The sequence below is a fragment of the Electrona antarctica genome, assembly GCF_951216825.1.
Source record: "Electrona antarctica genome assembly, chromosome: 2".
Classification (NCBI taxonomy): Eukaryota; Metazoa; Chordata; class Actinopteri; order Myctophiformes; family Myctophidae; genus Electrona; species Electrona antarctica.
This window is the reverse complement of record NC_136807.1, coordinates 33,020,184-33,089,228: the sequence shown is the minus strand read 5'-3', so window position 1 is coordinate 33,089,228 and position 69,045 is coordinate 33,020,184. Positions and strand designations below refer to the sequence as shown.

The following is a 69,045-nucleotide window of genomic DNA, read 5'->3' as shown; positions in this document are numbered from 1 at the left end:
GGGAGGGATTATCCACGTCTGATTTTGATATGGTGGGGATATGTCATACGTTTTATCCCTGGCCTGGTCATGCAGACTTAATGAAATACAGCCTCTCTGATAGTTCAACATTTTATTTCCAAAATAGCAGTTTATTTTGTTTTGTACAATTCTATATATAAAACTAACAAACACTTTAATTTACTGTACTGTAAGCCTGGAATAAACAATGTCTTAAAACTGTTAGTCTGTCTCTTGAGTCTCCTAGCATCCAGAACTCTTCCTACTGTTCTGTTTATATTGTAGGTAAAGTAGTAACAAGTGGGTAATTTCCACCACAGTGGGTTATTTGGGGTTACTTTCCGTCATCATCAGCATCATTCTCCATACCCTTTATATTACTGCCATCTAGTGGACGTAAACACTCATCATATCATACTTTAATAAAAGATCAATGATAAACAGGCTATTATAAAAGGTAACAGGTACGGTCACCCCTTTTCCATCTCGCCCCTCTGCCTAGCTGTAAATAACAAACATAATTCATGTTGGTGATTATATAAAAGGTATTATCATATTAATTTATCATTGTTAAGTTCACTCTGTATATCCACAGGCATAATAGCATGATGATGCCATTACAAAACATGGGCTACATGGAAGAAATGTGTTTAATAAAACGAAATTAACTGATAGGTCCTAAATTAACTTAATTAAGCAGTCACCGTCTCTGTGTCATGTTATTCTTTCTTAATTTTACAGAGTATAGAGATCGACTACTATACAATCAAATAAATCTATATACAAGATAATTAATTTCAGATTTCAGAGAGGGAGGGAAATACTAAATTAACTGTTAACTACATTAAAACATTTCACGGGGCGTATTGGTAAAGGGGTGAGTCGTTTGGTATTCTTATAAAAGGCAATTCAGTGATTTTAACAGCTAGGCTACTATAACAGTTCTTGCCATACGTCATACAGTAATTGAGATTATGTGTATCAAAGCCTGTTTACGTTGAAGCCTTATTAACAACTTTGAACAGTAATGCTGACTTCCATTGACTAAAGGAGTTTATAATTGGACTTTATCATTTGCATCCTGTCAGTAATTTTGTTTCATGTGACACTTTTACCAAAACCAATAAGAGCGTTTTGTGAGTTCTTAAGCAGTCTGTTTAAATTACTATCGATGTCATTGTTAGTCATATTTCAGTCTTTGCTTTGAGCACTAACAATATGTAAAATGGATACTATCAAAACATTATATTCTGAGGATAAAAACACAATATATACACATGTTAAGAAAATGTAAATGAGGTTTAGTTGGCAGTTCAAAGTCCAAGATTTAGAAGAAATATGTAGGTGTTAACAGAAAACGTCATTTCCCCTTGTCGACCCATATGAAAAAGTTACAGCGAGCCTCAGGATTAGAGGCGTGGCCCTGAGGACGGGCGCACACGAAGAATTGCCTGCCCTTGTTAGGCCCCTCCTTTTTTACAGTGTGGAGGACGCAGGGTTCCCCGTGAACCTTACAGGGCGGCGGCTGGGGAGGTCCGTGAAGCACCGACTTCCAAAACGTCAACGACGTCCCCTTCTTGGGACTGGCGGCGGTGGACACAGAGGTCAAACACTCTGCCTTTTTCTTGGTTTTTCCGTCACTCGCCTTTTCTGCGCTGCCATCGGGTGACAAACATGTGTCATCACGGGCCCGCTCGGTGAGGTCAACGTCCTCGTCTGCGATTGAGGGGACGTTCGGTTTAGCGTGCGCTGTTGGGAAGTTCTGTGACGGGGTCACTCGATCCGCGGCAGCCGCGTTGGTGGGCTTGGTTTTGAAGAAGGCCAGCAGGCTGCCCTGTGGCTTTGAGGGAGGTTTTGCCATTTTGCTTTTCTTCCCCTTCGTGGTGGCAGAATCCACCGTTAACGTCCTTTTCTTTTCGTTAGAGCTCCCCGCTGCTCCGAGCGGGTTCAAGTTCTCTCTCCTCTCCTCCGCCTCTTGTGATCCAGGTAGCGGTTGAATGGCCTCGGTTTTAGCTGCTTGTTTGTCCACCTTCACCAGAAAGCGGGAGAGCTTCTGTTGCTTTCCTACACCACCATCAGGGATGGAAATAAGAACCAACATAGTTAGAGTCGGAAACGCTAACTCAGAGAATCAACATCCCTCTACAAGCTCTGTGTCGTGATGCGAAATTTTACTAAATAATGGTAAAAATGTAAACACTGGTAATCGTTGGTCTAGGACTCTCCAGGTTCTGGATCAGTATTGGACCCAAAAATCTGTCATCGGTCGGGTTCTAAATCAGACCAAAAAGCGGAATCATTCATGATTCCGCTTTGCTGATCAATAATAATCATTAACTAAGCATTGGAAAATCATATCAATTCCCAACCCCTACCTGCAAACTCTGGCAGGTGTCGAGTGCAGAGAGGAGGCGTCTTAGAGCTGGGCAGAAGCTTGCAGCTGAGCTCCCCCCAGACAGGACAATGGTCCGAGCCCTCCATCTCCGGCATGATGTCTGCCATCACAAACTGCTCCGTGGCCAGTGAGCAGTCGGCGAAAATGTAGTCTATGCGAGTTCCGTAGTTGGTCTGCCGCGCTCCAGTCATCGTGTTCCAGCATGTGAACGCGTGCGAGCGAGTCGGGTGGAAATGGCGAAAGGTGTCCACAAATTTCCCACCGTGGCCCGAATTTGATGAAGTCTCCCCCGAGTCTTCATCCTCCTCACTTACGTTCTGTTGACAGTCGTTGTGTAAAAAGCCACCCAGCCATTTTCTCCCAGGGTTCCCTTCAAAATCACCCTGGGTTATGATAGCACAAAGAAAATGGGCAAAAGCATTATTATATATTTAGAATCAGAATCAACTTTAGTGTTGCATTACATGATATCAGATGTAAAAGAGTGGGTGAAATTATTCTTTGTGCAAGCTCTCAAAAGAAAGTAGAGACGAAGAACAAATCAAACAAGAGGAATACACAATTCCAAGGTGCATGATTAAAAATACCGTACAAAAGGCAAAAATGCTTCTTGTGCAGGTCAGGCGTGTATTTACAATGGAGGCAAGGCAGGCAGTTGCCTCCCCCAACACTGACTGAGGAAAAACACCAAACCCAAGAACAATTAGTGGGCAGTGTATTGTTGGCTCCTCGCCCGTTCCACTTCTGTGTAGCGTGACCCTCAACCATTTGCAAATGTATGTCTTTGTCTCATGGGGTGCCAGGTGTGAGGGGTCAACCTGCACTCTGGCAGGAACAATCTCTTTGAAAACACCCCATTCGACTGGTATCATGCATATAATCGGCGAAATCATCCGTTATCAGCACGTTTGAATGGTGCCAAAATGTTGATACTGGCATCCTCACTGTTCAGTATGTCATTATCTGCGATTGTAGCATTGTCATTATCACTGATGTCCTGACGGAGGCGCGCCGTGTCTGGTGGCCATGAGCTACGTGAGGCACCGCCGAGCGAGGCGCTAGCCGAGCGAGTCGCCGTGCCGAGCGTTGCGAAGGCCACCAGACCCGACTCAGCGCCGTCCGAGTTATGTCCTGATAGGCAGAGAATAGTATATATTAGTAGCTCCTAGTTCCATGCACCAAAATTACACGTCCACCAGGGGGAAACCTTGACCAGGCTATGTGGTGAGGATGCCAGTATCAACATTTTGGCACCATTCAAACGTGCTGATAACGGATGATTTCGTCGATTATATGCAGAGATAACGGTCGAATCGGCTGTTTGAAAATCTGTTTAGTGTTTCTGAACCACAAAATACAATTGAAAAGTGGGACGTAAATTAAGTTAGTACAGCCCCCTGCGGGTGTTCCACGTATTTTCTTCATTTTCTGTCTTGACAGATTTGGGATACCTAAAGTATAAGGAAAAATCCTCATACTGTATTGTATAAGAATACCCTGGCCAGGCTGGCCTAATTGTTCACTTACAATGTCATCGGGGTCACAGTGGTCTATCGGTCGGTGAGAGGTGTTCACATCTCCTAAAACAATCACATGGCTGAAACAAAGAAACACAATATTAGAGAAAAAATAATTAAATTATCTCCAGCTCAAATGTCAGTTCAGTGCTGGTAGACTCTCACCTTCCAGACTTCAGCAAAGCTTCAGCACGACACTGAAGCAACTCGTAGAAACGCAATTTGAACAGTTTCCGCTCTGGCTTCTCTGGGTCTGCTCTCGGACAGTACACATTCACTACAGTCAGAGTTTGCATTTGTTCTTGATACCTGTGGAAGAAAGAAGGGACACACATTAAGATGAATGCTCTCAACATCAGGGCTCCACAAACCTTTTCAGTTCAACAGCATCTTAATGCTAACTTCAAAGCAGACCATTTCGTTGCACATGGTTTTGTGCCGAGTAATGGCGGCTGTCTTACATCATTGGTTCTCAAAGTGGGTTATGTTGACCACTAGGGGTACTTGAGGGAGGTCCAGGGGGTCCCTAGCTAAATTAGAGATAGTTAGGAACCAAATGGACCCTTATGGGTCTGTAACTCTTAATGTACAAATGGAACCAAATGGAGTTACATTAACAGTGATTTTACAATATAATTTGGGGTCCCAGAAATAGAAATGCCATTAAATGGGGGTCCAAGGCCTAATGCATGTCAAACTGGGGGTAATGCTAGAGCCATAAAAAAAAGTTATGGGGTCCCTGGCACATCTTTTCAAATGGGGTCTGCGGGCTAATAAGTGTGGATTTGGGGGTCCTTGACATGAAAAAGTTTGAGAACCACTGTCTTACATAGTTTTGTGCTGGGTGATGATGGCCCGTCCTTCGTTGTCCAGTTCTTGCAGCTCCTCGGTGGAGAAGTCATGATGGTCTCCGTAACAACCCACAGAACCTTGGTGGTGGTTGGTCAACAAGCCGCTGAGGCCTTCTTCAGCAGCAAAGGGCGTGGCGCTGTCCCTGCAGAACGTAGCCACACCTGTGTGTGATGGAAAGGACATGTGTCCACTCACTGTGACTGTACTAGTGACATGGTCACACCTGTGTTTGATGGAAAGGACATGTGTCCACTCACTGTAACTGTACTAGTGACATGGTCACACCTGTATTTGATGGAAAGGACATGTGTCCACTCACTGTAACTGTACTAGTGACATGGTCACACCTGTATTTGATGGAAAGGACATGTGTCCACTCACTGTAACTACTAGCCCTAGAATGTCTCTGTTGTTACATACAGTTGTTACAGTATTTCACATACCGGAGCCATAGAACACCCTTGTTCACTTCAGTTTGTACTCACCCATTAAATAATTCCAAAGACGTGGAGTGAGATATTGTCCTCTACTTTCATATACATGTGAAAGTTCTGGCACAAAAAGTGTAGTCAAATATCTCCACAAATGTTTGGGGCACACAATTGGCAGGTGCGTTGCGATAGGTGCTGGGTAATTAATCACAGCACCTTCCAATTGTGTGCCCCAAACTTTTGTGCTTCCCTGGTCAATTCGTGATGACGTTTGTGGTGATCAGAGGAAGTTTTGGTAAATTCAGTCCAGCTGTCATTCCGGACCCCTTTGCCCGGAGTGAAAGGTGTCCAGATGCAGCTCGTGAAAAAGTGGAAATATTTGACTAAACAAACATTTTATGACAGAACTTTCACATGAATATGAAAGTTGAGGACCATATCTGACTCCCAAGTCTTTGGAATTATTTATTGGGCGAGTACACACAGAGTGCTGACCACATTTATGCCGCTGCAACCACAAGTCTATGGAAGAGTTCTATGGCTCCGGTATGTGAAATACTGTAACAACTGTATGTAACAACAGAGACATTCTAGGGCTATAACTGTACTAGTAACAGGGTCACAATGTTTAGATTGGAACAATAATTCTAACAATAATAAACTTTATATAGCACCTTTCGTAATGTTACAAAGTGCTTGTAACTGCAATACAACATTAAAGGTAGTGACACTGGGAAAGGTGATTGATTGATTGATTACTTACTAGATTGCAGAAAAAAATCACAGGATGAAACTTAAGTACAGTTCAATACTAGTACTAGACCTGTAAAGCACTTGCACATTGTTTTCTTTATAAATAAAGTGTATTATTATTATTATAATACAAGGTCTGCTAAGATTTATAACCCAATAAAACCTATGGCTTGTTTCCATTTGGGTCCTTCGTATTCAATTAATCTGAAGGTAATAACATCATGTCATCATAACAGTATTACCTGAATAGCCACTGCGTCCACGACTGAAGCTGAAATAGGAGCTGTATCCATCAACAATGGCACATCTCTCATCCAGTAGGTCTCCTGTTGTGCGTCAGGACATTTACACTTCATGTTAAACAGTAAACACACTTTAAACAGAATAAACTAGCCCAAGATTTAGACTCTCGTAGGTTTTTTCGATTCTGACGAATCTCTCTACGTAGAGAGCCTATTGATATGTTAAGACACGTTTCGTTTAATACTGTGTTGTTGGTATTGGAGCTCAGGTTAGGCACCTTTTAAACATGATTCAATAGTTTGCTGTCACTCACTTGTCACCTTGGTCTCTTGTAAACAGACAATATCTGCATCCAGTGAATCCAGAGCTCTTTTAATCCCTCCTTTAAACGTCCTGATGCCGTTTATGTTCCAGGTGACCACCTTCATTGTGCACCTTAGTTATCAATGAAATCGATTATTAATGCAATTAAAATGAATTATTATTATTGCATTGACTGCAGCCTGCAGGAGTAATACAAAGAGCAAAACGTGCCAGCACGGAAGTAAAACGGAAGCGGTTTAGGATCTAAGCGGAAGTCTTTCATAATATTATCCTCTCAGCTGTTTTGCTATTTTACTCATTCATTTGTAAATTAATGGCCTGGGTTGTTTTCACGCGTCTAATCGTATAATGTGGAAAAATCAACCAAATCAATCAAAAAGCAACTAAAAACTAAATAGTCAATTCGAGGGAAAGACTTGACTAGACTAGATGGTTGCCCGATGAGCTTGTTCACAGTCTGGCCGCTAGAGGGAGTCGTGGAGTCGTGTCTACATGCCGCTTTCGGCGCGCTTTTGACAGTGGATCAGTGATGGGCATTTCGTCTCTGTTCTGGGACGGATTCTTCACTCAAAATGTAACCCAACCCATCATTGTTTGTTTGTGCAGTCATGTGCAGTGTGCACATACACAGTGTACAAGTGCTAAAAGATAATAAGCAACATCATAAAATAAAAAAATTAAAAAAAGAATTGCAAACGCCATGCAAACAGCTGTTCTAGACCAGTGCTTCCCAAACTCTTTCATGTCAAGGACCCCCAAATTGGTACAAATTAGTCTGCAGACCCCCATTTGAAAATATATGCCAAGGACCCCCATAAGAGAATTAAGATTCTTTACGGCTTTAACAGTGACTTTCAACCATTTTAATTTCAAGGACCCCCAGTTTGACATGCATTGGTCTACGGACCCCATTTAATGGCATTTCTATCTCTTGACTTGGACCCCCAATTTATACTGTAAAATCACTGTAAATTTAACTCTGAGAGTGTACAAATGGAACCAAATGGGGTCTCATAAAGGTCCATTTGGTTCCTAATTATCATCTAGCTGGATACCCCCTGGAACTCTCTCAAGGACCCCTAGAGGTCCCCGGACCCCACTTTGGGAACCACTGTTCTAGACAGTCTTGCATGATTACCTCAGTTTCTTCAATCTTCATACCTCCTGGCCCACTGTCCAGTGTCCACACACTTCATACCTCCTGGCCCACTGTCCAGTGTCCACACACTTCATACCTCCTGGCCCACTGTCCAGTATCCACACACTACATACCTCCTGGCCCACTGTCCAGTGTCCAGTGTCCACACACTTCATACCTCCTGGCCCACTGTCCAGTGTCCACACACTTCATACCTCCTGGCCCACTGTCCAGTGTCCACACACTTGCACTTCATACCTCCTGGCCCACTGTCCAGTGTCCACACACTACATACCTCCTGGCCCACTGTCCAGTGTCCACACACTTCATACCTCCTGGCCCACTGTCCAGTATCCAGTGTCCACACACTTCATACCTCCTGGCCCACTGTCCAGTGTCCAGTGTCCACACACTTCATACCTCCTGGCCCACTGTCCAGTGTCCAGTGTCCACACACTTCCAACATGATGAGATGAATCCACATACATAACTGAGACATTCAGAAAGACTGTATAGTCAACAATTAACTTATAATAAGCAACACAAGACTTATTTAAATGCTTTTAACTGTTTTTCTACTAATTTAATATTAGATATGTTGGCCCATGGCCATGTTCATTAGCTGGTCGTGAACAAGGACCCCCTTGACCGCCCAAAAATAGATGATGCATCATTCTCAAGGCCAAGGGCATAGCCGCATATCTGTGCGACTGTGCCTCTATCAGGAGGTAGTAAAGTGAAGTAGGGCAATCTCCACACTTTATTGTTGCAACCGCGCCCCCTGCTGGACATGAGAAAGATTCAATGGTTGAGTGAGTCACTTCCGCATGAACGCAAAGAGCCAGCTCGTTGTTGAACAGCACATCACACTGTACGCAGCTCTCACCGGGGAGAGAAACGAGAGAAGCGGGGAGGGAGCAACAGAAAGAGACGGGATCATATCTCTCTGTGTGTACCGGACCGTACCCGGCTGTCACCGCACACATCACCACATCACATCCTGGTGAGTAACTAGCTTTCATTTGGACTAAATAATAATAACAATTACGTTTAGTCTGATTACAAATAAACTGGTATCCCGGGCGGTACGGTATAGGTGGGTAACGTCTCTGGGTAAAGTAACAGGGCAGGGGGAGTAAGATACGTAGAAATAAGGAAATGTAACGTTATTGCATTAGTGTGAGAGACGGCTAAAGCTGATGTTGGCTTTTATAACGGCTTGATGTTTTAGCGTACCCCGGTGTGGGGTGTTGCTGTTTTGTGCTATAACGTTGTGTCGGGAGTCGGGACAGCCGGCCGGGCCGAACGAACGGCCCATCCGATCCATCCATCATGTGTTGTCCGGTTAATGCCATAGTAATGCTAGCAATGCTGCTGCTGCTGCTGCTGTGTGATGGATATGGGGCCCCGCGTCGCCCCGGCGAGCGGCCCCTCCCTCCCGGCTTAACGTCACCGAACGTGTGCGCGTGCGATCGAGTGTGAATCCAGGCTTCCATGGGCTGGTTAATCAAGCGTACCCTTATCTATGCCTGGTTTTACAGCGCGTAGTGCGGCGGTGTCGCCCCACCTGCCCCTCCAAAAAGAACGGATCTACCGTTAGATCTGTCCCTTTTGTTGGCAACTGACCGAAACATGGATTTCGTTTTCATTTAAATAATTCACTTAAAATGGGTAATTCAGATGGCATAAACGATAACTTATTTAAACGTGGTTGGCTTAGATTGCATCATTCTGAGTCAATGATGCTGATTTTGTATTGTGTGATCAGATATTTTATTCTATATTCTATTTATTTTGTAATTGTGTGATATTATAATGTCTTGATACTCCACCTTTAGCACCAGTTCACTGATTGTTTAATGTTTAACTAAGGGGCTAATATGTAGTGAGCTAATTAGCTCACTACAAGCTAGCTGCCTGCTATCATCATGGATGATATGGACGCGCGCTCATGGACAGTGGACCTAGGCTATGCAGTGGACACACTAATGGTGTTTATGGTTACACAGGCAGCATTAATCGAAATCAGAGTTAATGGAGCACCTGCAAGCCAGGATCCTGGGGAAAAATGTCCTTGAAGGACCACACTTTCCAACCTATCTCTTCATATAATTGGTCCGACTCCTTACTAATGTTTATCATATAATACCACCATTTCTTTCTACTCTGTCTGTCTCATAGGAGGGGAGTGGGCAGTTTATAAACCTGTCCACCACAATAAGATTAAAACAATGTTTTTTTACATTTTTATTATCGTGAGAACGATGGCTTCCTTTTTCACATTGCAACTTTTCAGGAATAGAAAGCCTGCAGTTTCTATTAGCTTGGATTCCCCACCGATGATGTCACTGGTGGACGGGTTTCTGAACTGCCCACAGCCCTCCTATGAGGCACAGACTGAGTAGACAAGAATGGTGCTATTTTATCATGATCATTAGTGAGGACCAATTATATGAAGATAGGTTGAAAAGTGGTCTTAAGTTGTGTTATCAAATGACCAGGCAGTTTAAAATGTAGCGTTTTTACTATAAATTCAAGCTCACAATACATTGTATAGTCTTGATGCACCAAATCTTTTAGTTGAAAATAATATCTGATCGGTATTGTGTGTTCACCTATTTTGATCAAATGTTCACCATGCCCAGATCAGGATTTAGGAAATATAACAACACAAGTTATAACCAATCAATGATTTGACACAATAAAGTCCAGGACTTATAGAGCGTCGCAGTCCCGGCCCCCTTTCAGAACAACAAGGCACCAGGAAATAATTCCCCATTAATTTTTCCCATGGGCGTTTCAAAAAGTTTTGTCAACTCGGCTGTTGGCTTTGTCCGAGGCTTAAATATCTTTAGGGATGAGCCGATATCGATATCCGATATAATTAATTGCTGTTAATGGCCGATAACCGATATTACCGATGTCGATATGATCTGAAAAATACATGTAACTGGGTGTCTGCACTCAGGCTTAGGCAAGTCAGATTGAACTTAAATACCTTTTATATTTAATATTGTGAGCTTGTTGATCTGTTCAAGCTGTTACTTTGGGCTTGTTTATCTGTAAAGACAGACCGATTAATCATACCGATGTGTTTGACGATTAATATCCCATCCCTACTTTAAATGAATATTTTTTGAATCGTCTATGGGAAAAATAAATGGGGAATTATTTCCTGGTGCCTCGTCGTTCTGAAAGGGGCCGGGACTGCGGCGCTCTATTCGGTCCTCTTGGTCTGTGCTCTTCTTACACACATGTCATAACACGAATATAACACAAATGACAGTCATGATGAATAAGTAAATAAAACAATTATTTCAAGACAATAAATGTTAGGTACTTAGGATGCTAGGGTTCATGTGTTTCATCATCATCATCATAAATACCCCCAAAACAACGAAACAATGTACACATGCCCAAAACGGGGATGCCAGTGTTGTTGATAGTGGTTAAAACAAAGTCTAGTCTTGTGGGGGCGGGCACGGGTGCTTAACCCATTAAAACCTGGAAAGCATCTGTGTCATTTTTTTAAAAGCATTATTGTATACTTTGGCTATTCAAAAAACGTGAACTGAAAATGTGTCCTGGCACAAAATGTATTGAGATGGGGGTCCGCGGCGAAATACATATCATTTTGCGGGTCCTTGACATGAAAAGGTTTTGAGCACCACTGATATAGCAACACAGGTTTTTCAGGAAACCGATGACATTTGTACAATCGGCCTGAGGACTTAATGGTTTCAACCAGATTATATTTCATAACACTGAGCTTTGTGTTTTGCACAGCGTGGAGTGATGTGGACAGCGTGAGGATTAAAAGAAAACAAGGCGGCAGGCCCCACTGTGGAGCTTTCGTGCTGGAATACAACAGAGGCTAGACGTCGAGGAGGATGCTGGAGGCCGAGGCAGACCCCATGGGCAACGAGGAGGAGGAGGAGGGGGAGGAGGGGGGCGCTCTGATGGGGAGCGGGGACATGAGGAGCGAGGTGCTGCGGCTGACGCTGGAGCTCCAGGAGGCCACGGAGGAGAAGCTCCAAGCCGCCCGCTACGGCCTGGTGGTGCTGGAGGAGAGCGCCGCCCTCAAGACCAAACACAGCCAGCTGGAGGAGGAACACGAGAGCCTCAAACATGAGCTCCAACAGATCAAAGAGGTAGGATACTACTACTACCCCCCTCCCCTGCTGTCTGTCTATAGATCCATGATTCTCAAACATTTTCATTCCAAGGAGACTCAGAGAGCATGCAAATGGAACCAAATGAACCCGTAAGGGTTCATTTGGTTCGTAGTCCTAACTACCAAACAATTAGCAGGGGACCCCCTGGAACCCCCCTCAAGAACCCACTTTGAGAACTACTGCTGTAGATAACTCACACAGGGATGTCTAATCAGTGGCAGTATCCATAATTGAATCCAATGTTCTCATTTAACAATTCGATTTGTCCTGTTAGACACTTTTTACGCATTTTACAATACCACACAGTTTTGCTATCTTTACCATTTCTGCTCCTGTTTTACGGCATGCTGCCTTATGTAAAGTGCTGTAGCTGTATGTATGGATGTTGCCCAAATCTGTATTTTTGAAATCCTGTATGATACAATGTCTACTTGGTGCTTTCTTGACCCACACATGCCTTAAAACCAGAGCAGTGTTTTTGGCTTCTCTGCCCACCCGTTCTGCCCGTTGTGGGTTAAAAGATGTCCAGGGGCCCACACAGGGGTTAATCCGTCCCTGATTAGACCCTGTCTTGTTATAAATAATTAGCTTGTTTCTCTTCATGTCAAACAGTATACATGTCTTGTACCATGTGGTCTGTAAATCAAACATGAATGTTCTAGAACAGAACTGAAGTAACTGTAACTGTTTATCAGTGATATAAGAAATTATATTTATTATATGATCTATGCTTGTGTAATACATATTATTCTATCATGAATAGTGTAATTATCTCACCGTCTGTATATCATTGACTACTGACTGAAATATGTACGTTGTACCATGGAGTATAAATAACATACATTAAGTAATGCAAAGTGGCTGGTTTTGGACCATAATCCTGGGACTAGTATTTTGCAACTGACTGTGTGGTGTGGGCTATGATAGTTAATAGTTATGACAGTAGTGTGTATACACTATGACTATACAGTTCATCTTCATATTCAACTTTCATTTTCTAGCATCAGGATTACACAAACAAAATAATAACTACAGTCCAGATTGCATTCTACCAATGACCAGTGATTTTAATTGGTGTCATCGAATGCCCACAGGATGGTGAAACAATTGGCTCAATTGAGCTAGCTCAATTCGTTTACCGTGTATGAGTAGTACCATGTGTGGTTCATCCAGTAGACTATGACAGAAATTCTTAATTTATTCGGTGGCTTTACAGAGGCTTTGATTCAGCAAGGTTTTATGATTTCAGATAAACGGTTCTGATTTTGGCCTCGAGTTTCTTATGAATCTTGACTCGTGACCCTTATATAACCAGTTAATTCGTAAACGTGTTAAGGAGCCAGTGATGAGTCAGGCCTTGGTTTGAAATGTCATACGATAATGAATCCAGTGTTTTGTATTCAGCTGCAGTCAAACAGGCTCACAAGTCCGTTAGTCAGCATCACAGTCAGTGTTTTCAGTGTTTTTAAATTGTTGTTCCCGTTGAGTGCAAACACAGTGTCAGATTGTCAGTGCAGACAATATTACTGGGCAAAAGATACGAAGCCTGGAAATATACTACATACATTTGTTATTTGAGCCATTTAGGCTTTTGAGAAATCTCATCTCATCCCTTGGTATAGTAGATTAGGAAGACAACGGTAAAATGTTATTGATTTGGCAATTCAGTTTCATCTTCACCCAGCTGATGGTCATGAGTGCATGGGAGCATTGGGAGGAGAACAGTTTGAGGTTAAGTGTCTTCATGGATTATAGTTTCGCCACGTCTGATTTCAGTCATTCGGATTCCATAGAAGCCAGCATGTCTTCTATGGAAGCATGTTGTGCAGCGAAAAATAACCAGCTCTCAAGCTTGTAGATATTTTCGGTTATTAATATATATATATATATATATATATATATATATATATATATATATATATATATATAATATTTTAAGATTATAGCATTTGAAGTATTTTCTAGGATATTTCATAAAACAAAAGTTTGATTTCCTTACATGGTTGGCAGTACAGTACTGAGCAGGAACAATATTACAAAAACATAACATACATACTGGTATTGTGTTAATTCATTGTTTAGGAAACAGCGCTAGTGTATGTAGGGGGCTCCTTTCACACTGTTTCAGAAATAGCATAATATGACTTGGTGATACAAATATTTTGAGTCGTGAGATTTATTTTAGCTTGAATCCATGTATCTTGCACAGGGACATAAAGGCCTATTCATACTCACCTAGTTTTAGGTGACCACCGAAACGGTGGGTAGTAAATCAGAGAGATGTATTTGGGACGGGTGAGCGGTGAAGCGCTTACCACCACGTCGTGATGCCATGTTGTGGAGGCCTTAACATGTATACTATTACTGGGGGAGCCCGGGGTGAACCTGTGACCTTCTTTCTGATTACCAGGCGGCAGGCAACCCCCATCAGCTACAGCTGCCCAGACGGGAGGCATATAAGGATCATTATTGTTGTAGGAAATGGGCGGCACAGAATTTTATAGTTTTGAAATATGATCTAGTACTCTAAATGGTATGCGGTCACTGAAGCTGTCGGGGGAATAGTAATTTCCTTGGGATGGAAGGAGTAGCCTGTATTCTTCTTGTCTAGTAATAGGTCTATCATACATTGTCAGCATGTTGGCTTAATTTAGATGTGACAGATGAAAAAGAAGATAAAAACATCAGCATTCAGTATGCTGTTTTTAAGCTCCAAAAACTTTTAGTTCTGGCTCAACGTTTCCACACTTCTAGGGCTTTATCAAGCAATTATACAGTGTGCAATTATACAGTGTGCAGATGGACAGGAGATTGAACTGGGAAACTTGTTATTATGTGATAGACACATTAGCCAGCTAACTGTGCTCCCTGTGTTTCAGCAGGATACTGTAAATGGATCATAAATACATGATTACATTCTACCCCGCTCGTGTCACAGCCGTTATGACTATGTTTTATTCTCGTACAGACGTTTTCATGATGGTCATCCACTGATTAGACTTTACTACACGTTAATAATACTATGTTTAATATCATAACAAAAATACATCACATTCCTTTAATGGCTGTGTAAACAAATTGAAAATCAGTTACATTTCCATTTTTCGTGTAGGCCAATACACATTGCTCATCAAGAGATATGCCAATCATCAGCATTATTTGGGTCGTAAAGCAAAAGTAGCATAATATTTAATGTCTTGTAGCAGCAGGTATTATTAAACAGAGTTATATAGATAGATAGATAGATCTTTATTGTCATTGCAACAAGTACAACGAAATTAAAAGTGCCAACCGATCAGTGCATCATAAACTAGAATATAAAACTATAAAAGCTAATACAACAAAACACACACATAACCGTACTTCATGTTATTGCACAAATCCCTATTTCCAATGCACATGACATATATTGCACAGTACACCCTTAACTGCAGCTGTTATTGCACAAACCCTGATTGTACTTAACTTAGAACAGCACAATAAAACATGCAACGTGCAACGGATCATTTCCTAGCAGCATTTAGTGTGGCTACCGCTGTGGGATAGAAATTGTTACTGAGTCTGCTGGTCCCTGACTTGAGCACTCTGTACCGTCTACCTGACAGCAACAGTTCAAACAGTGAGTGACCGGGGTGCGAAGTGTCCTTTATAATGTTCTGTGTTTTTTTGAGACAGTGGGATCTGTGTAGGTCCTCCAATGTGGGAAGAGGGCAGCCAACAATCGTTTGTGCCGTGTTAATGACCCTCTGGAGCTTTTTCCTCTGAGCTACTGTACAGCTGGTGTACCACACGCATATACAGTATGTTAGAATGCTCTCTATGGCGCACCGATAAAAGGACACCAGCAGTCTCTGTGATGTGATGTTATTCCCCCTGAGCACCCTCAGGAAGTAAAGTCTCTGCTGGGCCTTCTTCAGCAGCTATAGGGGAATTCAGTCATCACATCAGATACTAATCTATCACGTGAACAGATTATGAGGTAAAACAAAAGAAGAAAACAACAACAATTTACTACATAGCGGCGTATGTACCCTAGCGTCCCTAGTCTGGGCATGTCGTAACACAAACATTTGCAGAAAGTAGCCGAACCACAAGCTCAATAAGATCTGCAATTTTTTGGGGGAAATGAGGCATAGTATAGACCCCTGAGGAACCTTGGTCAATGTATATTATAGGGTTTAAGTGGTTTAGAGTTTTGCTTATGTGGAAATGCACATCATTGAGTTATGAACAGTTGCCAGAATTTGAGTGAAATTGGCAGATTCCAACATTATAAAACCAAATGCTGAGCAAAGCTGTTTACGTTGGAAGAGAATTAGTGGTAAAAGACTTTGAGCTATTTCACTTAATCTGCCAGGAAGCTCGTTTCTTGCCAGTTCAGCAGCCTGCAGAGTCCCAAGCACACATGGATATATAGTATATAACAACGCACAGAACAGTTACGTTATGTGTAGTAAATCGGCGTAATTAATTATATAACCTCAATATGGTGTTCAGCTGAGTGCATTTAATGTCCTGTTCATTTCACTGAGCTCCTTATATGGGTATATGGTTATATTTGTAGCAGTAGAGTTACTGATGCATGTTGATAATAATAATGGCAGTGTTGCGGAAACATTGAAGACAGCGAATTGTGTAGAAGTGCATATTACACAGTAAATCATCAGTGTTAATTTAACTATGCGCGTCTAATAAAAAAATAAAAATAAAATAAAAATATCACATGACAAATGGTCACATGAAGAGTAATTTATTGTTATAACACTATGAGAGTCTACAAATGGACCCTTAAGTGGTGCATTTGCTTCCGAGTAAATCATAACACTCAGGATTTTACAGTGTAGTATATCTAGGATATTGTTGTTTTTTGCTGAGTGCTAACAACCAGCCTGCATACATACACACACACTCAGTCTCAGCCAAATCTAATTTACACAAACTCAATTTGGGTGAAGTTTATTTGACATTTGCCATAAAATGGCAAACAACATCACATAAAACTCAATAAAACTCGAGGGAAAATGTCTCTTGAGTTTTCACATGTGAATGGGAAGGTTTTTTTTTCGGAGGGGGGACATGTCTGCTATCTTATTATTTGCAACTGGAGTGGCTGTATATGATTGTTTGGGAAGGCAAGGCAAGTTTAGGCAAGGCAAGGCACGGCACATTTCAGGAACTGTGACTAAACATTGAGAGAGTACAAAAGAAATGCATTCTAAAAATCACACCCATTTGAAGTGAGGGGTGCTCTTATCATCATAGGTCATCATCACACCCGTGTGAAGTGAGGGGTGCTCTTATCATCATAGATCATCATCACACCCGTGTGAAGTGAGGGGCGCTCTTATCATCATACGTCATCATACATCATCTCATTCTCAACCAATGGCACATCTCCCACCCAATCATGCCGGCCAATCACAATTTGCGTCCTCACTTTTGTCTTCTATGTTTGTGTTTACACACTTTTGTCTTCAATGTTTGTGTTTACACAATTTTGTCTTCAATGTTTGTGTTTACACAAACACTCAAAGCTGGACATATGAGGGGCTAGCATCCCTCAAAAATAATAATAAAATGATAAATGATGAAATAATCTCAAAAGGCAGTGGCAAACAGATCTTTAGCTTTGATAGAAATTAACTGAAAGTTAGCAGACCTTCAGTTTTCTAGGAGTTTGTTCATTCACGTGGTGCTTTCTGTCCTGAGGACAGAAAGCAGACCTGTCCCGGATGACCTACAATGACCTTAAACATTGCTATGCTTCAATTCCAAGGCATTCTGTTCCACAAATGTAAGGCTAACTTGAATGATCGATTGATTGGTTGATTTAGATCCTTGTCTGTGTCATATATATTGTGGCATCAGATCATATTATGCAACAATACTGGTAATAATCACTAGTACATCACATGACTTCACAATGGAGTACAAACGTAAAATAACGTTTCCCCTCTATGGATCTCGGACGTCATACTGATGACAGCAGACAAAATGTGAAAAATACGGTATTCACGCACAAACAATTATATTCACAATATCTGACAAATATCCACACACAAAAATACTCACATTATGTGAAAGATATCCAGGTAATTTTATTTTTTACTTCCTTGGCCTACTGGTGTGTGCACAAAATAATTGGTGGTGATTGGTCGTCTAGTGCAGTGATTCCCAACCAGTGTGCCGTTTGAAATGGCCAGGTGTGCCGTTTGATTTGAACAAAAGTAGCCTCGGAACCCAGACGTTTTTATTTCCAGGAAGAAAAGTAACCCCGACCCTCCCCCGATAGCAATAGATACTGGGCTTCCTGCGGTTGTTGTTATCCTCACCAGCCTAACGACCCTCGGCCATAGAAATGCTAATGTAGGCTTTGTTTACATGAGGAGATCACCTACTCTCCTGGCAGTATACTGTATAAAAAAAACACCGCTTGCCTCTGCGCGTTCCAGCCTGCTTTTTGCTGTTGTCTTTTAAGCTAACCTACAAGCCCACACTGTGTTGCAAAAGCGGCAGTGATGGGTTTACAAATCGCCAGGGCGGAGCTACATACAGCTGAACTCATGTCGAGAAGTACGGCAGACGAGTGAGTGAGACGACACAAGAGAGAGAAGCAGTAGCCAGGTCCTTCATGTTCCATAACGTTCGCTGTTGTCATACCGTGAATTCATAATTATATAAGTTTCTCAAACGTAACTTTCAAGTGAACTTTATGGAAACTTTAGGAAGTCTTTCTTGCCTGACTGCCGTGAACAAACATGTGTGATTCACCGTGTCCAGATTGCGAGCAACACGGGCACACACAGAACACAGACACTAGCATGCAGTGGCGTCAGAAAGTGACTTTGTGTGTGCTATGTGCACTGCATGCACTCAAACTTTATTGATCATGCGTGACGTGATGAAAGCAATTGTATTCGCATTGGTAGGTCAGGAAATAAAATATATAAATATTACAAATATTTTTGTTAAATAAATAAAACTTGCCATCTTGTGTATATGAGAACAAATATTTTGTTCTGGTTTCAAATACATTGTAGCAGATGTTGCGTGTGTGTGTGTGTGTGTGTGTGTGTGTGTGTGTGTGTAAAAAGTATATATATATATATATATAAATTATACCCCCCCCCCATATATCTAGGTGTGCCCTGGGATTTTTTGGCTATGAAAAGTGTACAAAAAAGGTTGGGAAACACTGGTCTAGTGGATTAAGCACAGACAGACAGACCCTCTTCAAGGCGACTTGTGTCGTGTCCCATGAGCCATGGCGTAACAAGAGCAGCAAGAATGCTGGTTAATCAGGTTCCAGCTCATACTGGTCAAGGTCAAATCCTATATACGTATGATCCTATACAGTATATTGTTGAAACCTTGTATCTCAATGTTTCTAAAAAAAAAAAAAGTTACCTTACTTTGTCGTATAACAGTAGTACAGTAGCAAGTAGATCTGCAATTTAAGTTAAAGTGAAAGTTATTGAGTGTGTTTTGTGGATTTTATAAATATTTACCAAGTGAAAAGTACAAGGGTTTGTGTCAACAACAGGGTTTGTGTCAACAACATTGGATCCATTTTGAACCTGAAAAGGAACAGTTTTGGACATACAAGGTTTCCTCAAGACAGCGGCAATATTATATTTCCTTATGATTTTGTCTTAAAATGAGCATGAACAGCTCAAAAGCCATTGTTTCTAAGCAGATGGTAGTTTGAGTGATTGTAATTCTTCTGTCCGGTGTATCCCGTAGGCGTTCGCAGACACCGTGAGCAGTCAGAAGCGCGCGGCCGCAGATGGAGAGTGCCGTGAGGAGAGTCTGCTGCAGGAGACAGCCTCCAAGGAGGCTGCCATGGCGACACGCTTGGAGGAAGTGCAGGCGGAACTAAAACAGTCCCGCCTCTCTCTGGGAAACGCCCACGCAGAGATCGAGAGACTCGGGTCGGACTCCTCCCAGTTGAAGAAGGTACGGTGGACCGATAACGTTCGTTTATTATAACTCGGAGAGAATGTACAAACAGTTTGCACACTCTCTTGAGTCTCTGAGTTACATTTGTACACTCTGAGTTACTGAGGATTTTATTGTGTATCTACTGACATACTTCATACATAATGGGTGCTGAATCAATTATTTCACATAGCCGTAACTAGTGCTTTTCTTTTAATTTTTTTGTTTCATGGCCTGCGTCTGATAGCCAATAATTATGGTGGGTCGCAGTACGGCGTTTGAGAACCACTGGTTTTTAATATTTGGCGTACTAAGCCCAGTGACACAAAGGATATACAGTAGCTTTACATATCGATGTTCCACACAGGAGTGCGAGTGTCTGGAGGCGGAGAAGGGCCACATGAGGGACGAGATGAAGGAGTTCAAGGTCCGAGAGCTGCGTCAGCTACAGGACAACGGTGAACTGGAGGAGGAGAACACCTCACTGCAGAAACAGGTGTCTGTGCTCAAGGAGAACCAGGTCAGTGAAACCCTCGCCCCAGTCTCCATTTTACTACGTCTTGGCTTTCTGAAAAACCTATGATTCTGTGTCAGTGGTGCTCAAACCTTTTCATGTCAAAGACCCCCAGAATGATATGCATTTGGCCGCGGACCCCCATCTAAAAATATTTTGTTCCAGGGACCCCCCAGAAGCAAATATTACAGTTAAAAACGTTCTGCTGTGAAAGAATATATATATTCAAAGATTTGCGCCACATTTTCAGATCTACAAGCTCTGTAGATCTGCTATTTTTCAACAGCTAACGTTTTAAATAATGGTTAAAGAGAATGGTTAATGGTCAAAAGCTAAGGTGACACAGATGCGTTCCAGGTCTAAATGGGTTAAAAACACTGTGACAACACCTCATTGTTAATGTAACTCTTAGGAGTGTTAAAATGGAACCAAATGGACCCTGGACCCTCAGCGCTGTGTGTGTGTGTGTGTGTGTGTGTGTGTGTGTGTGTGTGTGTGTGTGTGTGTGTGTGTGTGGGTGTGTGTGTGTGTGTGCCTGCGTTCGTGCCTGTGAGTGAGAATCTTGTATTTTTGTATGTGTGTGCGAGGGGGGTGCTTGTGAATGCTGATGAGCTTCACTTGGTGGCTGTCAGTGTGAGTTATATTCTAAATATTGGGTAATTTAAGGGCCTATTTTTGTTGAATTTATGAATGACTTTAAATGACTTGGGCTAAAGGTACTTTAAGGGATATGTTTAGTAAAAAGAAAATTAATGTTCAATTCAGGATAGCAATTTTATCCAAACAAGAGAGACAAAGATGATTTATAAAGTTCCAATTTTATAGTGTCCCAGTTCTAAATTTGTCTGCTCATTTCCTTGTCTCATTGCTTCCAATTTCACTTGTTTGAACACAAACATTGAAGACAAAAGTATGAGTTCTCTCTCCTGATTGGATGACATTGGTATCCTGACCTGAACAGAATTCTCATGGTAGAATTCTCTACCATGAAAAATAGACGCCTTTAAAAATCGTGTCAGACAATCCATTTTTATTATCCAGTCGGACCATCGAAGAGACATCCATCGGCTTTATGAGCCTGCGAGTGTGCGTAAATCTATGTTTGTGTCACCCTGAAAAATATGACCTTTCCTTGGAGGGTGAGAGCGAGCTTTGTTGTTTGCAGTAACCCAACAACAGCGTAAACTGTTTACAACGGAACAAGGAGTTCCAGCACATATTTGACTAAGTATGTGTTCCGCCACTTTCAAGCTGTTCGCCACAGTTATATTATGAGCAGCAGTGTTGTTTGTTTGAAGCTGAAGTGTACATTGACTGTGCATGCCATGAATATCGAACAGTTTCCCTGTAGATATAGCTTAACCACGAAAATAGGCAATCTGTAAACCCATAATGCATTGCGACAGATTTCTATCCATCCATGATATATCCATAAATGCCAGTCTTTTTTTCTAATGGTATCTATTGGGACAAAATCCAAACTATTAGTTTATAGATTCTAAACCAAGCAATGTAATTGAAGAATACTTCAACTTGAATGTGTCCTATTGTATAACCAACTTGAACCTCAGCAAGGCCTTTCAAATCTAATAAGTAAAGATATGTTTTAATTATTTAACAAATGATCCGATAATTATGAAGAAATGCTGCCTAACGGATAATTTTTTAATACAATGTAGTCAGTGACATGGAAGTAATTTATTATTAAATACTTGAACATAAAACATGAATCTTAAAGCATGCATGTTGACTGTAGTGTGTACTGTAGTAGTACTAATATATCTATTTTCTTAATTTGACCTGGTGTTCATAGACATCAAGCTTTATCAAGATGAAACTCCAGCACACCTTTGATGTTGACTGCGTTGTCTGTTATACTGGAATCTGATTAATGTTGTATATGTCCGTATTTATATTCAGTCAACTCATGGAAAGTTGATATGGGTCTCAAGCCTTCCCTGTTAACACATTGAGAGCCCACGCAATACTGCCCAAAATCACTTTCACCTAGAAAATCCATTCACATTTTTTATAATTCAGCTGACTGTGGAGACACATGCTGGAACTTTTTACTTTGAAATGTTTTATAGTTTCTGAGTTATTTAATTTAAACGCCAAATGCATTCTATATGGCGAAAACACAAACTTTGGCACCATGTGTTAAAAAAAAAAAAAAAAAAAAGTGTTTTGATTTTTCTGATTTTTTTTAATAAATAATAAAAAAAAATTATATATATATATATATATATATATATATATATATATTTATTTTTTTGAAAGACGTCCACAGACGTCTTGGGCTATGCACGTGCGGTAATACCCAGGACGTCCACAGACGTTTTGGGCACAAAATGTGTTAACTTGATATCCTTTACCCGTCTCCTTGAGTGCCTGAATCGTGACTAATCAACAGCAAGGTACTTGATTTACATGAACAGGATTTCTGCTAAGGGGAGAGACAGATGAGTCTAAACGACAAACTATTCAAAATTGGTAATACTGGACCGGTGCCCTTGGGTTAAGTCGGAAATACATGGCAACTCATTTGTGCAATACTTCTGGTGCCCCAGCCTGTGTGATTTCTGGTCTAGAGGGGCGGGTGCCGGTCAAACACAGGCAATGGATCTTATTGGTTCACAGATCTGAGTGCCCGCTCCCGAAACATTGAACAGGTTTTTAAAATGTATTTAATTATCATAGGGTCCGGGGACTCCCAGTGGTTCTTGACAGGGTTCCAGTTAAATGATTGACCTTAGTTTAGAAGAACCAAATGGACTCTTAAGGTCCCTGCACACTGCTGTGTTTTTCGGATTTTTAGCAACGTTTTTCCATGAATCCTGACGCGTGCTGCTTTGTTCCCAGGTGGAGTTCGAGACCTTGAAGCTGGAGGTGAACCAGAAGGCGGAGGAACAGGACGAGCTGCGAGCGGAGTTGGACGAGGCGGCGCGCCTCCGTCAGATCGCCGAGCGTCAGCTGGATGAGGCCTTGGAAGCCCTGAAGGAGGAGCGCGAGCAGAAGAACAGCCTGCGGCGCGAGCTCTCCGCCCTGTCCCTCAACCCCTTTGACTCCGTGGGGAACTTGGAGCTCCACCTGGACCAGCTGGACGACAGCCAGGATGAGGGTCCGGGCGGAGAGGGAGGGGAGGACCAGGACAGTGGCTATAACAATGGCCCTGGCTCCGCTCCCCATTCTGGTCGGCCTCCTCACTCGGGCGGCTCCAGGTCCAATGGCCTCATCCAGCAGCGCTTCTCCACGCCAAGGAACAGTGATGTGTTCCTGCGCGCGCCCACCTCCGGATTGGTATCGGACCTGCTGAGTGAGCTGCATTTCTCAGACAGCCAGAAGCTCAAACAGCAGCTCATGCAGGTTGGTTGGTTGGTTGGTTGTCTGTCCTTCATATAAGTCCTACCTGGCCGGTTGGTTGTCCTTTTAGTCCTACCAGGCTGGTTGTCCGTCTTTTATATGAATCCTACCAAGTCGGTTGTCCAGAGTCCTAACAAGCTAGTGGTCCGTCCAGATATCCAGAGTATACACTTTTACTCAAGAGGATACAAATGGAATAAAATGTTTAATGTTCTGTTGTCCTAATGATGACAAAGATACACCCACCACAAAACACTAGCTTTTATTGCATTTAATTTCACCACTTTTTATTACTTGCGTGGTTCCAGACCATAGACCTCCCCCCTCTTTACTGAGTGGACTGCTTCTCTGGTCTGGCATTGTGTTTTGAACCTGCTGTTTTCCCAGTTGACAAAGCAATTCCAGAGCGTGGGGGGTGGGAGGAACGGGGGTGTCATCTAATGACTAGTCATTAGATGACACGAGCTGTTGTTAAGCTGTGTGTGCAGGAGCTGAGTTGACTGGTGAGGAACGTAGAGGTGGGAATTATCTTTCATTTCAGCAATGGCAGACTGAAGCATTCAGTGTGATATATCAGGCTATTATTTAAATGTCTGTAAGTTCTTTCCCGGTCTCCCTCTCCAAAATAAAGAGGAAGAGGAACATAAAAAATGTTTGTGGTCTACTCTAGATGTGAATGTCATTAATGACATTTTTACAATGTCAGCTCAGCAGAACCCACAGGCGGAACACCACAACATCCACGGCTCACTGAGTTTAACACTTTTACTGTGTATGCTCACGCTGTTACTCGGGTTTTAGTTTTTTTTAATCATTATTGAGGAAGCAGAGTAAAGCCTTATTTGCGGTACACTGTGTGGCTGCTGACAAAACAGATCTATAAGCTCACAATGTGATGCCTTGTTGGCTTGTAGATCAGCAATTGTTGTCAGGCAACACGGTTGTGTGATGGAGTATACCCGGGACATGCATTAAGTGCATTGAGGTTGCCAGACAGGTTATTCCTGCTCGACCGCTCCCCTCTAAAACACGGATGATGACTAATGTATGCAGCTACTTCCTGTTATAGACCACATCCTGTTTCAGGACACGGACGGAGGACTGCGTCTTTGTTCAAACCCCCACAGTGACGCGGCATCATCGCGCCCATCCTTCCATCTAGCATCGCTCACACCTGTTAGGGTGTGTAATAAAGCGTACTTTAGAAAATTAAGAATGTCGTTGACCTTTTTAGTACTGCTCTTTTCCTCAATGAAATGTATAATTCATAATGTACTCAGAGAAAGGGGGTTGGGTATGTGATCGTCTGCCCAGCAGATGTTGGGAATGTGGGAGCCGAGATGAGTGCAGTCTACCTCGCGTGCTCCTTTTACATAAATAATGCAATCAGATGAAAGGCAGTGGACGGTGAAATATATGTTTTAAGGCCTTTGAAATATCCTTATGTCTCCTGGATAATAATAGTAAACAGGCCTGCCATGGCCTCATCCTGAAGATTATTAAAGTGATGAACCACTTAAACCCTATATAGTTTGTTATACGACAAATAGCAAGAATAGCAGATACCGGTATACAATCTCTCAACACGTCACATTGCACCGTGTTGTGAGCTTGTACATTGGCTATTTTTGATGACATGCCCAAAAAGCACGTCATGTTGAAATGAGACAATTGCAAATTATTATTATTTTTTAATATTATTGTTTTTGTAGCCATCAAGACATTGAGGCAGTAGTAGTAGCTACACTGCTACAGTAGAGGATGACCGGATAGCATGAACACCATATATTTGCAACGCCCCCGGTTTGATTCCCACCACAGACCTAGTATCATCATTATCATTAGTAGCATTATCATTATCCCACTCTGCTTCCACCTCTCTACACTCTTCACATCTACAAAGCTAACAAAGCAAAACCTGCCTAAATACAATCTTTATATAGGGTTTGTGTTAAAATCTTTCAAAAATGATTCAAAAGCTCACAATATATTGCCTAAGCTTTGTGAACTTTTTTTTGAATAGCCAAAAAATAGAGTAACCAATATTGATTTGAATAACCCAAAACATTTCCAGAGGTTTTATATTTGCGTCTTTTCTCTCGTATTAGGCGGAGCGGGAGAAGTCCAGCCTGACCTCCACCGTGGAGGAGCTCCAGCTGCAGCTCGTCAAGACCAAGCAGCTCCTGGGCCAGCAGGAGGACAAGGTGGGCTCGCTGACACAGCAGCTGGAGGCGGCGCAGGGCCGACAGAAGGCGGCGGCAGAGCGCGAGAACAACGGAGACGATGACGACGACGACAACGGCAACAACAACAACGGCAGCGACTTTGACTACGAGCTGGACGCCAAGAGCACGGAGGTGCTGGAGGCGCGCATGCGCGCCGCCAGCGACGAGCTGCTGCAGCTGCGTGAGGAACTCTCGCAGGCTGGCGCACGCTACAGCAACCTGGAGCAGCGCTGCAGGCAGGAGAAGGAGCGCTGGCGGTCCGAGGCGCAGGAGCTGGCCGACAAGATCCGCCAGTGCATCAAGTCCAGCAAGCAGGACCAGGACCGCATCGGCGAGCTGGAGAAGGAGATCGGCGCCACGCGCCAGGTGGCCACCGACCAGGAGGGACACCTGAGCGTGGCCCAAGAGGAGCTGCTGGCCTTCTCCGAGGAGCTGTCCAACCTCTACCACCACATCTGCGTGTGCAACAACCTGACGCCCAAGCGGGTCACCCTGGACTATTACAGGGACGGGGCGCGAGCGGGCGCGGTGGGCACTCCGGGCACCGGGAGGCGGTCGCACCACCTCAACCCGCAGGTAGGTTAATGATCATGTGTCGCGACGATCGCGGAATGTGTAATTGTCACTCATATAATTACTATTTAATTGTGTTTTTGGCATTGCACATTGGAGTCTGTTTGGCTTTTAGGTTTTGTAAATAGAACATGCACAGGACAGATAACAAATATAAATAAATATTATTTATTCATTAAATAAATATTATTTATTAAATAATCAGAATAACCAGAATTTATCTGAATAAATATAGGTCATATTTAATAATTATCTATAGTGGAAATAGCTGATCTACAACCTCACAATACGTTGCATTGCAACGCATGCTTGCAGATCTGCTATTTCCACAATTTCTGAAAATGTTTGAACATTTTTCAACATCGAAACGATATAGACGATTACGCAAAAACAAGTGTGATTTAGGCAGTAATTGTGCCGGTCCTCCTGCCCACAGGCGCGGGGGAAGCAGCAGCAGCGCACCAGTGAGCTGTTGATCTCCAAGGCGGCGGCGTTGCAGTTCATGGGTGATGCGGACGGCGCCGGACACAACGGCAGCGGCGACCCGCCCAGCTGTCCAGGGTCTCCCACCCTGGACTTCAGGGACCCTTCCAACGTCCGTAACCTGGTGGCGGTCATCCGCTGTCAGATCAAACATCTCCAGGTAGGACCACAGTCCTGTCTCTTATCAGATCTCGAGGTTCAGCACATCGAGAGTTTATCAGAGGACTGCTACTGTTCTAAGGGGGGATTATCAGGTTCCCTTAAACAAAATAATTTCAAATTAAGTGATTAAAAATAAATATAAATGTACTTTTACTACTCCGACACCGTGGTTTGATCACCAAAAAAACGTACATCGGCAGAGTATAAAATGTTTTAAAATAAATAAAAGGATGAATAACATTGTACACTACAGTGTATTGAAATTCAAAACGGTAAATTTGTCATCATTCTCCTTCACTCGTCCACTTCCCTGGGTCTCTCATTTCCCCCTATATTGGCTCTAAATCAGTATGCATCCTGTCATTGTAGAGTGTAGAGTGTGAGGGAAGGATGTGAGAGAGAGAGCAGAGGAGGTGCATGAAGTGAGAGAGTTTAACTAATGCAGGATGGCAGCTGCAGAGAATCCCTCCTCCTCCTCCCTTATAATCAGTTCAGGGTGCCCTTTTGCTCTCATTTTCCATATGATGCTCAAAATGTGCATACTGATGACTAAATATATACTTTGCCATCCACACGTTTTGTCTTAATCCAACTGAAATATATTTTATCCCTAAGAATTGAAAATCGAATTGAAAGTTAAAAATAAAAAAGTGCATTGAATCTGATAATTTGCATATTATGGTTACACAGCCAGGACTAGAGAGTCAGTAGACATAATGCTGAGCCCAGACGGTTTTATGTGGTTGAGTCTTTCTAGGAACGGGTCACGCCCTCAGGCCGGCCTTGACCTTCTTATAACCCGCGTGCAGGTCTGACTAGCTTAGATAATTAGAGAGTTGAAGTTGAGCTGCACCAGTCAGTACCACATAAAATAGAATGCATAAAAGGATGTTCTTGTCATTTTGTTATCTTGAATTTTTATACCCTATATAGGGCATAGCAGTGGGCGTGGTCTTCTAGTTCCACTGAAAAATCCGCCATTATCTTTTTTCCCATAGAGATTTACAAAAAGATTTATATAAATTATTGTAATCCTAGAATCAAGCCATCCAGGATCCTGGTGAATTATAACCATAACACCTCTGATTCTGTGAAGAAAATATTTAATATGATATGAAAACTCACATATCATAATAATATATTTCTGCTGAATGTTGCTGTAATTTGGTAGAGATATATATGTATTTATGTTTTTCCTCCCAGGAATGTCAGCGCACTGTGAAAATGTTGATCCCCTGCAGAGAATGTTCCACTGCATAACATATTATTTCTGAGCCCTTTAAGCAGATTGTTTGGCATTTAGTTATGATTGGCGAACCAATAATTGGACACGGGTGGAGTGAAACACAGATTATGTCAAGATTTCTCCAAGATGATTATTCTCTCAGTCACCTAATGCCCAAGAGCAGCGTTGCCCGTGAAACAGAATTTTATTTTGTTGACTCTGATGTTTGAACCTCTTTAAGCCATTAAGACCTGGAACGCATCTGTGTTACTTTAGCTTTTAACCACTTTAACCATTATTTTAAACTTTAGCTATTGAAAAATAGCAGATCTACAAGCTCATAGCATGGCACCGAGTGCAGCGCTACGAGCTTGTAGATCTGCTATTTTGTTTTGAAAAATCGTGCAAATCTTTGAATTAAATATTTTCAGATGCTGGTTGGCGGCAAATCACATATAATGTTTGGGGTCCTTGACATGAAATAGTTTGAGAACCACTGATATAGGAACAGAGGTTTTTCTGAAAACTGTCATGATTTATGATTTAAGTTATTTGTAGAATCTGGTCGCAATGGGTTAAGGCCTGTGTCAACTTCCTTTCTGCTCCCTAAGGTGGCGGTGGACCTGTGTCGGCAGAGGGGCGCGCTGCCGTGCTCGGCGCTGTGCAGCGGCATCGAAGCTGATCGGGATCCCGAGACCCTCCTGGAGGAAGTCCTGAAACTGAAGTCCCTCCTCAGCACCAAGAGAGAACAGATCGCTACACTCAGGACCGTCCTCAAGGCTAACAAACAGGTAGGATACTTATACATGGACACCATTTACAATGTGGCCATTTAGCAGACTCTCTTATCCAGAGCGACTTACAATAAGTGCAAGATCGGAGTAAATGTCATGAACCCTAGTCATCAAATGACAGTGGTAAATGGTCACTTAAATAAAGTGTAAAGGAAGTAATTTTGGTCTACCAAGTAAACATCAAACTTTTTAAACAACATGCTATCTCAAATATACAAATGTAAACAACAAAAACGTGAACAAATACCAAACATTATCTGGCTGTATAGTGCATAGTATAACTAGCATGTCAACAAAGGATACAAGGAGAGAGGAATGCTATCGGGGGTGAGGCTTTTCAGACTGTAAATTGGGTAGTAGTGAGTCTGCATTTCTGACTGAGGGGGAAGGTCATTCCACAGCTTGGGACTCAGCCAGGTGGGAGAAGAGTCTAGTACGTGTGTGAGCGTTGTCCAGGGTGGTCTAACTGTGTTGGCTGATCTAAGTGAGAGGTAGTGGGTGTGGGCCTTTACCTTCATGTCCTGAAGGTAAAGGCCAAATTATTCTTGGAGCATTGTGAAAACCTTGTCATACATACTTATGGGTAACGGGTACGGTCGCCCCTTTTCCATCTCGCCCCATTACTCTACCTAGCTGTAAATAACAAACATAAATTCATGTTGGTGATTATATAAAAGGTATTATATTAATTTATAATTGTTAAGTTCACTCTGTATATCCATGGGCATAATAGCATCATGATTCCATTACAAAACATGGGCTACATATGGAAGAAATGTGTTTAATAAAACGAAATTAACTACTATAAGGTCCTAAATTAACTTAATTCAGCAGTCACCCTCTCTGTCTCATGTTATTCTTCCTTGATTATATAGTATAGAGATCTACCAATATAAAATCAAATAAATCTGTATACAAGATAATGTCAGATTTCAGGGAGGGAGGGAAATACTAAATTAACTGTTAACTACATTAACACTTTTCGCGGGGGCGAGTTGGTAAAGGGGCGAGTCGTCTGGTATTCTACTTATGACATACATTTACGTCACCATCTCATGTCCACGAGGACATCTACATAACAATTAATTGGATTAACTGTTGCACCCATTATCACCAGTGTTTAGAATTGGGAGCGTGCAAAAACTCGAAACCAGTGAAGAGAATGCAAAAGCGGGGAGACATGTGAAAACACCACATGCTGTCAGTCATGCTGTTTGCCCACGCTGGGCAACAGATGTACAAGCTAACGACACTGAAAGGCATCAGCCTGTCGGCCATGTCAAGTCTGAACTGAAGCCAGGCCACATTTGGTGTTTTGGGCTGCTATTTCAAGGACGTAGAATGGACAACAGTTTTTTCACCCTTTATTTATACAGGGTAGGTTGAGGTTTCGCCCTGCTTCAAAATCACACGCATGTTTAAAACTGGGAGCTGCCCAGTACAACCACAGTCCTATTATTACTGTTGCCCACTGTGCTGCTCCACGGGAGCAGTTGGGGGTTCAGTTCCTTGCTCAAGGGTAATTCATCAGCTGTGAGGGAGGGTTGAGTGTCAGTCATTCACCCAGACTTTGGGAATCATTTGACTACAAGCGTATATAGTAGCGTACTGCTCACTCTAACCTTTAGGCCACCGCTGCCCCTCTGTTGTTTTTACCATGATGCTGCTGTCAGTCAGTGACCTGACCTCAGCACACTGTAATCCTTTAGGAGGATCAAAGGTCAACGTCAGTGTTTTCTTTGTGTCACTGAGGAACTGGGAAACTGGGAGAGACACTGGCATAGCCATTTGATCTGTTTCTGACCACTAAAACAAGTAACTGTCCATTATTTTGTTGGCAATTAATCTATTGAATTCTTTTTTTGATTAATCGAATGATCAAGATTTTTTAAATATCGAATCGATTAGTCCGATTAAGCCTATTTTACACCTATTTTATACTTGATTGTACAACAGTCACACACAAATAGTGGAAATTGCTGATCTGTGAGCTCTTGTTATGAGCTTGTATTGTGTGTGATATTTGATCTATTTTTGAAAGAAATTGACACCTACACTTGCAAGAGGGAAACAACATATATTTGCACAGCTACATTTATTATTTAATTTGAATTGTATTTAGTTTTTAAATCAATTTAAAAAAAATGTATTAACCCTAAAATCTGGTAGAGTTTATTGGTTCAATCATTTCCCCTCTGTAACATGACCTAAATGCTAAATTTAGCCTCAGAACTGTCAGTGTTCCTGGTGTTTAAATGACTAGACTAGATCATGTAAAACCGTAGGGAAATCTTAGATTGAATGAATAAACATATGTTGACATACTGTAAGCAGTGTCAGTGTGGTTGCCCTATTTATTGTCATAGGCAGCCCCCACAGGGTCCTGCTGTGATTGATGTATGTATAGGTTATATTTTCATGACAGTGTGTGATCTGCTTCTCTTGTGCTTTTTCACAGTGTGAAGCGCTCCCCTTTTACACACACTGGTCTGATTGTCTGCTCCATATCCACTTTTATAAAGATTCAGACTATAATTAATTACGCTAATTTCAACCTGGTATCCTGTTTTGTCATTCTGTCCTTTTGTCCAAATGTTAAAAAAAAGAGAAAAAGAAATGGCAGAAAACAGCAGATTTACAAGCTTGTATTTTCACTATTCATACTCGTAGTACAATGGAGTATAGGGCTTAACTTATGGGATAGGCAGAATTATTACACATAAAATTTATGAATTGTTCAACTAACTAGAGATAAGTTACTTTTGAGATGTAATAGATTTCACTTCCCTTGTTAATTTGGTTTGACTTGCACAGACTTGTTACGTAATCTGTCTGGCCGGGTTCTAGGCTGGGCTGTCTGTACTAGACTCAATATATCCTTCTAATTGTTTCAGACGGCAGAGTTGGCTCTGGCCAACCTGAAAACCAAGTACGAGACGGAGAAGTGCATGGTGTCGGAGACCATGCTGAAACTGAGGAACGAGCTCAAAGCGCTGAAGGAGGACGCCGCCACCTTCTCCTCGCTGCGCGTCATGTTCGCCAGCCGGTAAGCCTTTGTCAGTGCTCGGTTACACGGGTGTGTGTACTGGTCACTCTTAGATCACCAAGCAAATTAATCAAAAGTCATAAATGTGTTTAGGAAAACGCTGAAGACCACAGGTCATTGGTTAGAAAAGCCTTATTTATACTACATTGGGCACCGCTGTCACACACTGGAAAATAGCCGAGCTATAAGCTCACACCACGCTAGTTGTTCGCCTATTTTGATATGCCCAGACTAGGGATGCTGGGGGTCACATGGTTAAAAAATGGGGGAAAAAAAAATCTTCACTGGTACTGCTTTTTCTTTTGTACCAGAACCTCTAAAATTGACTGTACACTCGGTGGCCATTTTGCTCTTACATCACTCTCTGAGTGGAGTATGACAATGGGCGATATGGTCTCTAGGATAAAACTGTATTGGAGTCTGGTAATTTAGTTAAACACGCACGAGGGTGTGTCTTGCAAAAACAAAACTAATATACAAGCTAATGCGATGCGGCACGCTTGTAGATAGATCTGTTCTTCTTCGTATCTAAGTGACATGCATCGTACTATGGTGTATAAATTACGCCCTGTAATCCTAATTAAAGAGCGTTTTCACTCATGCCGTCCAGTGACAGCATAGACTCTTGTTTGTTCTGACCATCTGTTTGACCCTCAAACAGGTTTATCGACCCTGTCTGGTGTCTGTCAGGTACCGCTGGTATTCCTCACGCTCTGTATCGGTGCTTGTTGTCACAGTGGGACAGGTTTTCACTGCTGCTAGTTAGTGTCACCTAATGAGCTTAGCTGGCCTTCTTAGGCCTCTGGTAGTCCGGGACACTGCGCAGGCTCACGTGAAGATTAGGAAGCACATGCCTTGGCCTGTGGTAACAACAGACCAACTCAGGAACCTGTCGTCTCACTCAGAGGAGAAGATTAATGACAAGAGGCAGTGAGAGCGAACCGGAGACCTGGCTTTGGTTCTCGTGGTGTGTGTGTGTGTGTGTGTGTGTGTGTTGTGTGTGTGTGTGTGTGTGTGTGTGTGTGTGTGTGTGTGTGTGTGTGTGTGTGTGTGTGTGTGTGTGTGTGTGTGTGTGTGTGTGTGTGTGTGTGTGTGTGTGTGTGTGTGTGTGTGTGTGTGTGTGTGTGTGTGTGTGTGTGTGTGTGTGTGTGTGTGTGTGTGTGTGTGTGCGTGTCCAGGTTTAGACTTACTGTTCACAGCATACATTACTTCATTAAATTCCTCTCACGTGGGCTCTAGCGTGTCTTGAGAGAAAGTTTAAATTAGTGTGTGTATGTATGTGTGTCCATATCTTGGAATGTTTGAAATTGATTAATACTTTTGTATTTCATCCTTATTGCAATTTCTTCTTGGTTATGTTACTGTTATGTTTAGTTGGTTAGTTGTTCATTGCCATGCAGGAAGTCTTTATCTATTTTTATGGAGCTGCATTAGACGTCTGGTCTGTCTCCAGACTCTTATGAGCTGTCATTTGATTATCCATAAGAAGGATTGCTCTACAGACAGAAAAGAGGTCACCACTGGTGCAAGCTTTCTGATGCCATCTTGTGGGCATTTAGAGACATTGCGTTTGTGTATATATGGAGAAATCTTTGGTTAACCACTTAAACCCAACATCCTCAACGACCAGGGTACCCCAGGTGTCTCTACCTTGCCATTCCCTTCCCCCCCAACTAGACCAAATCTGTAGCTCAGTGGTTCTCAATCTTTTTACCACCTCACAAAATATTTGGCCAACATCATACACATACATTAATACAGTAGCATACACCTAACAATATACAGTATGTAGGCCATCTCTGCTGTTTTAAAACTTTTAACTCGCCAGCCACTGAGCCACGCCACCTCCTATGCACGCCACCAGCCCCCCCCCCCCCCCCCCACCTTTTTCATTTTCAGGAAGACTCCTCGTACCACCAGAGAGGTCGTCGTGTACCGGTGGTGGTACACATACCACAGGTTGCGAATCTCTGAGACTTAGCTGAGAATGGTTGATCTACAGTACAAGGCCATAGTGATCTTGTAGATCGGCTATTTTTGCCAGTGTTTAGAAAAAAATTTGGATTTATTGATTTAGTTTGATTAACTTTTGCACCCCTAAACAGGACTATTAGAAAACGCCTCTTTTTGCCACGGGAAGGAAACAGCACTAAGTAAGCTATAGGCGATGATCAATTTGGGTGCATTGTAATGGTCGTGAAAATGGTTTGTTTTGTTGTGCATGTAGACTGGGGTTTTAAAGCAACCAAATAAACAACGCTTGAAAGTGTGATTAATCCGATTTCTCACAGTAACCTTTTAATATGGTGTGCATGTAAACTTTCACACATGGTTTTATTCTTCTAACGTGTGCTTTATCTGTGTGTGTTCTGTGCATGTTGTGTGATGATGCATGGCGTGTGTTTTGTGCATGTCCCAGGTGTGACCAATACGTCACCCAGCTGGACGAGATGCAGAGACAGCTGGCCGCGGCAGAGGACGAGAAGAAGACCCTGAACTCTCTGCTGCGCATGGCCATCCAGCAGAAGCTGGCCCTCACCCAGCGCCTGGAGGACCTGGAGGCCCCCGTCTCGCCCCACCACAGCCACAGCAACAGTCCCCGCCGCTCCCGGGCTAAGGAGCTCGGCACCAAGTCCGGACGGGCCCCCCGGAGCCCCCGCAGCAGCCCGGCGCGCCCCCCTCAGCTACGGGGCAGTCCGCGCGCCAGCCCAGTCTTCGGCAGCAGCGGCGGCGTCCCCGCCATGGCCACCCACCACCTCCGAGCCCTGACGCGAAGCCTCCACACAAGCCCCGTAAGAACCCCCCTCTCGCGCCGCCCCGAGCCCCCCGGCCAGGCGGGCGTCCGGTCTCGCCGCCGCGAGGGCCTCTCCCGGGATTCCACCTTTGTTAGGAGCCGTAGCGTCGGCGATGTCTTTAACGCGGCGGCGTCAGATCCCGGAGAGCTCGGCAGTGACGTGGGGTCGGCCGAGTCTCTGGACAGAGGTTTTCTGGTCAAGACGTATGTCAGAGATACGAGAAAGGGTGCCACATCCCGGAGGGGTTCCAATCCCACACGCCAGGACACGTTTATTTCAACCCACGTCTCTCACTCTTCTGGCTCCACATGCCAGTCTTCTTTGTATTCTTCATCGATGGAGAAACTAACCTCTTCTTTTAAACCTAAACCTTTGTCTGTCTGTCCTACTAACACGTTTGAAGCTCAGGGCACCGCTAAACGAGACCCAAACCCCCCGTCAAAGGCAAACGTAGATGTTTCCGTGCGAAGAAAACAGCATGTAGCATTAGCCAACAGGCCTAATTCTGTACAAGCGGTATCTACGAGCCGCAGCGCATCTGATGGAGACCCCACGTGTTCTCAGCTCAACACTCGGTCCGTAGGGTCCCTGGGAGCCTCCCCTCACTCTGCCCCTGGGTCGGCTGGTAAGAGTAGCGTATATGGGGTCAGTAGGGAGGCCAGACGCGGGACAACTGAGGCGGCCCACAGTAATACCAATAAGTGCGGTGAAGGTAGAGCTCAGTCTAAACCAGCCCGGGCCCAGAACTCACGATCCAAATCATCTCGCAGACGATGAAATGCTGAACTCAGTGGCAGAGCCTGACCGATATATGTTGGCTATTAGTGGACATTTCTGACAACATTGGTATTGGAAATTATTTAACACTTTGAGGGCTTTATATTAATATATGACATATACCGAGGCTGCTGGGATTGTTTAATTACCTTTGGAGCATACGCCGAAATATTTGCGCCTTTGATCCATGAAAATCCGCTTAAAAACATTCCAATGATTTGTTATTGAGCCGACAAAAAAGCCACTTCTGTGATCTGGGTCATAGACAAAGAGCAAAGCAAGCTAAGATTGTCCGTACCCCCTCGTACACTTTGCATTGGACTCAGTTTCCCAGAAGCCCTTGCAAGCCGGCGGTTGGTTGATTTCCGGTTATGTCATCATAACACGTCCACCTCGTCACCAGGTCCGCGACAAATCCGCTATTTCTTTTAAATTATTACAAAATGGCGAATTAAACGCATAAAACAAATAGCAGGTTTAGCTTACGCAGGGGGAGACAATGGATTAAATAGCGTGGAACACGGTTATGCAGTTAAACTGATAATGCAGCCGATGTGTCCTGATTGTTTAATCTTTAAAAAAATTCTATCACGATCGGTATCGGACGGGCTCTGCTATTATATAGTGTTACTCTTTAAGTTTAGTTTTTGCACATTTAGTTTCTTTCTAATATTTCAAGGCGGGCTACATTACCCATTTTAAAAAGTACTGCTGAAGTAGAACTCTTAAAAACAAGTACCCTTCAAAACATTATTACAATATTTATAGTTTGATCATGCACACTGATTCCATAATGTCTAATAGGGTAAACTAATGCGTGTCAACTCCTTATTTGTTCCATACCTTCTGTTGTCCCATATCGGTGCTTTGTTTTGTGGTTTATATGCATGTTTTTCTATCCTTTCCATTTCATGAACTAAACATTTTTCCCGTCTCTGTCTCACCCTGTCTCTATAGCGCTGACATGGTGCCGCCGTCACTCCAGCCCCTCTCTCCTCCATAAGGACCAACCCTCCTCCCCCTCCCTCCGTCTTTCCTGACCTGAGACATCTTTCCTGTCCATCCAACACCGCATCCACCGCAGCAACGGATTAACACGCCTAAACGCAACCCATGTCATCTCTGTCACCTCTGTCCTCTCTGCGGGGAGTGGGGAAGGTGTGTGTATGCAGTCTGGAGATGATGGGTGGGTGGGTGGGTGGGTGCGTGCGTGGGTGGGTGAACTGGCTGCTCGTTGCTCTGTGGTGTCATTGACTTGGTGTCCTGCTCCCCGGATGTGCTCCTCCAACTCCCACCTCCATAGTCTTCTTGCTCAAGGCGTGTGTGTTGTGATAAAAGCATTTTGACAGTATTTATTCCACTCGAATGAAGGACATTTCATGTACAGTATTTCCCCGTTTTTTATTTCCTCGACCTCTAGATTTACAAATCTTCTCCTTCCAGCCGTGCTGCGTTTTGCGAGGCTGCGATCCATTTCTGTGATGTTACGTATATTGACACTCTTTTGCCTTTAGCCTGGTCACCTCCTGACATTGCCTGTCTGGCTTGTTGTAGTATTAGCAGTAGCCCTGTAGACCAACCACGATAGTTACGATGGTGTCACTTGCTGACGAGAACTAATCTTCAAGCTAACCGCAAGTTAACAACACGCCACAATGGGACATGTTGTTAGTTTATTGCTAATTTGAAGATCAGCTCTTGACGGCAAACGATGCCCCCATGTGATGGGGTATAAATGAAGCTATAACCCTCTCAAGTACTTGACGTGTTCTAGAACACTTGCAGCCTTATTAACAGAATTGATTTCCTGCAAGCACAGAGAGCTTTCGCTGATGTGTTGAACTTTATCCCTTTATCCCTTCCCCATCACTGGTGGTACCTTTTTAAATCCACTCCTTTATTTTATTTTTATTAAATCCTGCGATCCATCTGACACTTTGGGTTTGGCCGGCCAGCCATAACCATTTAACCGTAGGTCAGTAAAGAGTTCATCTTCACTGGTGGAACTATAGCTCTGCCATAACATCACCAACTCAAAACACTCAGTCGTCAGCTAACAGGATCTGTTGGATGGTTGACGGGCATAGTAGAGCCTAAAGCCTAATTTATGCGCTGTCGCACGATGTCTCACGTCAAGCACAGCCGAGAATGGCAGCCCTACAAGCTCATTATGTGTCGCTTCTGATTCTCGCCGTGCGACACCACCGCACGACTAAGTATATATCGGAGTTAAAGATCTTCTTGATGTTCGGTGGGATCAGAATATGTTTTGATACTGCCTTCGCTTTCATCTGAAATTGCATTCTGCAGTGATGACGCAACATCTTCACACATCATTTTGTTAGGCCATCTAGAAACACAAAATGGTGCAAGTGTGGAGCACCCCTCCACCTTAAGATACATGTATCACCCTTGTATTGCAGAGCATAAATGAGGCCGGTTGCCTCGGCCTGTTGCAGGGCTGTAATAACACTGTAATGTCACTGTAGATATCTTGGGGTCTACTGTAACTGTACCCAAACCACCTAATAATAAGATCATTTGAAGTTGGTCCGTGGTATAGGAAGCATCATAATCTGATCCTGATGCTTCATGTTCTCATTAACAGCAGATAGTCTCATTGCATGTAGTACTGTAGTTAAGCTTTATTCACACCTTTAGAGGAATACTTTGACATTTAAATACTTTTTTATTTATTTAATCTGCTTGTCTTTACCAGACATTGGTGTCTGTCATTAACAAAACCATTTTGATACTTTGCAGGACCTTTTACATTAAAACAAGCAAAAATAATATTAAATAAAAGTTAATTAAAAAAAAGATTAAAAAGCTTTAAATCATGTAAATCCCGTTTAAATCAAGGTTGCATCAGGCTAGAAAGCAGACACATCAGGCAGATCATTCCAAGTTCTTTGTGTTCCAAACGATAATATAGAAATAAATGTCAAGGTATTCCCGATGAATAATTCATGATGGGGTCATTGGCACCCCATCAGACTCACTCCTGTGGAACAAGGTTAATATTTAAAGCCCAAGTTTAAAATCTGTTGGGGCCAGTCATTATTTTATTCAGTCTTCGAACATGGCAATTAAAACAAAACACAAAAAAGCTCAGTGAAGATAAATTAACTATTGTTTAAAATGTATTTTACGTCCTTTGTTTAATAATTTAGTGCCTTGGTTTACCTCATGGTCACAACTCACCACTGTAGAAAATAAGTTTGGTGGTGTCATTTCTGAAGGTGGTTGGAAGGTATGTTTTTGCTTTTGAGGAAACTCATTGACTTGTTTTAGCACTGATTTAAACAATATTCTATTCTGTTGCGGTAGAATATTGTACATCGTTTCACTGGCATGCTTCATATGAGTTCATTAACATTCAGCTTCCAACATGAATCCATGATCACCCTTCCGCTCTTGTTGATAATCGCAAACTGACAAAATTAGATAGAAATGGATTTGTAGGCAAACGTTTTGACAATGATAGTAAATCCTAATTAATAGTTAGTCTCTAGGAAATGCATTATTTTACGGTGAGTGACACCATTGTGAGGCAAAATATAAAAAAACACCTTGAATTTGGCCTCCCTGTTTTGGGTGCCATTATAGGTGAACATGTCTGAAAAAAGCAGATCTACAAGCTCTCATCACGTTGCGATGTGACACGTAATGAGCTTGTAGTTAGACTGTTTTCAGTATTTCTCACGAAAACAATTCTAGGCGTAGTGCTTAAACGGTTAAGGGTCATGCTATGGACAAACGAAGGTCTCTTTTATTGATGGGTCATTGTTGACGAACTCGTGTGGAGGCAAAGGATGCTCCAAAATGTGAATATACTGTACGTTGTACCATAAGGAAGAAAAATGCTGATTGGAAGTTGTAAATGAATTTGATCCACTCTCACAGATGTGTATAATTTAATTATTGATGTATGATGATTTTAATTGACAACTATTTATGTGGTCTGCTTTTTGTGTACATTGTTGTAGAAAAAGAAGACCTAACTTGTTTGGTGGCCCCTGGCTGTTGAAGTGTATGCGAGTGTTCCTTCCATTGACCTGTGAACCACTTTTGTCCTGAAGAATAAAGCAAATTGTACATGTGAGATCAGATTGTATTAGTCATGTTTATCATGCTGTGTGTGTGTGTGTGTGTGTGTGTGTGTGTGTGTGTGTGTGTGTGTGTGTGTGTGTGTGTGTGTGTGTGTGTGTGTGTGTGTGTGTGTGTGTGTGTGTGTGTGTGTGTGTGTGTGTGTGTGTGTGTGTGTGTGTGTGTGTGTGTGTGTGTGTGTGTGTGTGTGTGTGTGTGTGTCATGTGCAGTGGTGGAATGTTTTAAGTAAGTATCAATTCTGCAATGTAGAAACACTGTTTACAAGTAAGTCTGGTAATCTCAGTTTGCTTCAGTAAGTACTTCAGTAAGTATTGGCATAAAAATATACTTAAAAGTTAAAATACGGTAAATACCAAAAGTAAAATGACTCACCAATCATCATTGTGCAGAATGACCCGGTTCACCAGTTATAGCCTATGTATACAATTACTTTTTGAAAATAGCAGATCTATTCTCCAGATCTAACAGTATATCTAATAGTATAATAGCAGATCTAACTCCAAAATGTTCATTTTTCAGGAAATGAAAAATAAAAATATACATTTTTTTCAGGAAATGAAGAAAACCTTATATTTTTTAAAACAATAGCCTACTGCCTCATCAAAGTTGGTATTGTAACCACTAAAATAGCTGACCCACAAGCTCTTACAACTAAGTACCAAGACATTCCGTTATAGAGACTTTAGAGGGAATGAGGGAAAGGATGCATTACTTAAACGCCCCTCGCGACTGTCGTACGACAAAATATAATCAAAAGGCGCATAATCTTTTGATTGGTTCTCGGGATAACCCTCACCCCGGCCTAGTGTTCAGGAAACCGACAGGAGGCGGGGCTCCTCCTACCCGTGAGTTTATAATTGAATTTAGGACAGGAAATCGATGTTTAAAATACTTGTTTCAGCGTTTACAGAATGCCCTTCAAGACAGTTGGCAGAATAGGTCGTGTATTATCGAATAACAGTGACAGAACACGTCTTAATGTGAGATGTTTTAAAGTCAACGGATTTGAGGCGGCGGAGAAAAGTGGACGAAAGAAATTGACCGAGAAAAGTTGTGGGTCAAAATCTGGTGGTGGGTTCAGCTTCAGCAGCAGCAACACCGGGGTTCATTCAGCTTCACCTGCCTCTCAGAGTCACCGGTTAGCGGGCAAGAAGCCACCCGAGGAACCGCAACAAGGTATTGCTGCGTGCATGGATCAGAAGACCTACCTGTGGGCTCATTATAACGACACGAAATGAAATGAAATCTATATTTACCCAGGGTATCTGGGCTAAGCTCAAGAACTTGTTTCCAGCCAGGCCCTGCTCATAGAACACATTTCATCGTAGTGGTTCAATGCCTTGTTCAAGGGCACTTCGGCGGTGGTAATTTTAACGTGTCGGACGGCTGATTCGAACTGGGAACCTTCCGGTATCAAGACCGCGCCGCTATCCGTTCGGCCACCGCTGCCACAAAACGGCTGGTGCACGGTAAGCCCACGTTTTATGTCACTATAGGTATCGCAAATATGAGTCAGTACTCAGTACATTGAGCAGTGGTGGGACAAAGTAGCTATAGGCTATTTTTACGGGGGCCAGTTTCGAATTGCAGCCGTCCGTAGGTGCCCTTTGAGAGCGGTTTTGAAGGAGTCAAGGGATTTGCATGTCTTAATGACATTTTGGTGGCATAGGAGTGAAAATAATTTAGTCCCTTGTTTGGGACTTGAATGAAAGTTGCTCTGTCAAGTGAAGGGTATAAGGGTAAAAACTACCTACATTTTCTCTATCATTAATGAATGCATGGCTGCCTAGCCTATTGAAATTTAAGCATTTTCCCAGGATTTTTCGAAAAATATAAATAATTGTGAAAATAGCCATAATTAATTTATGTAGTAATATTGTACCATTTCCCTTCCTAGACATCTTTAGTGGTGTCAAAAGTACAATTTGTCTTTGAAATGTCGGCTAGTACAGTGAAAGTCACAAGTATACGAAAATAGAAATACTCTATTAGGCTAGTAGGCTATGATGCTCAAAACATTCAGGAAAGTTACAGTATAGGCTTCTCAAGTAATGTACCTATACAGGCCTACAACATGAGGATTAAGATTCTCAATTAATGAATACAGTGAGTCATATTATGTAGCTGCTTTGGCACGTATGACACTCACGTTATTGAAGGCATTTTGTTCAGGGATTGTGTTCAATCAGTAACTAAAGCTGTTAAATAACTGTAGTGGAGATGGAGTAAAATGTTTATACCTGTATGTAATATTTTCCTCTGAGATGTGGTGTTAGAAGTATCAAAAAATATGTTTTGGTTTGTAGTGCTGTGAATCTTGTGGTGTTTTGAATTTAGTTCACTACATTTGTTTCTGCACATTAGCTACATTGCACTGACTTTAGTAATCCTGTGTAGCCTATAAATCAGCAGTAGAATTTGAGTGTTTATTGGTACCTCAGTTAAAAAGCAGGTGGCTTGCACTGCACATCCAGTTCCTCGCTGGTGCTGGACAAAAGGTAGATACATACAGAGAAGGAGAAGTCCGCACACAGTCTTTGCTCCAACAGTGTTTATTTGTGTTGAATAATAATGTGGACTTCTCCTTCTCTGTATATTGGTACCTCAGTGCATAGGAGCGCACCTAGTATAAAGGGTAGGAATGAGGGTAGGGAGGGATGGTTAAGGTGGTGCATGACACAGAACATCCTTGTACACTTCAGCATGTCCCCTTATTTATTTCTGTCACTGATGTTGTTTTTGTCATTCTCTGTTCATGACTGACTACGATTACACCCTGGCCCTGTACTCCAACGCACTCAATACTAAGATCTACTACACTGCACGGCAGAGAGGATATGGACAATGGTCTCAGCCTCAGGACAGAATCAAACCAACCAACCAATGTATGTGCAAACCCTCTATGCTATTTTAGATTCTCAATCTCTTTTTCTTTTTCTTTCTTGACAGTATCTTGGAGCCATTCGTAAATATGACTACATTCCTAACTTCGCTGTTCGAGGCCTGCACTATGACATTCAAAAGGTAAATAAGAGGTCTGAGCCTCTCTGTGGGAATAATCTGCAACATGCAGGGTGAAAAATCATTAAAGGTGCAATCAGTAACTTTTATGTCCTACCCGGGATTCAAACCAGGCCAAACATCTAAAGAATGTCCCGTTTGGACAGGGGATATATAGCACTTATGAGCTTGAGGTAGTACTACTTGTAAACCAGGTGTCCTACCCAACACCAGGTTCTAAATATCTCAGTTGCAGTAGGGAGACCACCTCCAACCACTGCAGAGTGCAGACTACTAGTTACATTGTAAGGAAAATGTAACATGCTACAAACTGTGATGCGAAGCCTGTGTAGCTAGTTCAGGCAGACAACTTGTGAGCGTGCCTATACCTGATCAGATGACTAGTCCTGTGCACTCTTTACCTGATCAGAGCGGCTATTTAAACTTCTCTGCCTACCTGCTCATTCCTGGCTTCTCTCCTGCTGTGCGGACGTGCGTCGCTGCTTCCGCTGCTGTCTCCCTGCCTCGCTTGCTGCTAACATGCCGCTCATGAAGTTTTTGCAAATCCCACCGCCTCCCCAGCATCCACCTGTAGGCTCTGTTTCTAGATCCCCCTGTATGGGGTCTTATTCATTCCCTGTAATTCTATTTGGCTTATAACTTAACTAAAATGTTAATGTTACAGGGAATGAATAGGGACAGAGCCCTGACGCCAATCTATGCTTCATATATCTAATGCTCAATTATGCTCAATAAATGTATATTCTAAATTGATTCTAAGAGTTGTCTGACTGAACTTATTCTAATAATGACTGAAAATAAGTTAAGGTTGTAGCTTTAACATTTCCTTTGTAGTTATATTTGTACAATCTGCCCACCGCTCCCTCTTCTGATGAAGATAGATGCATTCCATTACATTCAACCAGGAACTGTATATCAGTGAGTTTCTGTCTCTATTTGTTAACAGAGCAGACGCAGTTAAATGTATGATAAAAATCAAATAATCATTATCAGGTTATAGAATGGGGGGTTAAACAAAGTAAAGTACACGTACACATCTGGAACAATGATGCTTGGTATATTGCCGAAAAACCGAATTAGACATGTTATAAATAATTAACAATTCACAGTAGAATAATCGCCTTGGTGGGAATTTATCAATTTGTAACTCTGAAAGGGTACAACTGGAACCTCCTCTCTTTATAAAGAAATACATAATTTAGTTTATTTTATTTGATCATCTTCACCCGTATAAATAAAATCATACATCAACATAAGCAAACTGTTAAGCTGATCAAAACAAGTAGGCTGAAGCACACTTTCAATACACATGTCATTATATAGATCTACCTGGATATATACTGTACATAACCATTATTCAAGCATTATAATTATTATAATTAATACCATTATCATCAACATCATGTTGATTGCAAAAGAAAACTCAAAATTGGAGTTAGGTGGTTTCCTCCCGACAGCAACGACAGCATCATCCACATCACCACAACCATTAGCACCAATATTACCATCATCTATCATTATCATCACCACAACCATTAGCACCAATATTACCATCATCTATCATTATCATCACCACAACCATTACCACCAATATTACCATCATCTCTGCCATCATCTATCATTATCATCATCACAACCACCCTACTACCCTACCGATACAGAGACCACCAATATTACCATCATCTCTGCCATCATCGCTATCATTATCATCATCACAACCACCCTACTACCCTACCGATACAGATCACCACATCACCACAACCATTACCACCAATATTACCATCATCTCTGCCAACAACCACCCTACTACCCTACCGATACAACCATTACCACCAATATTACCATCATCTCTGCCATCATCGCTATCATTATCATCATCATAACCACCCTACTACCCTACCGATACAATATTACCATCATCTCTGCCATCATCGCTATCATTACCATCACCACAACCATTAGCACCAATATTACCATCATCTCTGCCATCATCGCTATCATTATCATCATCACAACCACCCTACTACCCTACCGATACAATATTACCATCATCTCTGCCATCATCGCTATCATTATCATCACCACAACCATTAGCACCAATATTACCATTATCTCTGCAATCATTGCTATCATTATCATCATCACAACCACCCTATACCCTACCGTGTTCATATCATATAATACAATAGATTATTATTTCTATATTTTGGTTATAGCAGGCCAAATGCTAGGCAGGGACCAAACTTTTGCACACTGAATGCACATTATCTACTTTTAATTCTACTAAAACACACACACGCACGCACGCACGCACGCACGCACGCACGCACGCACGCACGCACGCACGCACGCGCGCGCACGCACACACACACACACACACACACACACACACACACACACACACACACACACACACACACACACACACACACACTCATTTGTTAGAAACTGTAAAAACACATAATTTACTCTGACAAGCACACAGGTAATCTGAGATGACAACTTTCCTATTTGCTAATTTGGGCTTTGATATATTGACTTGTCTGGTTCAAATAGTTTTTGGTCGATTGGGTGTTTTGAAGTTGGTCCCTGGAGAGTGAAGCATGACTCTCCAACTTCTAATCCTCATAAACACACAAAACCTTTTTGGTCTTCCACCAATTTCAATTAGGGCTTAATTCTCATAGCAGGGAAACCTCTTAGTGGAATCAAAATTTGTTCCGGTTCACAGGCGATGTTTTTTTTCCTTAATCCAGTTAACTGCATTATTCTTACACGGACACAGTTGAGAAAATAAATGTCAACCTTTTTTATATATATATACAGTATGTCCTAACATCTGACATAGGGACCAAAGGTGAAACAGTATATGGACATTTTCTCCCTGCCAGAGATGACCCTGTTGGCTGTGGTGAATGATTTCTTTATCTCCAGTGACATTGAATATGATCCAATTCACCTCTACAAGGACGTGTCTGTAAGTACATTTGCAAGTCTTTGTGACCCTCATAATATTTATTTTCATATTCATTTGACTGTTTTTGCACGCCGTGATTCTTCAACAGAAGAGAGAGGTATCTGTTGTCTTAACAGTGGACAATAACACCTTGTTCCTGGGATGAGAGGATTTTCGGAAACAGGAGAGGATACATTGTATCTTTTGTTATAATTCACATATCAGTCACAGTTTGAATAGCAAGATCAAGTTTTGTAGTTCTTATCCACGTACTGTCCTTTTATTCCTTTTTTACGCACTGAATTGTTTTACTTCAGCGTTTAGCATTGTTCTTCTTCTGACAGTGGAACACTGTTGAAACTCGTGTGTATATTTAATTAGATACTGAGTTTGATATGTCTTTGTTTTGATTCAATTTCTAGGAAGCTATTGGTATGGTTCACGTGAAAGGCTACAACTATAAATGGATCATGCAAGATCTGGGTGAGAAAGCCATTATTTACTGTGTGTATATGATCAAGCCAGACAACACTTTTGCAATCTTCGAATGCTTCTTCTGTAATTCTGCCTCGTGAAAGTTCTGCACAGACAGGAGATTGTCATCTGCTCTTCAGCCCGGAAGGGAAGGGTATATTTGACTTTACTTATTTAGCTAGCTTCTCAAGACCACTAGCAAGTGGTGGGAGGCGGAACATCAGCTCTATTTTCAATTATTCTGACACGTGATTCAAGATCCCGATAGGGTTGTGTCGGCTCCAGCGAACTTCGCAACGTTCGACACGGCAACTCGCGGTCATGGTCTAAAACTATTTTATCGGCAAGAAAACGAGTCCGCAGTTGTTGGAAAAATAGTGGCGGCACTGCAGCAGCGGGATTCAAATCCGGGAGGTGCAGATTCGTGGTGTAATAATTAGACCAGCAGGCTAGTAAGTTGGCTGGCAGAATTGGTACCCTAGCTGTGGTAGAATGTGAGAATGCCCTGCCCTGTGAGGCCCCTACTACTACTTCTACTACTTCTTACTAGTAGATTGACACAATTCCGAAATACAGTTGTGTGAGCCAACAAGTCTGTCTTAATTTAAAAGACTACTTTCTGTGTTGCCAATCTAGTTTGTCATGTATTTTAATTTTAGAACTCCATGTTGCTTTTGTGAATCCATAGAGAAGTACATTCTAAGAGGAGAGGAGACCCATGCTGTGCTGCATCGACTGGTCAGTCAAGGGAAGAAACTATTCCTGATCACCAACAGTCCTTTCTGCTTTGTGTGAGTGTCTCCTTAGTATTGATTCTCAAACATTTTAATTTCAAGGACCCTCAGTTTGGTTTGGTAAGCATAGACCACATATCCTCATAACTGATAGCCCGTAAGGGTCCATTTTGTCCACTCTCAAGCCCAATCCACAGCATTGATTCGCAACACAACAAGTTGCAACTGCAATTGCAACAGAATCCCCAAACTGAAATGACCTTCAACAGGTAAATTCAGACCGATGCAACTGGTTGCATGGTGCAACTGGTTGCGTAGTGTATCAACGGTGTGGACAGAGTTTCAGACCCATAACAGTCCATTTGGTACCTACCAATTAATCTTTTAGCTGTGGACCCCCTGGAACCCAGTCTCAAGAACCCCTGTGGGTCCCCGGAACTCACTGCTTCAGAGAGATTCATACCTGAAAAATTATGCATTTACATTCCTGTCTGCAGGGATAAAGGAATGACATACATGGTGGGGAAACACTGGAGGGACTTCTTCGATGTTATCATTGTCCAGGCGGACAAGCCTCACTTCTTCACTGACTGTATGGTCAAGTGAGTCTGTCTGGGAAGGCATCAACATGATGAACGTTTGACTCAAGCATTAAATCAAACCTGATGAACTGGCTTCCGTTTCTTGCACTGGAGTTTGAATTACTATGATAGATAAATAGATAGATGGTGGATCATTGGGTTGTACATTATATTACTATATTACTACTACAAATACTATACAAGCTGTAAGACCTCAACATTACTTCCCCAGACCGTTCAGACGCTTGGATGGGAATGGTGACCTCCAATGGGACAAAATAAAGAGTTTGGACAAAGGACAGGTTTACAAGCAGGTATATGTTATGTATGCTGTCACACACACACACACACACACACACACACACACACACACACACACACACACACACACACACACACACACACACACACACACACACACACACACACACACACACACACACACACACACACACACACAAGACTGTGTCCTCCTGGTATTTGGTAGGACCAAATACCAGTAGGACGTCACGGCTGGCGTACTGGAGCCATCGTACCTGAACTAGAGCTGGAGACTAAGGTGGTGAACACAGAACAATACACTCTGAAGCTCACCTGGCTGCAGGCTCTCACTGGTCTACTGGAGCGCATGCAGGTCAGTGTTGCAACACACTCCTCTGTGAAATGGTCTTTAAATAGAGCAGGGGTCTTCAACAGGGGGTCCTCAGAGTTACTACAGGGAAACCGCCAAATGTGACAGGATCTCTTTTTACATTAACCACTTGAACCATAGCATCCCTATGCTGAGGAGAACTTTAGCCAAAATGAGCAAGGATTGGCTATTTTCGACAAAGAGGTTTGGTGTAGAGGGGGAAAAAAAAGTTGATTAGGTGATGTAATGGTGATATAAAACAAACGGTGCCAACACAAACATTAAATGCCATTAACAATAAAGAGACAATATGACGTAATGAGGCACATGATGTAAATTGTCCCTTCATTGTCAATGGCGTTTACAAAACACATTGAACTAAAGACGAACATTAAACCTGTATAGGAGGGGCTGGCGCCCCTCAAAAAGAGCAGACCAAGTACAGAGTGAAAGGTAAAGTTTACTAATATTGACCCATTTTGGGCAGGAACCCCTTTGGGGGTTCTTGTTGCTATGTACAGTATTACAGTATATTGGCAACATTTTTGTAATTTTTGAGTGGTGCAAACCACTCCAACAACCAGCTTGGTCTGTATCTATGTTTGTGTCTATGTATGTGTGTACCTGTACGTGTGTGTACCTGTACGTGGGACCCAAAAAAATGAGCATGGTTACTATGGTCACTGACATTACGTCAGACCACAGCTGATCAGGCTATATAAGACCTTGCACCACTCGGTTCACCCGGGTGTGATTTTTAAATTAATATTCGACAATTCAGTCAGTATTTAGAAGGCTTTTTTAGAAGCATGAGGTCAGTCCGCTGCCCCCCAGGTTGGCAGAGGAATTGTAGCGCCCAGGATTACATTAGATAATTGACACTGGGTGAAAAAATGGGTTACAAAATTGTGGGATAAAACATTTAAGAAAAAAATATATGGGTTAAGTGGTTAAATCATGAAAAAAATCATGAAAATAAATCAACATGAAACAACACTGATGATAGTGCTATCAACAAGTGGAATCTATGAAAACGTTTAATCAGCAACACGGTACATACTGTATAGTGGGCTTCCCTGCTTCATCTCTCTCTCTCAGCTAGGGGGTCCATGGGTTGAAAAACGACCATGAAATAGAGTATAAGGTGGATACTGTTTCATCTATGTCTCAATAAAAATGCAGCTGCTCACCTCCTAGAAGCCATACTGTAAAGAAATCACACTTGTGTGAAGTGAATGGCATCTGTATCTATTGTGCCACATGACCTCACATGACATTTACTGCTGTAAACAAGTAAACTTGGCTGCCACTCTATGTTTAAAAGTGCTCTAAACAAACACTTGGCTGCCATATGACATCATTTCAAAAGGCAGACGTTGGAACAGCTAGCGCCCCTCAACTAGCACCCCTCAAAAAGGTGTAATGATCTAATTTCAATCATTTCATTTCTAATTTTAATCATTTCAAATCATATTTTCCCCTCCAACTGCCCGTGATGTCATGTGGCAGCCAAGTCTATGGTCTTTTTGACTTTTCCTTTTTTTCCTATGCACAGCTTTGTGTGTTTGTGTGTACCACGGAATGTGATGATTTGATTAGCTGAGCACTGAAGAATGTGATGTATAGATAAGAGCGCCCCTCAATTGACACAAGTGTGATTTTGTGCGTTCCCATGACTTCATCAACATACATGATCATCATGATAAAAGGTGCCCCTCACGTCACACGAGTGTGACGACATTCACAATGTCGTCACAATTCTTTAAAATGAACTGTCAGTTAAATAAAATCTAATTAATCAACTTTTAGAGCCAATCCCTGAAGCATTTCAGAACTTTGTTCGGTAGTTCTTGCACATCCAAGATCTTCTAACTTGCCGAACAAAGTTTTTAGCCCAACATCTTGTGTCATTGGTCAGACACAGCCGGACATCTTGTATTGACTGGTCAGAGACACTCAATGCACACGTGATTTATATTGATTTTCAGTTTTGGCAATTTAAGATTAGTTGTCATCACCGCTGAACTGTATGCTGTGTAGGGCGTGGGATTTTCAGAGTCTGCCTGGGCCGGGGCGACCCCATGGTGGTGATCATTCTGCCATATTGGTGAAATCAACAAGCATCAGCTTACTCGATTAGCGAAGACAGCCAACACATTGGCTTTTCCCGATTTGATCCACTGGCGAGCTGGTGTGAGGAATGCTGTGCTGGTCGGTGCACCTGAAAGGTGGAGCACAGGAAGATCATGCTGCTGTGGCAGTAGGACACAAGGTGTATTCCTTTGGAGGGGACCACTGCAGCGACATGGATCAGATTGAGGTCAACGTCTTCAATGCAGTGTCTTTAAGCTGGGTGAAGGTGTCTCCGGTGACAACTGGGAGAGGACACCCCCCCGAGGTTCCCTCCAGGCGCTGGAGCCACACAGCTGTGCTCATAGAAGACATCATCTACATCTGGGGCGGGTTGAAGCAGACAGGGGGTTACTGCAACGTGCTTTATGCCTTTGACGTCGACGCCCGCAGATGGTTCAAGCCCGAGGTTTCCGGGACTGTTCCAGAGGAGAGGATGTACCACTCGGCCTGCGTCTTTGGGAAGGCCATGTATATCTATGGGGGACGCAACCAGCTGACCAGATACACCCAGGGCATGTACAGGTTTGACACTATCACCGTGGCCTGGTCTTTAATTAACACCAGAGGCACTCTTCCACGTGGTTCAGAATGTCACTCTGCCACTATCATCGGGACAAAGATGTTTGTATTTGGGGGCGGGGGGCTCCACCAGGACAACTTCGGAGGGCTCCAAAAGGACGGCATCAGCGTGTTTGACACAGAGACCAACTGCTGGCTGAGCATGCCCTCTGAACAGCTTCCAGAAGAACGTTGCTTTCATTCAGCCTTTGCCTACAATGATGAGCTGTACATATTTGGTGGTGAAAACTTTAACCAGCCCTTCAATGATATGTGGAAATTCAGTCCAAAGACCTTCTCCTGGAAGAAGGTTGAGCCCAAGTGGGAAGGCCCATCTGAGATGTCCTTTATGTGCTGTTGCATGGTGGAAGATCGTATCATCCTTTTTGGAGGATACAAACGTTCTACACCCACTGATGACCTGTACATCTTAGACTTAAATCCCAGTCTGAAGACATTCTGCAAGCTAGCAGTTATTCAGCACAGCCTGGAGCAGTCCGGACTCCCACAGGACATCAGGTGGGAATTAACAATCATGAGTCCCATCCGCAACAGGAAAAAAAAGACCACAAAAAGTAAAAAGTGGGCTGGGCTGGGCTCAATAGGCTCAATAATTAAAACCTGGAGGATGCCCAGGCTTAGGTAGATGCCAACCCTGTCTCCCTCTCCTCCCTGAATGAGCTACGGGACCGGCTGGCAACCATGAAAGATGCACCAAGAGACCTGGGGAAATTATAGCGAGGCTCCTGAGATTTCAAGACAGAACGCATTACACATTTCTACAGAAAACACTCACCTGGGAAGGAATGTGATGATGAGATGACATGATTTTCAGACACAGTCTAGCAGTTGGACCAGTTGTAGCCTCCCACACCTTCAATGACCCGGAGAAAGCTATGGACTTCATAAGAAGGAGCTAGGAACGGTCCTCTCCGCTTTCCACAAACACAGGCAGAATGGGCTGAGAACCTTTTAATCAAAAACAGATTGTGTTAATTTGCAAAGGATATTGGCTTTTTTGTTTTCAAAGCACTTAATAATGCTTGATTTCAAGGGGAATATAGATTGTATTTTCTTTTAATGCACAGCTACTGTATTTTAGTCGATATATCATTTATGGACATTATTGTTTAATGAGGGTTTAAAACCATGACCCTACCACCTTTTTGAGGGGCTCCCCTCCAATGTCTGGCTTTCAGACATGATGTCATATGGCAGCCAAGTCTATGGACTTTGGGTCTTATTTTAAGCATGCCCTCCCCCCACCCCCGTGACGCCATGTGGCAGCAAAAGACCCTCACTTCACACGAGTGTGATTCTTTTTATTTCTAGTTTATTTGTATTTCCCCCTCTCCATTCCTCTGGAATAAAGGGATTGGTGTTAATCTCTGTTTTAATTCAGTGCTTTGACAACTTTGATATTTTTATTTCCTTTTTTTGCCCTCCTATATACAGGTTTAATGTTTGTTTTTAGTTTAATGTTTGTTTTAAAAACGCCATTGACAATGAAGGGAAAATTTACATCATTATGTCATATTGTCTTTTTATTGTTAATGGCATTTAATGTTTGTGTTGGCACCGTTTGTTTTACATCACCATTACATGACCTAATCAACATGAGTTAGACTTTAATATATTAGCGCCCCTCACTTTACACAGGTGTGATTTTTATATCTACCGGTATATGTAAAACTGATGGTTGTCACTCACTGTTTTGTTTCTTATGTTTTGTGCATAGGTGGAGTTGTGTGCTTGGAAGCACACCGCGGTGGTGTTACCATCTTAATAATGAGACAGACTGAAAAGTTTAGGTTATTTTTTGTGGGCAACTGGGCTTGTGGCTGGTTATTTTATTGGCACTACAGTATATGAACTCAGTTTAGGAGGATCAAAGTTTAGTTGTTTTTTTGCCATAGATCATAATGTATATTGAACAGAATGAAGGCACTGGAGCAACTGTCCGACAGTCTGAGTTGCTCGAGTGCCTTCATTCCTTTTGCTATGTGTCTTGCTCCCGTAAATGGTAAATGGTGCATTTATATAGCGCCTTTATCCAAGGCGCTTTACATAGATTGTGCATTACATTCACCCATTCACACACACATTCATACACCGATGGCAGCAGAAACCATGCAAGGCACCAACCAGCACATCAGGAGCAATTTGGGGTTCAGTGTCTTGCTCAAGGACACTTTGACACTAACTCTGGGGGAGCCTGGGTTCGAACTGGCAACCTTGCGGTTACCATCCAGCCACTCTACCCCTGAGCCACCGCCGCCCGTGATGCACCGGTTCAGCCTGAACCTGGCTTGGAGCGCGGTGGATCTCCCTTTGATCATAGCATATATTGTCAGAGTAGCTATGTAATATATTCATAATTTTCATTATAGATAATAATGGCTGAGTAGGAATTATAGGTTGGCGTTATACTACTTGGATATAAATATACTACGCTGTCAAGATAATTGTGTATACCTTTGCATGTCATTTTCTTCATCCCAGATGCATCGTGACCCAAAGTCAAAGCAGGTTTTGCAGGAATGGCTTAAGGAGAGAGAAGAACTTCGGTGAGTACCTCTTGTTTTCTAATTGTCTGGTCTCTCCTCACACTTTCATGCTTTATACAAGGTACCCCCCCCCAAAAAAGATATTAACAATAATAATAATCAAAACCCAAAACAAAAGTGGTTGCCCAGTGGCTCAGACAGTTTTTGCACAGACCACATGCTCCTTGTGAGCATGAGGACCCGGTTTAGAATCGACCTCCATCTTGTCTCGCATCTTGTCTCTCCTGTCTTTCTGCCCTCGCAGTTTCTTATCTCTCTATACTTGCCTAACTAAAACAAGTAGCCTATTACATCTTAAATTCCTAAAACTACACATCACTGCTTTGCCTTCCAGAGCGATGACAAAGAACCTGTTCAATCCTCGGTTCGGCAGCATCTTCAAGACGTGTCACAATCCCACCTACTTCTCCAGACGCTTGAGTCGCTTCTCAGACCTCTACATGGCCTCCCTCAGCTGCCTTTTGAACTACGACCCCTCCTATACCTTCTACCCCCGTTGCACGCCGCTGCAGCACGAGGCGCCTCTGTGGATGCACCAGGATCCATGAAGACACCTTTTTTGGAGGAAAAGGCTCTCATACGCTGAGCCACACAATTTACAATTACGTAAATAGGCATTTAGCAGATGCTCTTAATCCAGAGCGATTTACAGTAAGCAAGAACAACACATGGTAATACATCAAATACATAAGAAATAGTCATCAAGAATCATAAGGAAGCTAAGAATCTATCATCTGTCTAACAGCATAAAAACTGTACAGTAAAGCTATGAGTATACACTATAGAGTGCTATGTCTACATAAAATGCTATCTAAATCACATAAGGTGAGCCTTTGCATACGCTTGTAACCTGTAAGGTTGTTGAGGCTGGTGCAAGTGCTACGGGCTAAGATGGAAATGAAATGAAATGAAATCTATATTTACCCAGGGTTTCTGGGCTAAGCTCAAGAACTTGTTTCCAGCCAGGCCCTGCTCATAGAACACATTTCATCGTAGTGGTTCAATGCCTTGTTCAAGGGCACTTCAGCGGTGGTAATTTTAACGTGTCGGACGGCTGATTCGAACTAGGAACCTTCCGGTATCAAGACCGCGCCGCTATCCGTTCGGCCACCGCTGCCACAGAAGAGGTGAGTTTTCAGACTGTGGTGGAAGATTGGGAGTGACTCTGCAGTTCTGATTGCAATGTGAAGTTCATTCCATAGTTTTGGAGCCAGAAGGGAGAAGAATCTGCATGGGACGTGTGGAGCGTTGTCCCGGCTGTTTTAGTGAAGGTTCTGTCAGCCTCCCTGTGTTTGCTGATCTGAGCGAGCGAGGAGGCTTGTAGGGTTGGATCAGACTTTGAATGTACTTGTTGACTGTTTAAGGGGAATTCGCCCAAATTGATACTGTACTAATGTTATACCCCCAATGAAAATATTTACTTTATTTTACATTGTTATATTAGATTATTAGATTTGGCGCAGAATTCAGTCTTTACTGTATGTCGGGAGATAACCGTGCAAAGTGAAACTATAGTTTTGCATATACAATAGTAGTATGTAATACATTTTGAAATGATATAATTAAACTATTCATTTTTCTGAGGACACCCTGGAACGCCCTCAAGGGCCCCTTGGTGTAACTGGGTGAACCACCAGACTGTTTGCAAGCACAGCTGCTTTCTGTGCTTTTACTTACACAATGCGCCCACTAGAGGGCACAGTACGTTTAGTGATAATCATAGAATACTAATTTCCTCCAGAGGTTGTAGCCTTAGGCTAAGCCTACTTTCATGCAGAGCACTCAGCAACAGTTTTAGAGAAACTCTGAGATTTAGTCTATAGATCTATGTTGATATATTTATAACCTCAGTGTGAAATTGTGGAAAAAAATCAGTAACGTGAAGTAGCCTACATCTTTGTGATGTCACTGAGATGTACTTCATAATGTTACTGACTTTTTTCAGACCTCCAGTTCTAGGAGTAGATAATATTTCCACACAACAACTCTAAGGTATATTAATGACATAGTAAAATGTTGAAAATGAGTGGTGTTTCCCTTTAAGTTAAGTTTGTTCATTTTCTGCTCATCAGATTGTATGTTCCTTTAGTACCTGTTTGTTTGGCATTTTTAGTTATGGTTTTGTCATTTGTTGTAAGTTACCTTCCCCATGTTGTAAGTACTTTGGTTGATTTTGTTTTCCTATAGCGTAAAATCATCATCACCTCACTCATCATCATTGTTTCACTGCCATGCCACTGTATTGCCATCAATAAATAAGAACTTTTAATTATCCATCTGGTCCCCTGGTTATACTCTGATATAGGTATATCCTGATGCTCGAATTTATAATATTATAATACAACTAAATAAACACCACACCATACACACAGGAACCAACTTCCTAGTCTATATAATCATTTTTACAGGACAGTTAACTGTGAGATGTTAATTCAAACTGGTCTCAGCTGCGAGATATAGTCTTAATTATATAATATGCTTTCACTCAGTAATATGCTTTCACTCACTTAACAGTAACTGTAGAACTTGCTAACTGTGTTTGAGCTTTCTAGAAATTCTGACATTTTAAATGTATTTTCAATTCAATGTTATTTAAAGTGTCAAATCAACAAGTTGAGAGAAATTGTCTCAAGACACTGGGATTTGGGAACCCTCCATCTGTGGGATATCCTATCCTCTGGCTATGCTAAGACAATGTTTTCATTGGTCGTTTCGTCGCTAGGCAACTCAGCACAGCCTCCATTCAACATCACTACACGCAGTACACAACTAGTCTACACACAAACACACCCTCTCTCACACAGCTATTAGCACACTAACTCGCCCCAGCAGCAGCACCACTGTGCCCGATGAGAAGACATTGACAACACTGCACTGCACAGCTCCTCTCTAGTGCACGGTACGGTAGGCTACTGTCTGTATCTATATCTCATTCTGCATGTCACATCACGGCTTTTACTGGGTTAATAATATAGTGTAGAAACTAGAATAAATGGCCTAGTACGTAGTTCACTTCTCAAACATTTTCATGGTTATGCAGGCCCCTTATTTGATTTGGTTGCCAGGAGGGATCCAATGGAGGATTTGTCAACCTTTTTCTAAAATGTTTTCGAATTGCCAACATTTCAAATAAAGCAACGCTAAAGTGTTTAATTTATTCCTCATTTTGTTGGGGGATAACGCCCTTAATGACCCCGCGGGTACCGAGCCCACTTGAGAACCAGGCATTTGGTTTTAAAAATGCACTTAAACAAAAGTGGATAATTTGACTGTTATCAAAAGTTGCGTTGACACGCCCACAGCGTATGGCGCAGCTGTAGGCTGTCGTGTAATGGGTTTTATCATTGTATGATGATGAAGAGAAGAGGCTAAACGTACAGTCAGTAGTGTAGCCTGCTTTTCACGTTGTCAATGAAATGAAGCAGCGAGCGAGCGTATATGGATGAATGGGCTTTCTGCCTTTCTCTCTGCACGCTAAGCGTGGTCTCTGTGGGATTATGCACGCCTTTGGAGAAGAAGAAAAAAAAACAATGCATGCTACATGCACTTCTCCAGTCCATTCAAACATGCAGTATGCATCATGCATGATGAACCCGAAGCTACTGTACCGAACCCAGTCGTTCACTAAACAGTAAAACCTCATTTACTGAGGTAGCCTATAGCCTTTTTAGGCACCTACCCCATCTGAATGTTTTGTGCCAGTGACCCCCAGAAGAGAAGATTTGTGTTAAAAAAACAAAAACGATACTTTCAATAATTTATTTTGTACAAGCAATATGTACAAGGTTGCAGTGTGGCACAAAGTGATGTGCTGTCAGCTTGTATATCTGCAATGTTTCAATCAATAGTCAACACAAAATATGGACGAAGTGGTTAAAATGACTGTGGTGCTACAGTACATTAACTATTGTTTTGGACCCCACTTTGAGAACCACTGTTAAAACATAAACTACTGGCTTTAAGTGTCAGTCAGTGTGTGAGTGCAAGACCTCCATATGAGATGTTGATTAATGCATTTGTCTTTCTTGGCTGAAAGCAATATGTCAGGTTATCCGTTTATCCTAGTAACACTTGATTTATGGGTATCCTACACTATTGGCTGTTTTTGACGTTTTACGGTATTAGCATGACATTTATTAACCTAGCTTCTAGTCAAATTATTGTAGAAGATTTTAATGATTCATGTGGCTGCGTTATGATTTATTTCTTTGGCAGAGCATCATGTTTCTGTCAGGCTGTTGCATATCTTATTATGCTGAGATTTTCTTGTGTTGACCCTCTAGCATATGTAATAACTTGATGTTCCATTTGGCAACATCCACTCTGTTGACACTGTCCAAAAAGTATTTTCTCTTGTGAAACATCATAAAAGTGATTTGTTGAGCATGATTTGATATTTTAACATGTAATCAATCAATCATACTTGGCATCAATTAATTTGGAACATGTATTTCTTATTGTTGATGGGGGCAAATTAATAGCCTACAGGCCTTATGTTTCGGACGGTGACAGTGCAGTCAGTGTTTTAAGGTGGTGCATCATTTTTGTACAAAACAATCAATGTATACAATATACTCATCCTGCCCATTTCTTTAATTTATTAAGCATAGACTACAGTGAGATCCCATTAGTTTTATTTCATTCATAAACAAACAGGTGACTTGATATTGGATTTCTTTAGAATAATACAAAATCCTCTGCTTGATATTGATTCAGGGCCATGCACAGACTTGTGGAAGGGCAGGTGCTCTAATGTACTTACAAACTAAATTAAACTTAATACAAACTGGATTTAGATTAAGAGGAACATTGACTATTCATTACCAAGAGTGCATTCCTGTTCAGAATCATTAGTCTCAGTGATGCAAATAGCCGGCATCCTGCATCCTTAGACTCACTAAATTGAGAAAGGACGCAATCATGACACCTTCCGGGGGTCCTGGGATGCAAGATCCTCAGTACTGTACTCTAACGTCGTTGAACTAGGACTCAAAATGTCCCTGGGACTCATCTAAAAGACAACCCCTGGGTCTCGGGACCCATTACATTGAAAACCTATTTACATCACTGCATTAGTATTCATTAACCTGTTAAAAAGCCTACGGTATCAACAGAACCTACAGTGTCAAGTTCACACTTTTGGGCGTGATCATGCATGACATAGATAGATGTAGATGTACTGGCCCATGTCCTGAAACCATGACTTCACAGTTCACACACCCACATGTCTCGACCTTTCTCAGAAATGCTGAGAAAGGTCTGGGGCTGTCTACTTCTGCAGCTGTGTGTTATTAAAGGTGTTGCATACTTATTTGCAAGTGCTGACAGGATGACTTGATTTGCTATTGTTGTGCATTTGGGTTTGCACCCATCATACTCTGAACCCCAACCGATCCCAGATCTTTGGGATCGGCATCTCCGATGCTCTTAATTTTGGAGAGTGCTCAGCCAAACAATGTTTTAACTTTTAACTGATATTTTGTAAAAGGAGAAAACATTACTTATTTCATTTATCCACAAATACAGAATTTTTACAAAATACAAACATTAAATTTCTCTTTATTGTCTATGGTGTTTTCTTAAACAAGCATCGTTGAAAAACAAACAGGAGGGGCTAGCCCCCTCAAAATACAATGTTGATCTGAAGTAATCAACGATGATCATGTCATCAGTGACCGAAACGTTGCCTCTTGTACCGAGCAGATCAGCAGTGTGCGGGTGTATTTTTCCATTTTATTATTGATGTGCACTTGCCTACGCACCTGCTCCTAAGCCTCTACTCTACCTGTAGGTGTGCAAAAGTTTTTCTCTACCTGTGGTATGCCCAAAATAGGGACGTCAAGTTGAAAGTGATTCGACAACCTGGCCAAATCAACCTGCAAATCAACAAGTATACTGAATAATTTTGAGCTGAATAATAAACTCAATAATTTTAAGCTGAATAATAAGCTGAATAATTTTCTTGCTAAAACCAGACTTATCAGCCTAGCCTTGTATTGAATGAGAGCAGGGTGGAAAGCAACTGTGGTTCAGTAAGAGAGAACTCAATGCCCATACAGAAGCTGGAAAATGGGCTTGGAATGATCTAAGTGTCTTGAAACTAGATCATCCTGCTAGAGATGATTATATCCAGAATGAAAGAGCTGGAGGCAGTACATGACTGGTCAATGTTTTTAGATGCCTGGTAGTTGTTTTCACTTTCTATCTGCTATGGCTGCTTTAATTCGGTTTATTTATTCATAGCTTTTATTATGTTGTTTCTCTCTTGTAGATTTGTAATTGCACTGCTCTACAGTATGTGACCCAGATCTCCCTTGGAAAAGAGATCTCAATGTGTTTTCTCCTGGTTAAATAAAGGTTAAGTTACAAGAGAGAAATGCTGGCACAAAAGGACAATCAGGCAGGTGCTACCGTGCTTGGTCTGTATTGTGTCTGAGTGTATTGACCTGATATCCAACACCTTTAGATCTGCATTGACTTGCTGTCTTTGTCCATAAGTTGCATCTGTGGACTGAAATGGCTTCAGTTTCAAGTGAAAAATCACACCCGTGTGAAATGAGGGGCGCTTTTGTCATCGATTTATGTTAGCGGACATTTGACATTGCTACATAAGGTACATTAGGTGGTCGTGGTCCCTTATTGGCCAAGCGCTCCCACCAACATGTGATTAGTTAGACGATTTTCTCGTTTACATACTGTATGACGTAACTCTTCCAATAGCGTTTAATGTTTTGATGTTTAATTTACGTCATTTAATGGAATTATCAGGTCTTATCATCATACATCATCATGCATCATCTCATGCTGGCCTATCATAATGCCTGCTGCCTGTGATTGGTTAGCTGATTTGCTCATTTACATATGACGTAAATGTTCCTTTCAATGTCAATGGCGTTTAATGTTTTGATGCTTAATTGAAGTCATATTTAGCAGAATTCTGACGTAATTTCTCTGTTCATTGTCAATGGCAAATCTTGAGACGTGTGGGGACAAAAGCTGTTTATAGAAGGGGCTAGCGCCCCTAAAAAAAATTGTACTTTGCTCATAAAAAATAGATTGTAAAGAATAAGCGAGTGCTGTGTGGGAGCATCTGTGTAGCTGTGGGGCTCACTGGTGTTTACGAGACCCTTTTCCATGACCCCTGCCCTCAGGGAACCCATCTACACCTGAGCTCCACACACTGCCAATGCTGAACGGCTTTGATCCTAACTGGCTGCTCTAGGAGGTGTTTGTTTGTTTGTAACCAAGGCCCAGGGCCATGGTTTGATAAAAAAAAGAGCTTGCACAGCCAGCCACTAGTGAGTGCAGGTGCAAGGTGGTCAATAGTAGGTCAAAATAAATAAAATCCTTAAGGACTTATGGAGCTCATTCCAAGCAGATGGAGCACTGACAGAGATGCTGCCTTGCCTAGCTCTGCCAGAGCAAAAGGAACTGTGAACTAGTGTGAAGTCACTCGAGCGGGGGACTAGGGTTCTGAATCTTCGGATCCAACATAGAACAAATACTAGAAAAAGTGCCCTTCTGGGCACAGGTCTCCACCAGGAGGATAGGACTGTGTGAGATGTTTGGCAAAATGTTTAGTAGTAATATAAACATGTTTGCCTTGTATGGCAATTGGATGATTTGAGGCATTTTGTTCCAATCAACCTGTTTTGCAAAAATCAACCTGTTGGTGGCGCTATAACAGGCCAATGTGAAAAGGGTGGGATATATTCCTCAGCCTAGTAAGAAAATGTGTGAAAGATTTCACGTAAATTGCATGCTGTGTTCATGATTTGAGGCTTTTGTTCAAAACGGGGCAATCTTGCAAACTGTGAAAGGCAATTATAGCCAATTAGGGTGGAATATGAAATATCGGACAGATCCGACTTGAGCACATGACCATAGAGATACTGTGTAACGATTTGTGAGATTTTTGGACAGAATCTGGAGGAGTAATATCCAAAAATGTGTTTTACAAAAGTCGGCCTCCTGGTGGCGCTATAAAAGGCAGATGCGGAAAATGCAGGTCAAAGGTTTGTCCTTGGCCTCTAGGGAGTGTGCATGCAACGTTTCACGCAGATCGGTGCAGTTTTAGGTAACAAATGTGAAAAGCTGCCTCATGGTGGCGCTATAACAGGCCGTTCTGGAAAATGCGGGGCAGAGGTTCATCGTTGGCATCTAGGGAGTGTGTGTGCAAAGTTTGGCATCGACCGGGTTAACGGTGCCGGAGATTAGCTGGTAACGGACGGACGGAAGGACACACGGACGGACACACACACGGACGGACACACACACGGACGGAGTGCAAAACATACTCTCTCACCATGCCTTCGGCCTGGTGGAGACAATAAGGCATTCCTGAGATAGCTATAGAAATAAACGCATACCAGTTACAAAGTGCTCGTCCTCCCAGACCTTCCCTCTCAGCTTTCCTAATTCCTACCATCTCAGTAAAATAAATGAACTACAAAGGGACTGACTACTCCCCCCCCCCCCCCCCCCCCCCCCCCCCCCCTTTTTAAAAACAGGGCACGCGTTACCATTGTGCCTAGGGTCTCTACAGAAATGCTTCCAGAATGTCGATGTTCGGTTGATTAATCGTGATTTACACTTAGTTGCACACCTGTGTCGTGCACTGAAGATTTGGAAGCTCAAGCTTGTACAGTGCACTGGACTGTAAATTGGCTGCTACCGGTCCTGTGCACGACACAGCATTCAACCAAGTTAGGCATAAGATTTATCTGACACCACCGGCAGCCTTGTTTATTTTTTACATCTGAGATATCTCCTATAGTGGAAATGCCTGTGGGTCAGGCACTTTCAGTCTCATCTCTAATAATGAAGACAGGCCAATCCTGGGAGACCAGCCGCCTCAGGGAGGCAGCTAATTGGTGCTGCTGACCACCTGAGACATGACGGGTTGATACAGTATGCATCGCTAATCAATCCCACGTGGTTGGCAATTTGTCTGTATAGATCAAAACTGAGCTAGATTTGACTTTCTTTTTTTAACCTTTTTTGAAACTCAAAGTATCCCTGCTAATCAAGCTAAGCTAACTAATTGATCTGCATTAAATTACCTTGAGGATGATCATGTTGATCACTCAGTGTTCGAGGGTGATACTGTGCTCATATGTTAAGGTTTTTGCCAATAGAGCTGGCAGCAGTGGCTCTGGACGGAGGTATGTCTTGGGAATCGGAAGGTTCCCGGTTCGATCCCCGGCTCTGAAACTCTACTGCTTCCGTTGAGCAGTAGAGTTGAGAGTCTATGTGAATGTGTGTGTGTGAATATGTGTGTGACTGGGTCTTATGCACAATCACATCGGAAAGCACTTTTGATACAGGTGCTATAGAGAGTTTAGAGGTTGGCGTCTTGACCTCCAGGCTGAATCATATTGGGTCAATATTAAGTAGTTCCGGTCATTTTGTGGGGGGCACTGGGGCCACGCAGTAAAAGTAAATGGATCCACAAAACGAACGTAATTTGTATTGTTGACCTATTTCTAAAATATTAGTGCGACTTTCGTTCAACTTTGACCCCTCTATCACATGGAACTATTTTTTGGGCGTAGTGATATGGACACAAAAAACATAGTTCTGTGTGATAGAGGGGTAAAAAAAGAACGGAAGTTGCACTAATATTTTAGAAATAGATCAACAATACAAATTACGTTAGTTTTGTGGATTCATTTACTTTTACTGCGTGGCCCCCAGTGCCCCCCACAAAATGACCGGAACTACTTGATATTTCACCAAAACCAGAGCAGAACTCCCACCACAGGACTCGGGCAATCAATTAATACAGTTGCAACCACTATATTAATGGCAAGTATTTCATACAACTTAAGTTAAAAAAATCTGAACTATCCCTTTAAGCAAGGGATCATTCAGGCCAGCCGGTCATTGTTGAGAAATAAAGCCTGACAGCTTGACAATCTACTGTATAGAGCAGTACAAACCAGTACAAACCATAAAGATTTGATGTGTTGAGACTAGACTCATAATTCATTCTCATGAAGCCTCCAGACAGCTTTCTCTAAAGCTTTGCCATATTCCCATGGATTATTAATATGCTGGTGTATGTGAGGCCATTGACAGCCCACTAGACACTTGGTTGTTTCATCACTGATTAAGTAGCCTGTTTCATCATAGATAAAGTAGGCTGTTTTATCCCTGGTAAAGTAGGCTGTTTTATCCCTGGTAAAGTAGGCTGTTTTATCCCTGGTAAAGTAGGCTGTTTTATCCCTGGTAAAGTAGGCTGTCTGTTTCACTGGTAAAGTAGGCTGCAGCTACTGAACTGTGTTTATGAAAGATGGTCCTGGCCACTATTTTTCCTACTTTTGAACGTGTCAAATAAAAATAATTAAAACCAGGAAAAGTCAAAACCTATAATAACCATATTACGATATCCAAAATCCCAGAAGATAACTAGTCACGATATCGATATATTGGTATATATTGCCCACCCTTATCTAAGAGTGTAATCTACTTCTTGCTGTACTTTGCTGTGTTCTTACATAATCATAGTTGCTGTGTCACATTGGTACTGAACCCACTCTAAATTATAGCCCTGATGTTTCATATTCAAGCGTGTTCTGTTATTATCACGGTCAATGATTTGACCGTTGATGACAGGCCACAGTAAATGGATTTTATTGGAGGTAATTACATATCATGGGCTTTGATAAACTGTGACTAATGAGAGCGAGAGATAGGAACATGAAGAAGAGAATGTTTTGGTAATAAATACAGTACAGTACACGCTGGGGAAACTCATCTAATAATTGAATCTGTTGGTTATCATTGTCTTTGCTTCATTGTCTCCACCAGGCCGAAGGCATGGGGAGAGAGTCTGTTTTGCACTCCGTCTGTGTGTGTGTGAGTCCATGTGTGCGTGTGTGTGTCCGTCCGTCTGTTACCAGCTACACACACACTCCCTGGATGCCAACGTGAACCTCTGCCCCAAATCTTCCAGAACGGCCTGTTATAGCGCCACCAGGCCGACTTTTGTAAAACACATTTTTTTATATTACTCCTCCAGATTCTGTCCAAAAATCACACAAATCGTTACCCAGTATCTCTACAGTCATGTGTTCAAGACGGACCGGTCCAATATTTCATATTCCATCATAATTGGCTAACATGGGCTTTCAAAGTTTGCAGGATTGGCCCGTTTTGAACAAAAAGCCTCAAATCATAAACGCAGCGTGCAATTTATGTGAAATCTTTCACAGACTTTCCTACTAGGCTGAGGAATATGTCCCACCCTTTTCACATTGGCCTGTTATAGCACCACCAACGGGTGGATTTTTGCAAAACACCTTTTTGGAACAAAATGCCTCAAATCATCCAATTGCCATCCAAGGCGTGAGAATAAATGGCACCCTTTTCACATTGGCCTATTATAGCGCCACCAGGAGGCCACAACCTGACCTGGCCTGTTGGAGACCTGTGCCCCGAGGGGCACTTTATCTAGTTACTTGCGCAAGCAGAGCGCGCAAATATTGTGGTCGTGCTCGTACGAATGCACGTGTATGCTCGGAGGTACAGTGTATATATACTGATGTTAATGGTGATGTAATTAAGATATGTTTCAATGTCGGGTTATAACTGGCTGTCGATGGTGATGTAATTAGGATATGTTTCAGTGTCGGGTGAATTAAAGGTAATGTCTGTATGTATACATGTATATATTGTAACCTTAATCAACATCAGTATATATACCTCCGAGCATACGCACATAAAAAAGCCAGCTGACCACAGTATAGTAATTTCAACTTACATACATGTATACATACATACGTTACCTGTTACCCAACCAATATTGAAAAATATCGTAATTACGTCACCATTGACAGCCAGTTATAAACCGAAATCGAAAAATATCTTAATTACGTCACCAACATTACATCAACATTAATGAATAATAACGGATAAGATTCCTTTTACCCATCAAATGATTTTGAAAGATAGATTAATTACGTCATTTTCAATAAATTATAATTCTGCATTTATTGTTATTAGATATCAGATTGTATTTGTTTTTAATATGTAATCTTCCTACAGAACGTTAAATGGTTTGGCTGAGTAGGTATATGTTTCATCAAGAGCTACCAACTTGCGAGATACACACAGATAAGCCATACTGTACATAGCCTGCTTCTGTACTCGTGTCCTCCAAACATGAAACCTATCTCAATTACATTTTTTTTATTTATACGTTTATACAAAAAACAATGTAACAACTTCAAGTTGTAAAAACATGAAACCGTTGCATTGTATATGGGTTTGTTTGTAGCCAAGGCTAATAGTCCCTGGTTAGGACTTTCTATACAAATATGATCTACCTAAAAACAATCTTTTCAAAAACATTACATACAAATACGACTAATCTACAAAAGCAATAACAGTTTTAAAATGTGCCTAACATTAATGTTCGCACCTCTGGCCCGATTTCAACCAGAGTTTAACTTCATCATTAGATATTTTGAGATCAGTTTGTCTTTTTATTTCAGTTGGTAGGTCATTCCACAAGTGTATCCCTCACTGAGTAAGAAGACTGAACAAATGTGGTATTACGCTTTGCTACCTTGAGGTTGCCGGCTGCTGATCCCCTTGTGATCCTACTAGTTTGTATTTTGTTTTCACTAGTCCTAGCTGTGATATCCTAATTACCCTGTCTCTACACTACTACACAACACACCGTGTTTAGAGGCTCATGTTGATACTTGTTGTCTTTTTATTTTATTTTTAGAAATGGGAGTGCATCGGTTTCCCTCCCTGCTGAATAATTCATGTCCCGACTGCATCCGTGTGCTTTCCTCTCTGTGGAGTGGACTAGACAGGACACATGTCTAACAGAGAGTGGCTTGTAAGACGTGGAGAGGGTTCTGTCTCGTTGATCGGCTCCGTCTGTCTGACACTGGTGGAAAAAGTACTCAAATGTTTTACTACGTACTGTTTTTAAGTACGTTTCTGAACGTGCCAAGTATCGCGAGACTGTCCACCGTTTCCTGTCTGGCAGCCAAATCTCGCGATACCCCCGGAACAGAAACGATACCTGCTGCTGTTTAAATCCTCAAATAAAATGATGTACTGTGCACTCTGTGCACATCGAAAAGCAAGTGATTTAGAAAACAAACTGTGATATCACTTCTTTTATATGCCTGAACTCATTATATGACACGGGTCTCAATGGTTCATAAATAATGTTTGTTATGAGCTGGTCCAGCTTGTTCCATTTACTGCTTTGTATTCATGTAACTTCATGTAACTATTATTTATGTTCCCCATGGGGGTTTTATTGTATTGTATTGTATCTATCTCCCTGCTCTTAATGTTTAATGATGGTGTTTGATTGTGCCGAGCAGGGAGAAAAATGTAGCAAGATATTATATGCACACTTGTATTCTCATTCTATAATAAATATTGGTTAAATCTATTCGTGAGTTATGTGACTGAACTTACAATAAAGGCTTTTTTCACTTGACTGGAACAGAGTGCATTGGACTTATTTTTATTTGTTCATGTTTGAACCCTCGCCAATGAGCACCTGTTTTTCACAACTACAAGGACCACGGCAGCGCTTCTTTCCTCTATTCAACCTTTATTTTCAGATAAATGCCCATAATGGAGAAGCCAGGTTGAAAGTGTTTAAATGAGCGTTGACAATGATGTGAAAATAATTATATAAATATGACATTTCTGTTAATGCCATCTAGCCATTTTTATACAGATGAAAGGAAACAATTAAGCTAAAATAATTGCAATTAGTTCAAATAATTACCATCAAGCGATTATTATATAATTGTGACGGGCCTACTCAGACGTGCAGTGTTCTGTTCTGTCTCTTTGATCGTTGTTGTTTGTTCTCTGTTTTCACGTCTTTGATACCGGATGCAGTTGCTCAAGTGTTTCAACATCTACACTGTAAAATTCCTGAGCGTTAATTTAACTGAGAGTATACCCTTTTTAGGGTTCATTGATCCGCACACTCTTTAAGACGACACTCAGAAGTTTACAGTGTGCCGATGTGTCTTTGAAGTCATCCTTATTAACATTTAGATAACTCATCTTGTCTCAGCCATAGCGCCTTGCACCCTTGATGCAATCATATATATAAGCTTTTTGATATTTTTCTATTAACCATTCCCCCATCCCTTCTCCGATCTATGAAATGGCTTTTAATGTTTCATGTGGTAACGCCTGCATTGCTTATATTTCTACTCTCGTTGTCTCCATCCTGCCAGCCAGGCGACGGACGTGACCGCAGACTTCCTGGATACTGTGGAGTTGGATTGATATCCCAGCAGGTCCCACTGAAGGTAATTGTACCTTCAGTTACAGTTTTAGGCATAGCAGACACTCTTTACCCAGAGCCACTTCACTAAGTGCAAGATCAGAGTAAATGACGTGAACCCTAGTCAACAAACGACAGAGTCATCGAAACAAGGTGGAGTCCAATAACGGGGGTATGTCCTCGCATGGATCTTGGACTTTATGTGGGCAGTCTATGATGCCAGTCGTCTTATGACATGACTCAATTGGCAGAGCTTGGCTCTGAAGGAGTCTAGCCGATGATGTCATACATGCCCAAATGGGTTCCTTTAAAAAACAAAACAAGTTGAAGTTAAATATATTTATAGAACATGAGCGAACCAAAATTATTGGGATTCGGTCCAGCGGTTTGTGACATTAGCTCTGGAGTCTGGATAGACATAGACAGACAGACAGACACTCTTATAGACAGCTTAGCCTCTTTAGAGCCACTCCATAAAATCAATTTAGAGCTACAAACTAACCAGGAGAGTTGGTAATAATAACTATTTGTAGTGTAGCACCTTTCATAGCAGTCGTGCGTGACCCCTACATCATTAAAAGGGGAGAGAAAAAGGCACAATATTATACCCAACTCACCCCCTATATTACTGTATACAGCTATTAATATTCCTTATAATTATTATAATAATAATAATATACTCTCAATCGTTTCAGACCCGTAAGGGTCTATTTAGTTCCCAACTATCGTTTAGCTGGGGGAGTGGAGACCCCCGTTGGAATCACCCCATTGACCTCTGGGGGTCTTTGGACCCCACTTTGAGAGCCGCTGGTCTACAGTTGCTTGCCTCCCTCACAGTGCAGTACAGCCTCATTGTGTTTCTAGCATAGCGTGCAAGACTACATGCAGGACATTCATGATAAAGTAGGCAGTACGCTGTATGTATTATGACTAATGCGTACTGTATCTATAGCTGTGGATTCAGCAGAAATAAATAGGTCAAGAGAGAGGAGAGTTGGGTATCTATTTATATTATGTAGTGGTTGGTGGTATGGTCTATAATATGCTCATGTCTTGTAGTTGTACTATGGTCTTGATGATAACTATTTACACAGAAAAGAGTAAAAAGTCTTTGCTATTTAGGGGAGCAGTGATGCATGGCAGTATTCAATGTTCAGATCTGAAGATGCTCTCCTCCTGTTTCTCCCCTCTACACCATATCTCCTCAACCCAAAAAGCTGATCTGCAAGCTCACAAGGCGCCTTGTTGCGGTTCTGCAAGTTTGTCCCAGAATAG

General features: G+C 42.1%; 3 protein-coding genes and 1 pseudogene across 5 annotated transcripts in view; 3 read left to right on the top strand and 1 right to left on the bottom strand.

Moving 5' to 3' along the window:
* The window catches only part of LOC306912686 (DNA-(apurinic or apyrimidinic site) endonuclease 2-like), a 6,885-nt gene extending 149 nt beyond the window's left edge, over window positions 1-6,736 (bottom strand). The window contains exons 1-7 of the mRNA XM_079489094.1: window positions 6,505-6,736; window positions 6,191-6,274; window positions 4,742-4,925; window positions 4,078-4,221; window positions 3,923-3,992; window positions 2,376-2,778; window positions 1-2,064 (exon numbers count right to left, since the gene is read on the bottom strand). The exon at window positions 1-2,064 is cut by the window's left edge and continues 149 nt beyond it. Of these exons, the coding sequence (XP_079345220.1) occupies window positions 1,361-2,064; window positions 2,376-2,778; window positions 3,923-3,992; window positions 4,078-4,221; window positions 4,742-4,925; window positions 6,191-6,274; window positions 6,505-6,619 (1,704 nt within the window). The 5' untranslated portion in view covers window positions 6,620-6,736 and the 3' untranslated portion in view covers window positions 1-1,360. The remainder of the gene's footprint in view (window positions 2,065-2,375; window positions 2,779-3,922; window positions 3,993-4,077; window positions 4,222-4,741; window positions 4,926-6,190; window positions 6,275-6,504) is intronic.
* Window positions 6,737-8,493: 1,757 nt separating this feature from the next.
* Window positions 8,494-36,896, top strand: LOC306912495 (protein bicaudal D homolog 2). Its single transcript, XM_079488765.1, has 11 exons — window positions 8,494-8,656; window positions 11,440-11,804; window positions 19,572-19,784; window positions 20,134-20,286; window positions 23,143-23,646; window positions 25,752-26,444; window positions 26,878-27,084; window positions 28,923-29,102; window positions 32,000-32,151; window positions 34,571-34,943; window positions 36,681-36,896. Exons 2-11 carry the CDS (start codon window positions 11,544-11,546, stop codon window positions 36,684-36,686), a joined length of 2,742 nt encoding a protein of 913 aa, XP_079344891.1. The 5' UTR covers window positions 8,494-8,656; window positions 11,440-11,543; the 3' UTR covers window positions 36,687-36,896.
* Window positions 36,897-42,475: 5,579 nt separating this feature from the next.
* On the top strand, window positions 42,476-54,075 carry LOC306933063 (5'-nucleotidase domain-containing protein 2-like; annotated as a pseudogene). The gene is made up of 10 exons: window positions 42,476-42,481; window positions 42,784-42,858; window positions 45,704-45,832; window positions 46,234-46,294; window positions 46,974-47,076; window positions 47,517-47,621; window positions 47,833-47,932; window positions 48,088-48,234; window positions 53,425-53,489; window positions 53,824-54,075. The product of its transcript is annotated as a 5'-nucleotidase domain-containing protein 2-like (transcript).
* A 2,207-nt stretch (window positions 54,076-56,282) lies between these two features.
* Window positions 56,283-69,045, top strand: part of LOC306940906 (rap1 GTPase-activating protein 1-like) — a 109,033-nt gene continuing 96,270 nt past the window's right edge. The window contains exons 1-2 of one of the 2 annotated variants that reach the window (XM_079526163.1): window positions 56,283-56,388; window positions 67,721-67,795. The gene's annotated coding sequence lies outside the window, so the exon portion shown is untranslated. The remainder of the gene's footprint in view (window positions 56,389-67,720; window positions 67,796-69,045) is intronic. The other variant, XM_079526164.1, reaches the window with a different exon arrangement.

Coding starts and splice junctions, on each gene's coding strand:
- LOC306912495 (XM_079488765.1), top strand. CDS start 11,544: ATGCTGGAGGCCGAGGCAGACCCCATGGGCAACGAGGAGGAGGAGGAG. Junction 20,287..23,142: donor CTGTGCTCAAGGAGAACCAG/GTCAGTGAAACC, acceptor CTTTGTTCCCAG/GTGGAGTTCGAGACCTTGAA. Junction 29,103..31,999: donor TCCTCAAGGCTAACAAACAG/GTAGGATACTTA, acceptor TAATTGTTTCAG/ACGGCAGAGTTGGCTCTGGC.